This window comes from Phocoena phocoena, chromosome 17 (genome assembly GCF_963924675.1).
Source record: "Phocoena phocoena chromosome 17, mPhoPho1.1, whole genome shotgun sequence".
Taxonomy (NCBI): Eukaryota; Metazoa; Chordata; class Mammalia; order Artiodactyla; family Phocoenidae; genus Phocoena; species Phocoena phocoena.
Genome location: NC_089235.1, coordinates 63858999 through 63931087, shown reverse-complemented (window position 1 = coordinate 63931087; position 72089 = coordinate 63858999). Strand labels below are relative to the sequence as shown.

The 72089-nt window shown below is 37.4% G+C and overlaps 1 pseudogene; it reads left to right on the top strand.

Moving 5' to 3' along the window:
* The first annotated feature begins 15411 nt into the window (after positions 1-15411).
* On the top strand, positions 15412-58277 carry LOC136136918 (metalloendopeptidase OMA1, mitochondrial-like; annotated as a pseudogene).
* The last annotated feature ends 13812 nt before the right edge of the window (positions 58278-72089 follow it).

The window sequence follows — 72089 nt, the reverse complement described above, 5'->3', positions numbered from 1 at the left end:
GAAGGCAGCCCCTTTTCCCGGCTTCCCTCACTGACTGTTTTATATATAGAGGACAAGAGACAGAGGGGAGGGGAATGAAATGGTGTCTCTAATACACTTTAGGCATGGTTTTCGACTGTGTACAGTAGGAGTTCTGGATTCAGTGTCAGTGCTTGGATTTCTGTTATAGATCCTTTGTGCTCTATTTTCTTTCATATATGTCACATAGTTTCCAGTCAACTGGGAAAAATTGCTTGCGGCGTGTGACTTAGAGACTTGTGAGTCTCTAAGGCCATATTAGGGAAATGTTTATATTGATACTAAGTTTCAGCACAGATTTTGGTCTCATCTCTTATTCTCCACCCAGCTACTACTGTGGAAATAGCTGGTACATATGGGAAAGTCGTAAAATCCAGAATCAGAAGGCTTAGGGTCTTGACTGGTTCTACATGTAAGAGTTAGTTGACTTTGGCAAGTCAGTGGCTCTCCCTGATCCTTGGTTCACTCATCTGAAAAATGGGAGTAACAGAGAGATGTGGTGAACTTTGAATGAAATTACACCACTCTTCTGTGGATTCCAAAAATATAATGGGCATGTGAAGAGGAATCGGGATTTCACAATTTTACATAAGACTGCCTTGTCCAGAACCTCACAACCTTTGGACCTCCATCAATAGATATCTTTCCAACTCTGCTATACATAGAGGAAATAATAAAACTCATCATTCATTACTGCTATCTTTTATATGACTTTCTGGCAAATATACAATGGTTTATCAGGTGAGGTAATTATGTTTTAGTCAATGGCTAGGGCCCAAGACAAATATCTTTCCTGCCTGTTTTGAGATAAATTCTTGTAAAAGGCTAGTGTTAATGCCATGAGGGATGTCTTTCTATTCAAAGGGTGAAAAAAAGAACTTTCAGAGGGCTCCTGATTCTCACTATCTTCCAGACTCCACATAGAGGACGACTTACCGCCTTAGTAAACTTTACCCCAGCTTTAAGAGATCAGCCTGACCTTTAAGAGACAGCCTGTCCTTTAAGAGATCAGCCTGTCCTCTGTTTCTTAGTGTAGAGAAACAGAGAAGATGTGCATATCTCTCTAATTTGTCTACAGCTTATCCTCTGACTTTGCATACCAATTTTTGTATCTGAACATCTTTATCTTAGGACAGCACTGGAAGCGAAGATAACTATAGAGAAGAAAAGCCAATGAACAAAATACACTGACTTTACTTTTCAGCACGACATCTTCCGTCTGGATCTATCACTATTTTATAGGTCCTGGTCACCTTCCACATGGCAGACGTAGTTCCCTAGAACAAGGGATCTTTTTCCTGAATATTTAAATACCTCAGTGTTTTTCTATTTTCCTGCTGTGGCCTATGAATAGATTGGTATCTTAGAACAGGTTTTCTATTTGAAGACTACCTCTATCCAGAGCATTGATGGCACAAATGACTTTCTCATTCAGGAAGTCACCTATCTCGTCAAAGTGATGTGGTCTCCACAATGTGAACATTTCTGAATAACCTCACATTGATCCTACGTATCCCAAGAAATACCCTCACAGAACAAGTGATGGTTTGTTCTTAGACAAAGAGATAACTGGGAAATTCAACACAGCTTATTTAGTAACCACTTTAATCTCTTGCATGTTTAAAGTATTCAAATACTTTTATTCCTGCAATCAACATGAACCCTACCAACATGGCCAATTAGATCATGTGGTCCCATTTTATTGATGAATAATGTGTGAGGTACATAGAACTTCAGAGTTACCCCATAGCCAGGGTGTGCACACAGTCTTCTGTCACTGGATTCTAGACAGTCTCTTAAACCTTGTCTTGATTCCTAGATCAGGTTATCCCTATAGACTGTATTCCTTGCCCAGTTTGAGAGCTCATCAAAGCTTAGACACAATAACAAAATAACTCCAAGCCAATGACAGGAAACAAAAAAATCTCAAAGCATAGACAAAACAAGATTTTACTCATTTTATTAATAACATCCTTCAAAATCTTTGTCCAGTGAGAAGTTACGGTCAAATGATTTTAGGATCTCAAGCTGGTCATATATAGATATCAGGATAATTGAATCCTTAGATGTTCTGGTAAGACATACATTCTATGCTAATTAAAAATTTAGGAGTTCTTTGGTCTGGGACTTGTCAGCGATCCTCTCTAAAGTATATGAATTGTTGTACTTTGTACTTCCTCCACCATCGATGGACCTTTTTATATTTTAAAAGTAAAAGATAACTGAACTCTGGGAGAATATTTGATGCTTCATTGGGTAACATGAGAAGCTGCTAGTTTGAAGTTGGCTCTACCCCTTAACCAGTATGATCTAACAGGTGTGATAGTATAAGAGGTATCTGTGCTGAATAAGGATGCTATAAGTCCTTAAAAGGCCCAATAAGAACATCATAATGCAAACCTATAGGATTCCACATCAAAGTCATGCTTTCTATAGTAGGAAACAACTCTCCATTTGAAATATGGCTCCTGATGTGCTAGTAGAGACTGAGAACCTGACCATGGACCTTTAACTGACTAAGTGACCTAAGAGCTCTTGCATCCACTAAGTCCTAACGTCGAGTCTGCACAGCAGTAACTCCATCATGCCATGGAAATATATTTGAGGTAATAGTGTATATATTGAGATATTTGAAAGGCATCAATAAATGCATAAGCAGATGGTGCAGACTTCCATGCCATCTTAATCCACTCATCACTATGGCAACTATGAAATGCCCAACCAGACATCAGCAGAGACTTACAACATTCGTCAAAGGAAGCAGCCCGAAATAGAATGGCTTTAGAGTGGGGAGCCATTTGTTGTTAGAGAATTCAGTTTATACTTCACATACAGGTACTTCTTTGCCTGAAATGCCTCCACCATTGAAAGACTTACAAAATGCCTCATTTATCAATATGTTCTCGTACATAATGCTGCTCTGGGCCAAGGTACACTTTTATTGATAAGGAAATTCACTCTGGGCCCAAGACCCTGTACCCAATCACACAGACACAGCTGGCCTGATGGAATAATAAAACAGCTTGCTGGTGCTCCAGCTGAGGTACAGCTGGAGGACAACCAGCTGGCTTAGAGCACTTTCCTTCAGGATATGGTAAACACCAAATACTGCCTGAGGGTGAGCAGAATCTAAAATGGGTAATGGATGGGCTTCCCTGGTGGCGCAGTGGTTGAGAGTCCGCCTGCCGATGCAGGGGACACGGGTTCATGCCCTGCTCCGGGAAGATCCCACATGCCGCGGAGCGGCCGGGCCCGTGAGCCATGGCTGCTGGGCCTGTGCGTCCGGACCCTGTGCTCCGCAACGGGAGAGGCCACAACAGTGAGAGGCCCGCGTACCACAATAAATAAATTAATAAATAAATAAATAAAATAAAATGGGTAATGGAGGAGGGACTTAATAAATGCCAATGACAGCCTTAAAACTACCTCGGTAGCAGGCAGTATAGTTTGTTTATTTGTTTGGTTTTTTCCACCTTTGGCTTCCAGGACATGACAACTAGTTAACCTATTGAAGGACATTCTATATCTGATGTGGCATGTAATTATCTTTTGGAGGAAGGAACAAAAGTTATCTTCACCCTCTCAGAAAATAAAACATGAATAAATGAAAAGGATGTCTGATACTGTAGTATAGTAGCTGGATGTTTCGGAAGGCGTGAGATGTGGTACCCTAAGGAGACAACTGTGTTCATCATAAGCCTTTTGCTCCATCTCTGATATCTTTGCTTCATTTTGACCGTGCATCACCTGCCGCCCACCTCACCCTTAAACCATTGCCGCGTGTTCCAGCACCTTAACTGAGCTTCCCAAATTAGTTGGGTGGAGTCTAATTTGGAGCCTCAGGTTGAGCTCTGTTGGCGCCACGTATGCTTCTTCTCTGGAGTTGGATGAAATGTGACACTAGGGAACGTGGGATCTGCCTTACTGAGTGGTCACTGAGGGTTCAGGTGAAGTGAACTGGAGGTCTGAGGGAATCCCATCTCCACGGGGTAAACATTAACCGACAGTAAACAGGAGACAGGAGGGATCCAGGCAGTTAAATTCCTCCTCCTTCTTCCTTCTATGAACTACTCCTAGATGCAGTTTTCTATGTAGCCCCTCCAGAGAAAGTGCTGTGTGCTAGAAAACAAGCCTCATAGCATCCAGTGGTTTCTCTTTGAGGCTTATAGTAAGGAAGTGGCCGGCAGTTTAGCTCAATGGATTATTCTCATCTTTTTTTGCTTCACTTCTATTTTTTTTTTTTTTTTTTTTTTTTTGCGGTTCGCGGGCCTCTAGCTGTTGTGGCCTCTCCCGTTGAGGAGCACAGACTCCGGACGCGCAGGCTCAGCGGCCCTGGCTCAGGGGCCCCGCCACTCCGCGTCATGTGGGATCTTCCCGGACCGGGGCACGAACCCGTGTCCCCTGCATCGGCAGGCGGACTCAACCACTGCGCCACCAGCGAAGCCCTTCACTTTTATTTTTTAACACCTTTCAATTGAGCTTGCGTCTCGCTTTCAAATCAGTGCTTTTATCCTTGCCCTGAGCTTTACTTTTAGAGAACCTAGGCAAAGTGCATGTATTAGTCATTCCTATTCCACGGTAGCTAGAACAATAATGGACACATTGTACTCCTCAATAAATTCAGAAATACTAAGTTAAATCAAATTTTTGAAGTAAAAAAAGTCAATTATCAACAGGGGTGTTGACGTTTACAATTTGTTTCTTAACGTGAGGAAGAGGAAGTATCTGGAAACAAGTTCCTTTTCCTGCACTTTGAAATTATAGTCCTGAGATCAGATCCTTTTCATGTAACCACAGCTGAGGATCATTCTGGATAGACTTGAGTAGTTAGGGGTTTATTTCTCCAGCCTCTCTTTGGGAAAACAGACTCACCCAAATAACTGAGTTTTCCATAAAATTCCTCAGAAAAATTCCTTTTCCCTAAGCCAATCCTGAAAAGTCTCTCCGTCACCTCTCTTGATTTATTGTGATCTAATTCAGATTACAGAGTCTTCTTTAAAAAAAGTTTCTATATATCCATATAAGCCTTAGATATAGGAAGATATAGATAGATGAATACACAGATACGTACATGAATACGTAGATACGTATGCATACAGACACACACACACACACGTGCCTGCACACATCTTAATGTGAGATCCTATACTATCTCTTATGTGCATGCCAATTTTCTCGTCTAATTAAGGGGCAGAGTGATAGATAGCTTGAGGCTATGTTATACTCAACCCACCACAAAGGGTGTGTATGAGAAAGAATCTGACAGATGTGCATGGTTATGTGGAGACTTGTTATCTCACACTGTTTTCTCCTCTAATAGCAGTATGGGTGGCTTGCCAAAATGAGAACGGTATATGATATCTTTTTTCTTAAATGAGATCTTTATCATAGAAATGACACAGTGAGCTCTTATAATCAGAGTGAAGTATGCCATAAGGTTCCAAATATATCACTGTAATGACTCTACATTTTTATCACTACACTTACGATCAGCTCTAATGGAAAACTCATGGATGTCATCAGTCCTTTTGTCCTTCTTAACAATTTGATAATCCCTTCTCAAAGCGTTGAGCCACCTTAGATCACTAGTTGCTGTCTAGAACACAAATACCTTGCACAGCGTGACGTTACTGATTAGCTGGATCATCTTTCTCCATTTCAGTTAATCTATTAAACAACTTGCAAGGACTCTCTAACAGCTTTAGAACTCTGAACTTTAGAACTCTGAACTTTATCTATGATTTATTTAACCTCCATAATGAGACCCGCTGTCTCGATTCACAAGACTTTTGGAGTCATAAAATATTACTTCAGTCTCAACTTCACTTACAACTGTGACAGTTCATTAAAATGATATGTTGACTGGAGTCCTGCTACAGTCCTGTGTGGTACACAGACTGGCCATGCCCACATCACCCAGGAGCCTGTTAGAAATGCAGAATCTCAGCACTTAACCCAGACCTACTAAGAAAGAGTCTATTTTTACCAAGATGCCCAAATAATTCAGATACACATTGAAATTTGAATTAGAGGGCTGGCACTGGAGAGATCTTCCAGGTCCAATGTCAAGATTCACTGGAAGTTATCTCCTTCTCAGCAACGGTGTTAACTCATAGTTGCTAAACTGAATATTTAGATTATTTGAGCTGCTCGGCAGGAAGGATATTGGAACTTCCCAGCTGTAATTGCCAGTGAATAAGTTGTTTCAACTCCTGCCAATAACTCAAATGATCTCTTCTTCCACAGCTTATTTCATAGTCTCACATTTTTGTGTCTACTGGAGAGATTGACCGTCCTGGGTCAGCATTTAACAATTCTTCAGCCTTCCCATGTGTAAAATATCTGTTTGGTTGTCACTCTAGGTTTCCTTATGTAGCATTCAAAGATAACTTTACAAGGAAATGTAGTCTATGTATTGAGATACATAAATATTTTCTTTACAAGCCATTCTAAATGAACATTTTACAACCAATAACATTGCCTGTTATGACTGTACCAGAGAGCAGATCTTTCTCAGCTCTCAACAGAAAACTCTTCTCAAATTACCTTGAGAAAAGAGAAGAGTGCTGTTTGAATATAACTCAGGAATACAAGTTGACCTTTTTATTTGCGATAATTTGATAACTGACCTGTTCAAATCAAGCACTGTATTTTATTTCTTCCACTACACATCAGCTAAGATTGGATTTCTGAACATTAAAGGCATTAAAACCTAATGGACTCTACATGTCAGGTTTTGAATTGTCTCAATGGATAGATTTCTGTTTAAATGTCTATTGTGTTTATAATTTGAAGGCTCAAATATAATTTCTTCATATTTTGAGAATTTAACTACCAAGATTTCATTGATTTCCTAGGTGATATTTTCAAATTAAAATACAAATTCTTAACCTCATCAGGTGCTAATTGTCAGCCTCTGTCCTTCCCCCAATTTGTGCTCCACACAATGAGTAAACATTCATTTGCAGATTGCCCTTTTTTGGATGGGACCAATCAGAATCCAACTGTAATGACACTCCTCCCACTCTGAATCTGGGGGAGATCTATGACTGCTATGACCAATAGAATATTGTAAACATGGCACGAGGCCAGTTTCCAGCCAACTCCTTAAATGTTGGAAACTTCCACTTCCTTGGAACATTCTTTCTCGGAACCCTGAGACCACCATGCTAGAAATGTGGAGAATATGGATAGAAAGATGCTGCACCAGGCCCCTTGCTCAGGCAGTGGATGTGTGTGAAGAAGCCTCCATATGACCCCAAACCCATCTGCCACCTCCCTGGAACTGCATGAGAAATACCAAATGAGAAATGTCCAGCTGAGCCTCCGAACCTCCAGAACTATGAGAGATGATATTAAGTTGTTGTTGTGTTAAGGCACTGAGTTCTGTGGTGGTTTGTTACATAGCCACTGATAAATAGAAGAGCTGTTCTATGTCTAAGAGCTGAAAACTCTTCATTTCAGTCAATTCTTCACATTTCAACACTGATATCAGTTGAAAACTCCCTGAAACTTTAATAAAGGTACCATTCTGTCCCTCTGGATAGAGATGATTAGAAGTAGGGACACAGCCATAGCAATGGGTTGAGAGAAGTTTTTGAGAAAGGGCCCATTATCTGCACAGGAGTGCTATGTCAGTCAAGACTGCTCTGACCCCCCATGGTGCCACAGCGAAGCTAGAAAAGAGAGAAATACTGGGCACTCATGAAACCAAAATACCATATTTACTTTTCTATTCAGCAAAGAGTTTTTGATACCTATTGTATAGCATCAGGGAACATAAGAAATAAGGTATCATTCCCCATAGAGGACACATATTAAGAGGCTAGATTGAAAATATACCAGTAATCAAACACATAAATAAATAAATAAAATTATTTATGACTTGTTAATAAATAATAGTGAAACAGGAGGGAAGGGGCAGGGCACAACCTTTAAAAGAATGACATTGCCCGAGGACACAACATAAACTTATTATAACCAAATAGGTTTAAGATGGTGGACGAGTCAACTTCTACTAGACCTTGAGCCCCAGTATATGCTCATTATAACACATCAGCAAGCTAAAAGACACACCCACTGGCACCATGACAGTTCCAAGGCCAAAAGTGGGCGGTGGCCCAATTTCTGGAAATCCCCACCCCTTCCCCCAAATAGCTTGAATACTCCTCCCACTTATTGGCCTAGGAAATTACCCACCCTATAAAAACTGACAACCCCATACCCTGGGGCTGCTCTCGCCTTCTGAGGTGGCCTGTTTGTGGAGTGTGTTTCTTTCTAAATAAATGCACTTCTTACCTATCACTTCATCTCTCACTGAATTCTTTCTGCGATAAGACATCAATAAACTGAGCTCCATTAAGTCCAGAGACCAGGTGTGTGATCTCAGTTAAAAGACCACGGGTTCACGTCCCAATCTGAGTTGCATGGTTTCAATATTGTGTTACTTATTAAGACAGTGAAGACTAGGAAAAGACTAGATTTGGGCAAGGGCATCATGTCATTTCTCTAAACACAGCAGAACTTTTCTTTTGTGAACGACTTTCAGTCAGTGTTTGTTATGGACTAAATGTCGATGCCACCCACAAATTCATCTGTTTAAGCCTTAATCCCCAGTGTGATGGTATTTGGTGGTGGGCATTTGGAGGTAATACAGTCATGAGGATGAAGCTCTCATGAATGAGATTAGTGCTCCCTTTGCTACATGAGGACACAGAAAAAGGAGTCCTTTGGCAAACTAGGAAGAGAGCCCTCACCAGGAATCAAACGGGCTGGTGCCTTGATCTTGAACTTCCCAGCCTTCAGCACTGTAAGAAATAAATTTCTGTTGGTTGAAAAACCCGGTCTCTGATATTTTTGTTACACCAGCCTAAATTAAGATAGTTATCATCCACACAAGCCAGTCTCCTTACTCTGCAATGCCACCTTATTTGTGACCCCACATGAAGACACCCAGGTCATTCCCTAATCTTTATACTGAGACACTTCAAATCTATTTCCAAAATTGACACTCACTTTTAAAGGATGGTTTTTCTGTTACGAACCTATTGAATGTAACATTGCTCAAAGCCTAAGACAATTCCATGAAAAGAATCGCAGCTTATCTGGAGTGATGGCCACATTATTTGAGTAAATGTCTTGCTATACATTGAGGGGTACATTTTTAAATGGACAAAGTTAATCTGACTTTATAGTTACACTTCATTTTTCTACCTTTGGAAGGTAGATATAGGCACCTCAAGGACTTTCTGCTTTCACAGCATCCACAGACTCCTGATGTTGCAGGTGCCCTCTGTGTTCCTTGATGAAGGAAGCAGTTTGTACCCCATTGAGGCACAGGTTCCCGTGAGGCTGCCACTGCATCTTCCATTCCCTACAGTTTGTTTCCAGGTACAGTTTAGGGGACTGTGGATTACATGGGTCAAATTCAGAACAATAGTGGCCATTGAATAGGAAAAGATGATGCTCTCCTCTCCTAAGGCCTAAAGGAGTCATAGTACTGAAACTGAGCAGCACCCTGTGGGGCTCCTGGGCACAAAAGCCTTTCTGTGACCCTATTTCTTGATTACAGGAAATAGGCTTCATTCAGCCTCCATGACCTTCCCTGGGTTCCAACTGTGCAGGTTCAAACATTTGCTAATTAGGGAAGGGAGGGGATGCAGAGACAAGGGAGGAACCGTCAAGAAACAATAGTGCAGGCTTGGGGCAGGGTCCTGGCTCCCCGACAAGCGATATATATAACACCTTTGAGCTGTTTTGCAGATACTGAAAGCCCCACCAGGTGAGAGAAGTTAAGGGTATGGTACCCACCAGCACACAGACCCCAGACCAGCTGGAACCAGAAGGTTGATGATGCTGACTCCCATTTACCTCACCACAAACCTATCAGAAGAATGTCCTCCAGCCAATCATGCTCTCTTTGAACCATTACTATAAAACTCCTCACTACCCTCCCCAGGTCAGGACACAGTTTTGAGGGCATTAGCCCACTGGGGCCCCCTTTGCCTGGCAGAGCAATAAAGCTATTCTTTTCTACTTCACCCAAAACTCTGTCTCTGAAATTTAATTCGGTGTCAGGGTACAGAGGCCAAATGCAGCTTCAGTACCTAGTCAAACGCTACATGCCAAAGGAAGAGTGACTGGTCTCCCAACTGCACAGTTTGTCAGATAGGAAAGGAAGAATTTAAATAAGTATAGTGTTCTCTTTCTTGGAGATATTTTCTGATTTTTGAGGAGGTAAGCTGGAAAATCCTAACCAAAAGATAACTAGAAAATCCCCAAATATTTGAAAATCAAAGAATACATAGACAGAATGTTGAGTGAACTCATCTGGATGTAATTTACGATATTTTATAATCTCATTTATAAAAAGTTCAACAGTAGGCAAAACTAATATACAGTGTTAGAATTCAGTATAACAGTTATATTTGTGTGATAGATATTAGGGAGGTAGTGACAGGGAAGGAGCATGATGGGGACATCTGGGGTACTGGTCATGGTATAGTTCTTACTCTAGGTGTGTACACAGTGCACACCTAGAAATAAATTCAACATTTATTTCTTACATGCTTTTTATATATGTGTTGAATTCTAATATATAATCTTATAAAAAACAACAACAATGTGAAAGGGAATGGGTCACTGACCGGTTGTAATGGAAGTTATTTCCAAAAACTCAAGTAAACCATTATCTTTCTACTGCAAGTCACAATAATACCTAGAAAATTAAAGGGTTAAATCCAATTTGAAAGGGAAACAAAATATAGGTAGATATTTGACTAAACCTTATGGAAGTAAAAATTTCTGTGTAGAAATGTGATAGAAAAAATTATAAAAATATGCATATGTTTAACTAAATGTAAACTTCAAATGTCACTACAACAAGATAACAATGAACAAATTAATTGTCCACTTCACACTGGGAAAATTATTTGTCAAAATCATGATAAATTAACACTTTAAGATATTCTTATTTATTTAAAAAAGAACTAATATGAAGCTGTTAAGTAAGGCTAAAAGCTGAATAAACCATTATCTTTCATTACTTGGAGGCTTCCATTCTCTTGCTCCCATCTGAGCCAGATGCTTCCAGATGGAATATTTATTTACTCTTCTTACTATTAGACAGATCTTACCTCTTCTTTTATTATTGTTTTTCTCTTATTTCTTCTTCCCTCATTTGCTGAAACACATCCTAGAGTACCTTTCTTAAAATAGGTACGTGTGAGATAAATCTTAAGATAAATCTTAAATATCTGAATGTTTAAATATATATTTTGCTTTCATATATTTTCTTACATGCAAATCTCCTGCTAAATAGTAGCCTGGCTGCTAGACTCCTATATGAGGAGGTAAAAAGTAGGCTTGCGTGTTCTCGTACACGGACTTTTACCTGCTATCTCTGTTTCTATGCATGTTTAACTTCCATTTCCCATTTCATCTGTTGCTTTCAAAGTGCAGCCCTTCCTGTAATCTCTAGCATGCATCACCTCTCCTTTCACACACGTTCTTCGCTACATAAGTTCCAATTGCATAGTTCTCTCTGCTCTGCTGCATCCATGAGAGACCCAGCAAGAAACAGATGGATTTTACAAAATTAGATCATTTGAAGAGGATCTAATAAAATTAACAAAGCTGTGGGTACAGTGTAAGGAACCACAAAAGATAGGCGAGACCCAATGGAATGGAGGAAAAGAGTAATGAGGAGAAGCCAATAGGAGAGAGGTTTTAAGGAGGGTTGTCTTTGATGTAGGAATGAGTCAGTCCGTAGCAACCCCACAGGGACAGTGCCAGGGAAAATAAATCCCCTAACCCTAAAAATTTCTTTCTGAGACTCCCTATTGGATGAGCTCTACCAGAAGTCAGGGGACAAGGGCACTCTTTGATTTAGTCCATGAAAGTCAGGTCTTAGAACAGAGATCAGAGTGGGAAGAGGTAGAAAGTAGATTTGCAAGGGCAAAGAGAAGACATCCAACACATCTGCTAAATCAATTATCACTCTTTTATCCGGATTCTTTCTTTAATAAAGGAGTAAATATTTCTCATTTGATACTATCCTATTCCTCTAAATAGTTTTGTTTATGTGAGAAAAAATAAAGGTCTTTAATCAATCCTCAGTCACCTAACTCATTTTCATTCTTCAGTATATGCTTTATATTTTAGTAAATCATTATGTAAAATAAGATCTGGTTCATTATTATCTATTCCAGTCCATTTTTTTTTACCCCTGAATAGTGTTCCAGTAGTCCATTTATTTAGCATTTAACATTACACCAACACGACGTAATATATTTGATTTTATAAATAGTCTTCTTTCTAAAATCTTTATAATTATGTAGGCCTTGTGGTGGGCATTTCAATAGTCCCCCAGAGATGCCTGGGGGCTAATCCTGGACCTGTGACTATTACCTTACATGGTAAAAGAGATTTTGAGATGGAGAGGTTATTTTGGATTATCCAAGTGAACCAAATGCAATCACATGGCCTCTCATAAAAGGGAGGCAAGAGGCTCCGAGTCAGAGAAAGAGATGACAAGACAGTGGAATCCTATGTCAGAGTGATGTCATTGTTGGCAGGGGGCCATGGGTCAAGGCATGCAGGCAGCCTCTAGAGACAGGCAAAGGCAAAGAATGGATTGTTAGCTAGAGCCTCCAAAAGGAATTCAGTCTTGTTGACATCTTGACTTTAATCGCATAAAGACATAACTTTGCACATCTGACCTCAAAAACTGGAAGATACATTTGTGCTCCTTTAAGCCACTAAATCTGTGCAAATTCGTCACAACAGCAATAAGAAATTAATACAGGGTTTCTTCTTTTTCTCCTTCCTGGTTTTTTTTTTTTGTGTGTTAGCTTTCTGGTGAAGTTAGAATCATATACTAAGGTAACCATAAAGCCATCTGAAGTTCCAAACCCTCATCCCTGTTCTCAAGGGTAGGCAGTATGTCTGCTGCCTTATTCTTTTGGCTCACTTTGTGACCCACTCACCTGCATGTTTGACGGTGTAATTCTAGTCTACTTAATGACTAGAATTCAAGCATTTCACTTCTTTATCATATAAGGGTTTTCACACACAATGTCCTCTCAATCTGAAGCTTTTCTCTCAACTGTTCATTCAACTGCTTCTTCAATTCCTCAGGACTCTGGTATATAGCTATTCTCAGGGACTCTCTTCCTCTCCTCCAAGGTCAGGTTCCCCACTCTACCGTATCCCACCTATTTTTCTTTTCAATCTTATGAATTTTTATAATTAAAATGGCTATATTTGTATACTAGCTGAGAGCTTTTGGCATGCCCTAACAAAGTGAGCTTTAATTTTTATCAATAAAATCATAAGTGCTCATCTCATGGGAATATTAGAAGAAAGAATTGAAAGTGTATATTTAGAATAATTCTCCAAACACAACCAGACCGTGCTAAACCTACTCAAACGTTTTTCTCTCAATTTGTGAATGACTCAACCCTTTTCTTCCTTTAGTTTCAAATGTGATCTCTTTAGAGAACAGGTGTCTTGGTTGGAAACAGGAAAGGAGAAGAATTCACCCAAGAGTAGAAAGAAATTCCAGCCACCCGACCTATCTCTCAGGTCCTGTGTGAGGAAAGTGAGTAGCAAGATGAAGAGGTATCAGAGGACCACTTCCTGGCAGCTCTGCTGGGGAAACAATAAAGACTCAGTGAGTGAAATGGTTGTACAGAATGACCAGGCAAATGGGAACTCTACCAAAACATCACTTCGCGCCAAACACAGTACAGAAGCAACAGAAAAAAACTACAAACCCCCAAAGTGCCATAAATTTCAGACAATGGTAATCCTCGGGCTACCCAGACCAGGGCTGAGGACCATAGTGCTGTCCCCACAGTGACCCAAGATCAGTGGCATAACTCTAGACACATAAAACCCTGGGAAGACCTGAGGCCATTTTCTTCCAGCAGAATGGGACTTGGAAACAAATATTAAGCTCTAGAAAATGAAGTTCTATTTCTTAGACAGCTCTAGACTTAGCAATAATGCCCACTAAAACTAGTTTATTGTCTTTGTCTCTCATGAGAAGTTTTATGATAGCTGGGACAAAAGTTAGCCTGCCACAATTTTCATAAATTAATCTTCAATAAAAATTTTTAGATGAATGACTAGAGAAGCTATTTATTAAGCTCTTATCCCATAGTAAGCATTTGTATGTTAATTCACACTATACTTTCCACATAGAAAAAAGAACTTTAGAATTATCTTTGTCTTGGACTTCAACATTTGTTTTATATATTTGTGTGGAGGAGAAAAAAGGGAAAGAAAAAGATTTAGTAAAAAGGTCGAAATTCAAACATGTTTTAATCAAAACGCTTTCTTCCTTGGAAGTGAATCTGAAATTTGGTGTACCAATATATAGTCAAGGCCAACTTATATTGAAAATAATATTGTAAGTTGTGTCTGATTTCACTGACAATGAAAATATGGCTAGAATAAAAACAGCTGGACAGAATTAAGTTTGTTTTCTTCCACGGCAGTAAAGGAGGTCAGGCTCTGGAGTAAGATACTATGCCTGGTTATATTTAGTCAACCTGATGAAATGCCTCCAACCCTCTTCCCAAATACTAGTGGTCTGAAGGGCTTTACTGCCCCTCGTCCATTAATAAAACTGCTTACCTAATAAGAAGGACATATAGTGACTGACTATTTGAAAATATGGGGTCTTCCAGAAACAGAGTTAAAACAATAAATGCATATTTAAACAACAACATCAACAAAAGACTTTAAAACTGTTACTTCGACACTCCGATTTGATAGATGAGGAAAGTGAGGCACAGAGAGTGATCCTAACATGAGAACTAAGGGTAGAATACAGTCGACCTTTAGTATCTGTGGGTTCCGTGTCTGGATTTAACCACTCCGCATGGAAACCAGAGCCAGTTTACATATAAGAAACTTGAACATCTGCAGATTTGGGTATCCGGGGGAGTCCTGGAACTAATCCTCCATGGATACTGAAGGACGAATGTATATATCTTCTAAATTGCAACCCAAAGACTTCTCCAGAGTACTGCTTCTTCACTTCATAACAAGGAAAAAACTATGTGGAAGATTATTTGTATCTTTTATCAGTATTGCAAACATCTCTGCACATCTATTGTTTGGTGGAAGATTTTGTGGTTAGGAGCAAGCCTGGGCTGAGAGCCACATTGCATGGCTGAATAGAAACCTGAAAATATCTTTAATTGTACCATTTTTAAGGTAAACAATTCAGTCAAGTGTGATTAAAAACCAGAACAAATGATTGCATCTTGATGTGGATCTGGCTACGAGAAGGAATGTTTCTCTGTGTGGGATTAGAAAGAAAACCTTCTTTCATTCTTTCTCTCTCTCTCTCTTTTTAAAATAAAATATTCCTCCACAGACGAGATGAAGGAACTCACGGAGCCTGATTGCTATGATTTCAGAAGAAAGGAGAACCCTGAAGTTCCTGACCTTTCAGGAAGTGTACCGGATGTGAGGGATAGTTGGCGGAAAGAAGCTGATATTTAAGCCAATATGAAGTAATTCTTAATTTAGACTCTAGAGGTATTTAGAATAATTTTCAATTAGTTATGGTAATATTTCACAAAGAAGGTTCAGACAGGAAAGTGGGAAAGAGAAGGTCAGAACAATTTTTGAGAAGGATTAAACTGAAAGGAAAACTTGAATACTGAGTTTAAGTAGGCTTCGGTAGCTATAAATATTACCTACGCAATAGAGGAACATAGTTTTACAAACCAGAAACAACCCTCCGAAAGGGATATTGAAAGAAATTATAATGGACATAAAAATATAAAACATAAGGGGAAACCTTGATAAATTTGACCACATTAAATTTAAAAACACAAACTCTTAATCATCAAAAGTTACCACAAAGAGCGTGATAAAGCCACATACAGGAAGAAGATACTTTTAATACATATAGTTGACAGAGAGCTCCGCTCCAGAATATACAAAGAATTTATGGGAAAGAAAGAAATGAAAATAAAATGAGAAAAGACACAAGTGGGCATTCCTTAGAAGCAGAAACACAAATGACCATAAACATACAGAATATTGCTTAATTGTATTATCAGAGAAATAGAAAATTTAAACAGCTAAGCCAGTATTTCACATGGACCAATTTGGTAAAACTATGCAGGTGGATTATAGAAAATGTTCATGAGGCTGTGGAACAATGGGGACCTATTACCGATTGCTAGTGGGGCATACATTGCTACAAGTCTTCTGGGGAAAAAGTGGAATTACCTGGTGAATTTGAACATGTACATGCCATGATACACAGCAGCTCCTCTCTTTGGTACATATCCTGGGTAAACTTGCAGGGAGATTTTTTTTCCATGGATCAGGAGTCAGGTATCCGAATATTCACAGCAACAGTGTCATTATTAGTAAATACTGGGAAAACCCTAACTGCCCAGCGCTGCTAAATGAGTAAATAAACTGAAGCATTCGTGAAATGAGATAGTAATTGCAGGAAACAGGAATTTATCCATTAGTAGCAGGAATGAATCTCAAACATACGATGGCTAAAATAAGTGTGTAAGATTATCCTACTTACATAAAAGGTTAAAACCAACCAAAACTAAATAATTTATTACATACAAATACATAGTAAGTGGTAAAACTACAGAGAAAAGCCAGGAAAAGATTGAGACAAAATTGAGGATTAAGGTTACCTCTTGTAGGGAGGAAAAGAGCTGGGTAAAGGTATCTTAATGGCTACAAAACTGTTGGCTTGGTATTGGCTACACAAGTATTTGTTTTATTATTATTATTTAACCATTCAAATGAGTCCCATATGCTTTTTAATTGTTGATATATTTCAATATAAAAATGCCCCCAAAGTCAGTAAGGTGGAGAAGAGAAAGGACAGCACCAGTAGTAGATTGGGAAGATAAGACTTTTATGTATCCTGCTGGATGATGCAAGCATCACTCTGCTAACTCAATTGTGCTATCTCTCAAGGATGCGATATCTCTCGAGGAAGTTGTTATCTCTCAAGAAAGTTCTTTTTTGGCCCAGCCATCCCGTCATCCCACTCAGCCCCAGTCCACACATTCCAGGTTAACAACATTAGTGTTCCACGAGAAACCATGGCAAATAATCAGACTCTCCACTCTACTGTTTCTAACCAGCTCATCGTGATCAGTTTCACTGGTGAGAATCATATGTATTCATTCAGTGTACCACACAGGCACAATTATGGCTAACGCAGATTATATGGGAGATAACGGGATCAGAATTAATTTCGCCTACTCTGACCGTCAGAATTTTGGTCGTACCTGTTAGGAAAATGGGTTTGAATCTGGATCCAATGCTAATTTGCTATCTTATATTTGGTAGTTTAATCTACTTATGTGAACTAGAATCCTCATTTGTAAATGGGGCTTCCTAATTCCCAACTCTTAGTGCTGTGGTGAGAATGCATACAACACCACAGAGCACGTTATCTGGCAAAACTTAAATCACAGCTTTAAAAGGAACTGTCAGATGAGTCCCAACTAGCCTGTATATACACAGTATGTTTCATGGGGAGATTTTGTTACTTTAGATTAATTGAACTTCACACTATGAGTTGAGATTTTTATAAACTCTACTGTGTGTGTGCGTGTGTGTGTTCACAAAACAAAATATAAATGATACATAGTATTAACAGTTTCAAATTGCTCAGCACTAAGAATCGTAGCCCCTTTATCTTCTTCTACTTTGTATATTCTGCCCCATTTCCTTATGCCTCAGTTGTTTTTGCATTTCCAGCGCTGTTTTTATGTGTTAGAGCACATATCAGGGATTGCAGAGAATACTTAATCCCCTAGTTTGCAATCATTTGAAGTTCAGTCCTCATTCTCTGTCTTTAACTACTCTGGGGTCTTTGTTTAAAATTCACTGAATTTAAGAAGGTTCTCTCTGTCCTCAGTACATTCGGCAGCATGTCTGCTGCCAATTACTTATCACCAGGGAATTGCATTTACTTGTGTCTGCTACACTGATCTGCTCTCTCTCTTTCTGCATTACATCTTCGTCTCTTAACAATGACCCCTCTGTTCTGCTTTTGAGCCAGGATGACTGGTTGAAGTTTATATCCATTCCTTTTGGCAGGAAAAAAATCTAAGAACTCTTCCTGTTACAGAGAATACCCTTTAAAAACTGGTAGACCCAGTTGTATACCCTTTAAAAACTGAGGATTTTACTTTCTAAATATTTTATAGTAATGATAGTGGAAGAAAAACAAGTACAATTCAGAATGACCCAAGGATTATTATTCTTTCCAAGTAAAAAATTAAAATTTGATTAAGCTCTGTAATCCATCCGTCCTGTGCCTGGCGCAGTGTTTGCTATGTGGTCTGTTGTAAGGCAGCTATATAACAGTATCCATTAGTTTGAATGAATTAATACATTTGCATGAATTAATAAAGCTAACACATATGTGAAGGGCAAGGGAAATATTTTATTCTCAACCTTGGCATGACCCCGAAAGCCCTGATTATTGAGAAAAGGTATGAGTCCCTAGGAATTCCAGTCAAGATAAACTTTTCAAAAAACTTTTGATTTGAGGATAGGTTTGTATTTGCAGAAAAGTTGCAGAGCTAGGACAGAGTTCATGTATAGCCGACACCTTATTTTCCCTGTTGTTAACATCGCTCGTGAGTGTGATGCACTTGGCACAGCTAATGAACTTATATTCGTACATTATTACTAACTAAAGTTAACACCTAATTTGGATTTTCTTCTTTTTTAGTTAATATGTTCCAAGATCCTACCAAATGACTCCTCCTTCAAAGGGACACAGTGATACTTTGATTCCTATTTCATTGGCAAAAGCCACCTTTGCAACCATACCTTACTCTGGGAAGACAGAGGACTGCAGTTTTACAAAGCTTTTGAAAGAAAAATATTTTGGTCAACAGTATTAAATGGTTACTATAATTAATAGTAATTCACATATATATAGGCATTTTTACAGCTCAGAAAGTTGTTCCAGGATGTTTATCAACATCCATTTTAAGGTCAGAGATAAAGTAGCAGAGACTGTGGAAACAGAAGAATCCCAGGTTAAATAGCTTATCCAGAGTTACACAGCCAACATAGCCAACCAAAATTCAAACCCAAACCTTTTGACAATGATCGATAAAAATATTCTTCCCAGTCCAAACCTTTTGACAATGATTGATAAAAATATTCTTCCCAGTAAACCACAAACGCCTCCTGCTTTTGTTTGCAACTTCTTTCTTTTTTTTTTTTTTTTTTTTTTTTTGCGGTACGCGGGTCTCTCACTATTGTGGCCTCTCCCGCTGCGGAGCACAGGCTCCGGACGCGCAGGCTCAGCGGCCATGGCTCACGAGCCCAGCCGCTCCGCGTCATGTGGGATCTTCCCGGACCGGGGCACGAATCCGCGTCCCCTGCATCGGCAGGCGGACTCTCAACCACTGTGCCACCAGGGAAGCCCTGTTTGCAACTTCTGATTCTCATTCACCTCGCCAGAAGAAATTCAAGGCCCTACAGCAGGGATCGGTGAACTTTTGCGTGCAGAGGCAGACAGTAAATTGTTGAGGTGGTGCTGGCTACGTGATCTCTTTCAAGGCTATTCAATTTTGGCATTGTATATCAAAAATAGCAACAGAGAAAACATTAGCAAATGAATGTGTCCCAGTAAAACTTTATTTACAAAAGCAGAGGGTGAGCTGTATTTGGAACACAGACCATAATTTGCCAACTGCTGCCCTAGAAGCTGGAGGAATCTACACAACAATCTGTGATATATTGACATATACAGTCTGTGATAGATACAATTCAAAAGTGGTCGATTTGCTCATCTCGTTGTTCTTTAAAACTCTTTCTTCATGAATGCTTTTTAAATTAAGGGTTGCATCATAAAAAATAGTTTCTGTTCTTTGTTAATCTCCTGTTAACGTCATTCTGTATCTCACTGTTACTTATGATTTTCTCTGGCCTAACAGGATTGCTTAGTTGCTCCTTAAGAAAGAAAGTATGTGCAGATCAAAGTATTGGGCTGGCCAAAAAGTCCGTTCGAATTTCTCCATAACATCTTATTAAACACCCAAACGAACTTTTTGGCCAGCCCAATATTTTTGCGGCCACACTTAGGGATACAGGAAGTTGAAATAAGATAGATATAGGGTGAGGGTCAATTAAAACTACAAAGGATTAACAATGCACATGGCTGAAGTTTCCAAAAAATGAATCATAACTCTTAAAGTCTTTCCATACTGATCTGTGTTCTTTTTACCCAAAGACGCACTCCGTGTTTTTGCTAATATACCCTACACTGAAATATCTCATAATGTGGCACTTTGGCAAAAAGCATCCAACCTTTCCTTTTATATTTTTATGTGATTTAAAAAAATATATAGATAGAAATCCTGTGTGGTCTTTATCATACACATCATATCAACAAATGATGGGAGAAGCCAAAATCCATACTATAGGGGATTTTTGAAAGGCTTTCAGTCTGTATTTATATAAATTACTTTCCCCTCTATGTAATCACAATAAAGGAGTTGGATTGAAACTTGAAAATATTTTTAACTATGGGAATACATTTATATACAGTTTGTGAATAACAGTATCTTATATGTAAATAATACATGTTTATACATTTCTATGTATATGAGTACCTACATATCTATACATAAAGTTAGGAGTTTAAAAGGAAACCAGTTGGTGGGGTTTAAAACCTAAGATTTCCAAGTGTTCCCCATATGTGTAGGGTGCACCTAACATGACAAAACATTTTATAATGATTAATGAACAGGAGAATATTCACTTTTTAAGGAGTTTCCTTGACTCACTAAGGGCTGTATTTAAGCTCCTCTTATATTCTGATACTTGTTCAAGTGACTGAATAGAGCCCCTTTAGGACTTGGTCTAAAAATCCAACTATACAATTTGGTGGATCAAAATTGGCCTCAAGTTCTTTGCAGCTCCTCACAAGAAGTCTCTTTTCCCAGCCCTTGACTTTGGCTCGGCCTTGTGATATGCTGTGACCAGTAGAATACAGTGGAAGTGATTTTGTACAGCTTCTGAGAAGGGCATCAAGAGTCCTTGTAGCTTCTGCACTTGCGTTCTTGGAACAGTGAGACCATGTGGAGAGAGAAGCCAGACATCACTTAGCCCCAATCACCAGACATATGAGTGAAGCCTTCTTGGACCATCCAGTTCCTGGTAATTAACTAGATGGCTGAAGTCACATATGTGAGCCCAGGTGACCCCAGCAGAGGAACCACACAGCAGACCCATCCCACTGAATGGTGAGACATTTGTTTTTGTTGTTTTAAGCCATATATGTTGAAAAGCAAAATATGATATTTTGAGAAAAACCCTAAACATGATCGATTTCTGAATTAAGAATATATGAATAGGTGAGTTTGTGTTTCTATGTTTGTATGTATTTGCCTACAAATACATGGGTATTATGTGTGACTAAAAATAATGGAGGAACACAATTAATATTTATTGAACACCTGATGTGTGCAAGGCATTGTAAGATATGTTTATTTAAACCACTACATTGTATGTGTCTATTCTGATTATGGTATCAGTGTTAACCAAAGAATGAGTAAATTTCCCTCTTCCACTTTGGCACATGAACTGTTTAATTTTCTGTGTCAATCAGAGAAGATAACAACATGGAAATAATCAAAAGAAAATATTTACCTTCATAAAAAGTTTTTAAAACTATTGCCAAACATAATAGGCAAAATTAAATGATAGATAAATTAAGGGGGAATATTTGCAACTTGTATCTCAAAAATCCAACGTTCACGGCTTTTAAATTTTTTTCTGAAACGATAGGTGAAATTCAAACACCCAATAACGTAGAAAAATACTACTACTAAAATTACAACATACTGATAGCTCACGAAGGATGTGCATTCAAGAAAAAAAATCTTGAAGCCAAAATTGACGTTATATATTTACTGACAAGGACTATTTTGTTAATTCATTGATTCATTCAAATGACATTGTACAATGCTAATATCAGGAAGTTTGAAGTGAGCAAAACATAATTCTTCCCTGAATTTGTCCAGAGACAAGTTGGAGGAGACAGAAAAACAAAATAATCAACATAACATAGTGGGTTGGTACTAAACTGTTTAGCTATGCAAAGAGTATTAAAGAATTTGAGAAACTGCAAGGAAATAACAGAGAAGCCTTCTTACAGGAGACGAAGCCAGCATTTTCTTAAAGAACAAGTTAGAATTTTCCAGATGAAGGAAGTGCCAGGGAAGGTAAGGAAGTTATTTGAAGGAAAGTAGTGATCATATGCAAAGGCTAAGAAGAGAAATAGCATACTACATGCAGAGTAACATAAGAAGTGTGATAAGAAGCAGAGCTGAAGAGACTAGAAGTAAAACTGAAGAGATGTGCTGTATACATTCAGTATAGTTCCATTCTAAAGATTCTGGATTTAACCTGAAGGCAGGTGGGGGACTAGGGAAGGAAGAGCAACCAGCAGGTCTGTGACATGTTAAAACTGGATTTTAAATAAACCTTGTTCTCTGGAGGATGATTTTTAGGAGTAAAATTAGGAGCTAAGAGACCAATTGGGAAACTGTGGCAGTAGTCCAGAGAGGAAAGGTATAGATTTAAAAATGATGCTTGAGTTTAGAACTCAGTGTATCCATACACAACCATGAACCTTTTATTCCTTATAGTGGCAGACAGATCTGGATGATATCCATGATCTCTGCCTCCTGGTGGTTACAGCTTTGTTCAATCTCCTCCTATTGCATTCTGGGAGGGACCTGTGATTTGCTACTAATCAATAAAATATGGCAAAAGGGATGAATCTGACATCACTCCCATGATTATGTTAAAATATATGACTCTACTAGTCAACTGGCTCTAGATATTCTCCTTGTCAACTTGATAAATTAAAAGGCCAGTTGGAAAAACCCACATATCAAGGAACTAGGAACAGCCTTTAGGAGCTGAGGACAGCCTCCAGCTGACAGCCAGCAAGAAGCTAGGGCCATCAATCCTACAAAAGGAAATACATTCTACCAAAAACCTGTGTGAACTTCTTCACAAAGTGGAAGAAGTGGATTCTTCCCCAGTCTTTCCTCCAGATGAGAATGGAGCCCAGCTGACACCTTGATTACAGCCTTGCAGAAAATCCAGATAAGCTGCGCCCAGACTCCTGACCCACAGAAACTTTGGAATAGTAAAAGTGTGTTGTTTTAATCCCCTAAATTTGTGGTAATGTTTTTTTTGCAACAATAGATTACTAATGCAAGTATTTATTATAAAATTAAATGCATTTCTCTGTGTGGACAGGTCAGGTTCTTCAGAAAAGAAAGTATTTCTGTAATCAATTTTTTAAATTTATATTTGCCCACTTAACTTCTAATGGTCTGCATAACTTGCCTATCTTTTGGCCCTCCGTCATGGTTTGGCAACTCAAATCCAATTTATGGAGATTGCCCTTAGCAATATATTTATGTACTTTTGTTTTCAGTGCCAAAATCCCGAGTTCTTGAGTGATATTTCTGGGACTTTGGCTTAGTTGTCAACCAAAATGCCTTTTCTCTATTGCATTGATCTCATGCCAAGAAGGTAAAGGTTCCAAATTTCCCTGAATGCTTTGATAGATGTTAATTACAGTGAAGTCTATTAACATAAATCTAAATACCATTTCCAAAACAGTGTTGCCAAGCATTATCAGAAATCTCTGAGATATGTAGAGAACAAACGTATCGACACCAAGGGGGGAAAGTGGGGGGTGGGAAGGTGGGATGAACTGGGAGATTGAGATTGACATATACACACTAATATGTATAAAATAGATAACTAATAAGAAAATGCCATATAAAAAAATAATAAAATTAAATTAAAAAAAAAAAGAGATCTCTGAGAATCCAGGGGAAGTGGCTTCCAAAGGCAAAGTCCATTGAATGGACGTCTTTGTCAGTGAGCACCTTCTCAGGCAGCCTCTTTTTATATCAGCTTTGTTCAATCTCCTCTGAGTGGCATCTCTTCAGCCTTCTGATATTTTGTCCTAGTTGTGAAGCTCTTCTAAGCTTCTGAGAAGATTATGAAAACTCAGATGCAAGACCACTATCATTTAATACTCACCTGTATCAAAAAGCTAGAAAGACAGAAATCTGTAGAAGGGAAGAAAAGGGGACACATATATAACTCATTTCTCAGCAGGTTACCATCTCACTATCCTTGGACTATTACAATGACCTTCTCTTAGAAGTGACCATACCCTAAATATCTCTGTAGCCCTGGTCCAAGGCACAATAACTGATAATAGTAGGCAATCTAGTGTTAATTGTGGTCAGAGAATGGAAAATTTTACAGAATGAAGGTTATAGTCTTCTCCAACTATATGAGAATTCTGTATTTCTCAGGCACAGCCATAGGTGCTGATTCTGGTTTCATGAAAGACATAAATCTTGAACTGGATTTTATGTGATGAGTAGGATTTAGAGAGGGGGGTGGTTTGGGAAGATTGTATTAAGTGGAATAAGTATTCATAGGACAACAGATTGTATACATAATGAAGGAGGGCTGGTATAGTCAAGGAGTTTAGGATGAGGGCAGTGTCGATGGCCAAAGACAGGGAGGGACTCTTCCTTATTTGAATGTAATATCGTAATTCCAAAGAAGTGCAGATTTTAAAGTGAGGTTATAATTGAGTAGAGGGACTTTTAAACACCTCAGTGAGAATTATGAGCTTGATATGGAGTATCTCTCCTTAAATTTTACTTTTCCTAGGAAGCTTTTCCTGTTTGATTTAAGAGCTACTCCTTCATTCTTCCATAGTTGCATTTTTCACAAGATAATGTAAATGTCAATTTACTTGCCTTTCTCCCCCAGTGAATTATAAGCAACTCAAGGGCAGAGATAATGTTTTCTTTAGTCAAAAAAATAATAAAAACGGAGGAAAGCAGACAGGTAGGAAGATAAAAGGAAAAGAAAGATAGAAGATACTATACTTTAGAGTCAAAAAAACCTTTAATGACATGCCACATGCTAGCTTAGTTCTTAAGAAAGCCAATCAAACAGTAATCCTTAGTTTTTACACCTAAAAAATAGAGTTAATAATAGCTACCCAATCACCTTCGACAGATCACTGTGAGGGTCAAAAGAGACAATGAATATAAAAGCACTTTAGAAAGTATAAAACTTTCCAAAGTAACTTTCTCTTTCCAGGCTTTTCAGTAAAATAATGCCATTATAAATGCAGTTTTGATAAAACTAGTATGCTATGGGAAAGAAAGACAACTCTAGTTTTGTGGATAGTCATGAAGATGTTGTTTATAATATAAAATGTTGGAAGTAAGCTTAATGATCAATGGTAGGGAGCTGCTTAAATAAACATCCAGTTAGTCAAAAGTTAGAGTATTGTATAGCCAAAATAATGGTGTAGAAGTATTTTAAATTGTATGGGAAATTGGTAATACCACACGAAAAAGGTTTCAAAATACTACTTACAAGTGACCATGTATATATATGTATGTACATGTTTGAGCTCACATAGATGTGCGTATATGCAAAGACATGCAAACAAATGTAACAAAATCAAAATATTAACATTATAGATTAGTTTTACTATTTTTGCATATATATTTTTAATAAACAGCTTGTAAGTTGTAAGTAACAGAACACATTCCCCCCATGCAGCATCAGCCATCCCCTCATGTACCATCAGCTGACGTTAATTTCATACCCATATCTTAGCTTTTGAAGAGACTGGGAAAGGAAGAAGCTATCCTTTTTAGCTTCTATGTGGAATGAAGGCTATTTCAGAAAAGAAGAGGATGGGGATGACTGCTCTATGAGCAATCAATGTTCTCTACCACAAAAATGTCATAATTACGTTACAAACATATTTTTAAAAGAAAACGGAATCTAGTAGCAGATGTAAGAGAGAGATTACGACAGACTCTCCATTTCCACGTTGGGCCAGTCGCCTATATTCTCAAATTGACTCTCTAGAGCAGCAAGTTGAAGGAGTACCGGGAGAGAAGCCATAAGACTTGAGTTTCAGCCAACTCTCAACCCTCAATTAATTGTATGACTTGAGGCATATTCGTTAAGGTTGTTTATTTTCTCATCTATATAGAGCAAAAGTCCCTTCTGACTCTGAAATTGTTTGTTTCTACGAATATGGGAATATATTCTTCTGGCCAGAGACAGTCGTATATTCTTAAAATGTTAAAAGATTAACATTCCCCTCCTCATTTATTCAGAAAACAGGGAGTGTCTAACTCTTTTCAAAGAACAAAGGGACTTGTTCTGAGACAAGCAGAAAAGCTGTAATATGTTGCTTCATGTGTTATGGTTCGTTAACTAGTTTATACTTCACAACAACCTTGTGAGTTTAAAAAAATAACATTTGCCATTTTATACATGAGGAAAGGAGACCCAGGGAAGTGAAATAATTAGGAAATAGTTGAGAAGCATTTATACCCAGGTACATCTGATTACAAAGTCAATGCTTTTCTCACTAATCATGATACTATGTTTCTGAACTTGTTTTAAATAACTTTAAACTTATAAGGGCAGATGTCTATCTTGCATGGGTACTGGAATGTACTTAATAAATATTTGTTTAAGAAAATGATGAAAGAAAGAGAGAGAGAAGAGAGGAGAGAGAAAGGGAAGGAGGAAGGAAGGAAAAAAGAAAGGAAGAAAAGCAGAAAGGGTTCAGGGCAATAATGATTCAAATGCTTCTTTAGCAGAAATGGATGGGTAAATTGAGGTTGAATTAGTTTCATTGTTCAGCATTTTCCACATACGTTTGATGTCAGTTTCTTCCCCTTTTCTAATGGGGTCTATGGTGGGAGGCCAAGGGGAAGGTTGGTGATTGTATTTAATTATGTTCAAAGAAAGTTACAGAATACTCAGCAGATGTTAGGTTTGCAGCTGGAATCCCATAACAAATGCTGCTCTACTATCTCGCCTTCCACATTATTGCACCAAAGCAGGGCTCAGAAAATGCCCAACAGACCCATTGGCTGGGGCTGAGTGAGAAAAGATAACAAATCTTAAGGAAACATGTTGCCTATTATTCCTCATTATGAGAGCTGCCAGGGTGTACACTGAGCAGGCCTCCGGCTGATACCAGGACACAAAGGATTTTAATGCATCCCACACAAGGATGTCATTTGCAATCTGGAGCAAGAAAAGAGATTGAAGCCTTGGAAGGTGGGCCTTGTTTCTTGATACTGTATATCCCAAGGAGGACAAATAACAAACAGTTTGCTTTCCCAGGCCCCATAGGCATTCAAAGGAAGCCTGCTGACTGCAATTAGGATACCCCAGATTTTAAAAACTAACCTTCTCAGCAGGCAGTGGGATTCTATCATGGATGATATGGTTTGGGCATGTTTCAGATTTACCGTGGAGGCAGACTCATTGAAGGAGATGACAAGGAAGAAAACCCTAATGACTTAAAATTCACAGCCTCTTCAAGGGGGTCTCCACTGTTGCCTCCCAGATAGAATAGGCTAGTTTCACACTTTGTAAAGAAATAAATATGATCCTCTTTGTAGTCCTATAAAACTACAGGCCCACCTAAGAGATCACTTACCCACGGCTCTCCGATGAGCTAACATGTCCTCTATCTCTCCACCTAAAAGCTTATCTAATGAGAATGCTCTTAATTTAGGTCAAGTCAGAAGTTCTGGGAAGAATGCCCTAGGAATTACCCACAGTGGATGAAGAGTAGAGAGTGTAGATGAATGCTCCAGATTCCTCACTCTTGGTAGGGCAACACTATGGTCTATTCTGCATCTCCCAGTGAATCCCAAGCCAGATTGAGCCCTAGATGTCACAGTGGTAACCAACTCATTTTGACATCCACTAATGGCTTTCTTCCTTTCCTTTCCTCCCTTCTCCATTCCCTCACCTTGATTCCTGAGATCGCATCCCAAATAAATTACTTGTAACAAAATCCTTGTCTCAGGCTCTGCTTTTGAGGGAAATCAAATTTAGGGACTTGGCCAGAAGATTTCAGGATCTCCTTCAATGCTTCCATGTATGAACTGTTGGAATGGTTAGAAAAATCTCAGAATGATATTTGTGATTCTTCTTGGCCTAAACTAACTTACAGACTGATGTATAACCCTTCTTTGTCCACAACACACCAGTTCCAGAATATTCTTGATAATTGCATTATTTTAAGCCTTAATATGTGGACCTCCTTCAATCTGAATTCCTTACTCAACAAACCTTTTTTTCTTCTTTTCCTTTCTTAAGTGACTTTTTGCTCAATTCAGTTTTTTATACTTCCGAAAATAGAGTGGCATTCTCCCCCTTGAAGTTTTCAGAACATTTTGTGGACCCCTCTATTAAAAGCATTACAGCATTCATCACTAAACTATGAACAACCACAGAAGAGATGCTGTCTTTTTCTTATCTTTGTATTCTCAGTTTCTATCACTGTGCCTAATACTTAATAAATGTCCAAACAAAATGTATTGTCTGAAAAACTAAGTTAAAAAAGAAATGAAATGTCAGTACTTCATTTGCAAGAACAGATGTTTGATGATTCTGCTACTTTCCTCTCCCATTCTAGGTAAGGGGAAAAAATAAAATTTTCCATCCTAGGTTATCTAGGCAGTTAATAATTTTTTTCTCAAGGATAGTTGAAATATAAAATATTACAATTTACCAGACTGGATGCTTTGTTGAAGGTTTGGTCTGAGTCTTCCTTTTATAGCATGTATTTCAAAGTGTAACATACTATGTACTGGTGACCCTAATAGGGAGAGGTGATGCTAAGGCAGTAAGCTTGGTAAGTGGAATATGAGGAAACAATGGGAGATTTGGAACTACAGTACCTGAAATCAGCTCCTGGTTTTGTTAGAGATTTTAATCAACTCACTTAAGATTTCTGCTTCTACATCTATAAAATGGAGATAATATTTAATTTGCAGTGAATTTTGAGACTTTTAATGAAATATTATATGCAAATGCACTTGGTAAAATGTTCTGTGACTACACACACATATATGTGTATATATGTATAAATATGTCTATATATATTACATATATTAACTTATTTATAATTTTTATAATTTTAATGATAAATTCTATATGTAAAATAGACCTTCAGGAGCCAAAATGAACACCACAAAATGCAACCTACAGATACAGGGCTTGATATGGAGCCAGAAATTTGGGTAGAATTTTTGCCTTTGTTCTAAATCGCAAATAAGTGAGTACCTATCCTAATTTTAAAGACCTCTGGAGAAGCAAGCACCTCCGTTGCTCAAATATCCTCATAATTTGAATTGGGAAATTTAGGCACTATGCACCTAAATATATAAAATAATATAAGCATATGTGTTTTTTCAAAATATGCAGGGAAAAATTGCTGTGATCAGGATAGCACAAACACAGTTTTTTTGTTCTAAGAAAAGTTGATTCCAGGACTGATACTTGATATCTTCCTCACTCTCACAGAATAGTTCAAGTGGTTTCCCGGGGTGTTGCAAAATTTAATGCTTCTGGTGGTGATTATTTTCAGGAAGAGGAATTGTTCCTGCAAGAACTGTGCCAGCAGTGCTATATGGCATGTGGGATTATGCAATCCCACACACTGACCAGAATGGGATATTTGTATGCATATTCAGCAGTTAGGATTTATGGGACCCTATGTGTCATATGTCTACCCAAAGTTGAGTGATGCAATGGAACAGGGCAAACACAAGTGCTCTGGGAGAGATGGGCACAGGAAAGAGAGCAGCCACATGTACCTTGAGTAAGTCCAGTCCATCAACATAACCACGGATGCAAAAAGTTAATTACAAAAACGGTATTCAGGAAGCAAGTTTTTATGAGATAGGGATTGGAGGAAGTAAATAGAGGGGCTTACTGAGGGGATGGGAATCCAGAGCAAATAATTGTGAGGAATCTGGGTAGCTTGGTAGGTATCAAAGAAAATCAGCAATTGAGTAAAAATGCCTCAGGCATACAGGCAAGGAACTGGGCCAGAGCTTTAGTTCCTGGAAGCTGGCTTGAAAAGAATAAATTCAGATCCCAGTTTTAGAGGTATAGGTCCCCAAATATAAAAACAAGTACAAGATACAAAAGAGGAATCTTGTTACCAAATATGAGGAACAAATATGGACCATGTCTCAGAAGTAGAGTAGAACTGAGTACCCAATCAGAGCTGGAGGCTGAGTCCCAAGTTATATCTCTTCTATCTTGAGTTAGGAAAATCCCTAAAGACAGGTCAGGCCTACAAGTGATGCTGAAATTGTTCTGGATTTGGAAAACAGTGGTAAGTGAGGACTGGCAGCCAGGCAGAGATTTATATTGTGAGTAATGCAGGATGAAAATAACAATTGTCCATCGATGGTTAGAGAATTATTATGGCATAAGGCATTATCTGTGTCTTACTGATCAATCCTTTAGAATCACATTCTTTGAGAAATCAGATCTCCAGTGAATCCATTCTCCTTTTAGGAGAGTTTCTTTTTCTCTGGAGTTTTGGGATTAGATCTCTATCAGGGGTCTTGAAGGCTAAAGTAATGACTTATTCAAGTTTCATGGTGAAAATGATCCTTTCCCAAATCCAATTACATTCCAGCTGGCAAATAGCACTGGCTGTCTCAAAACCCAAACATTTGAAAGAAGGCTTGAATTGGCCATCTCCCTGCCTCTTAGGTCTGAAACTTTTCTTAGATAGCAGGTGAGAAAACACATTTTTGGCTGGACAAGATAAATATATTTTTTTAACCATCAAATCTCTGAAGTCATGTAAAGAAGACCAAATAAGATACAGAAGGCACAAAAGTCATGGTAGTTCTAATTTATGTAATAATTATGTATCACCTGCAATGCTAAGACCAATGAAACCAAGGATATGTTGTTTGTAAACTGAATGTTTTGACTCTAAATATCAAACTGACAATTCATTTATTTTTAAGTTGGTTGATCACTTGATTGGATGGTTCAGTTGTCCAAAGGCTGGTTTGAATGGAGCTGTTGCTTCAACATTACATAGACATTCAACATTACATAGACATTTCTTTACATGGAAAGAAAAAACTGAAATTAACATGCTCACACTTAATCTTGACCTTCATTTTTTAAGAATTTTTTAAGGATGTCTCTCTTAGGTTTTGTAGGAAACACTGCTACAAGAAACCCTCAGCTTGAGACTCTACTGAACTAAACAGTTCACAGAGTCACTAACTCTGGCCCCTGATTTCATCATCTGTAAAATATAGATCGTAGTAACTACTACCAGGTTTGTTATGAGGATTACAGTAGGTGATGTATGCAAAGACATGCCAAGCACTAGATGCCCATTACATGGCAGTTATTTTTCCTATTCTTGTTATTATTAAGCTAAGAATCAGAGATCAGAGAGACACCATACACCAAGAACATTGAGAGTGGTTGCCTGAAATGACATGGGTTTACAATGCCCAATCTGTAATAATTAGTGAAAGGAGTTAGGAGACAGTTGACATCAGTAGGAGTAAAATGTGTTCCTTTGGATACATCTGGAATTCAGCTGTGGAAAAAGTCTATTTCCTTCCTCCCTTTTAAGGACACCCACATAAATATCAGACAAGGATTAGCCCAATATCCTCTTTCCCAGGTCTCATATGGCAGCAAATCTTGGTTAGAGGTTTCCTGCTGGAGTTTCCAAACGTGTTTACCTGTATCCTGTTGGGAAAATGTATCTGATAATATCCACCACTGTCTGAAATTCTTTTTTTTTTAATTCCAGCCACTGTGAGAGTCAGAGTTTGAGAGACTAGAAGATTAAAGGCAGTTTATTTATTCTCAGATTCTTTGCCTGCAATTAAATTTAATAATCTAGTATGATAATTTTATGAGAAATCAAACTTACTCATAATGTAAATTTATATTCCTAAACCCCTATGAAAGCATTTTATCTAACGCAAATATTAACCACTAATATAAAAATCTATTACATCATTTTATTTCTCTTTCCACCTCAATTTTTAAATGGATAAAATATTCTTTGTTACACTTTTCTGAAACTCTAAATTTATTGACTCATTCAACAAATGTTTATTGGGTGACTAATATGCCTTAGGCACTGTGGGATCTTTTTTCTCTGGGAAACAACAACAGACAAGACAAATATCTTATCCTGTCCTCATGAAAATTAAAATCTAGCAAAAGAAAAATAAATGGAACAAGAAATCAACTTAATATGGCAGAAAGAATGCTTTTTATTAAAGCTAAGAAGTCAGGAAAAGGAGGTGTTTATCTGGTGGAGAGACTGCATTTATGTACAGAAATATATATTTTTACATGACCTTACTATCCCAGGCAATCTACAGATTCAATGAAATCCTTATCAAAATACCAAAGGCATTTTTTTACAGAACTAGAACAAATAACTTGGAAATTTGTATGGAAACACAAAAGACTCCAAATAGCCAAAACAATCTTGAGAAAGAAGAACAAAGCTGGGGATATCACACTCCCTGATTTCCCACTCTACTACAAAGTGACAGTAATCAAAAGAGTATGGTACTGGCACAAAAACAGACACATAGATCAGTGCTACAGAATTGAGAACCCAGAAATGAACCTACACTTACATGATCAATTAATCTATGGCAAGAAGGCAAGAATATACAACAGGGAAAAGACAGCCTCTCAAATAAAAGGTGTCGGGAAAACTGGACAGCTATATGCAAAAGAATAAAACTGTACCACTTTCTCACAACATGTACAAAAAGAACCTCAAATGGATGAAGGGCTTAAATGTGGAACCGGAAACCATAAAAATCCTGGAAGAAAACATAGGCACTAGGCTCTTTGACATCAGTCTTAGCAATTTTATTTTTTGATTTGTCTCCTCAGGCAAGAGAAAACAAAAATAAAAATAAACAAATGAGACTACATCAAACTAAAAAGGTTTTTCACAGCAAAGGAAATTATCAACAACACAAAAAGCTGCCTACCGAATGGGAGAAGATATTTGCAGTTAATAAACCCAATTAGGGGTTAATATCCAAAATATACAAAGAACTCATATAACTCAACATCAAAAATTCAAACAACCTGATTAAAAAATGGGCAGAGAACTTGAGAGGACATTTTTCTAAAGAAGACATACAGATGGCCCACAGACACATGAAATGATGTTTAACATCACATATCAGGAAAATGCAAATCAGAACCAAAATGAGATATTACCTCACACCTGTTAGAATGGCTATTATCAAAAAGACAATAAATAACAAGTGTTGGTGAGGATGTGGAAAAAAGGAACCTTCAGGCACTGTTGGTTGGTATGTAAATTGGTGCAGCCCCTATGGAAAACAATATGGAGTTTCCTCAAAAAACTGTAAGTAAAATTACCGTTGGATCCACCAATTCCACTTCTGTGTACTTTTCCAAAGAAAACAAAAACACTGATTAGAAAAGATATATGCACACCTGTGTTCATTGCAGCATTTTTTTTTCTTTAACAATACGCAAGATATAAAAGCAACCTAAGTGTGTCAATCTATAAGTGAATGGGTAAAGGAGATGTGATATATATATATATATATATATATATATATATATATATATATACACACATATACACATACACATATAATACATATACATATATAAATATTATTCAGCCATAAAAAATTTAAATCTTGTCTTTTGCAACAGTTTGGATAGACCCAAATTATATAGTGCTAAGTGAAATAAGTCAGACAGAGAAAGACAAATACTGTAGGATTTCACTTATATGTGGAATCTAAAAACAAAAAAAATAAATAACAAAACAGGAACAGACACATAGATACACAGAACAAACAGATGGTTGCCAGAAGAAAGGTGGGTGAGGGGGCTGAGTGAAATAGGTGAGGGAGATTAAGAGATACAAACTTCTAGTTATGAAAAGAATGAGTCATGGGGATGAACTATACAGCATAGGGAAGACAGTCAATAATACTGTAAAATCTTTGTATAGTGACAGATGGTGACTATACTTATCATGGTGATCCTTTTATAATGTATAGAAATATTGAATCACTATGTCGTGCACCTGGAATTAACATAGCCGTGGTAGGTCAATTCTACTTCAATTAAAAAAAGAGAAAGAAATAGCAGGTTACAGGATTTTGTGTGACTTTCCCCTTCTATGTTTTGGATTCTGTATTTGAAAAGGGGGATAATAATACTACACCTCAAAACATTTGGGGAAAATAATTGAGGTAATACATATTTTAGGTGCTCATTTTAGTCCATTATCATGATGGTAATGTTAACATATGATGATGTAATGCACAATCATATGAGTTTTTATTATCCTCTGAGTAATTTGCAGCATTTGTATAAAGTGGTGTGTATTGACTTAGAAACATTGTTATCCTGTTAGCCAGGCTCCTCTAGTTATGGGATATGGACAGAAAGAACTTAGCACACTTTTCATCTCAATTGTTTTTATTAACTTTTTAACTGAATTAATTATTCAAATGTTAGTTGAACCTATTTTTTAAGACATTGTCTTAAGTGTTGAAGCAACTGCAGTGTTAAATCACCAATGGCCATTCCCCTTAAGCCACTTGTAAACTGGAGTGTGAATTATAAAGGTATAAAAATTTCCAAATTATGAAGCAATACACAGTCAAATGCCATAAGAAAGCTAAAAGAAAACAAAGTTAAATCTCAGAATAGGGTTAAGAAGTAGTGATAAAATTCTGGTAATTCATAGTACCTGACCTAAATATTTCTCTTATACATATAGCTGATTCACTTTGTTGTACAGCAGAAAAGAACACAACATTGTAAAGCAACTTTACTCCAGTAAAAAAAAAAAATAACTTCTGAAAAACTTTCTTTTATTGTGAATACCTGGGCCCTCTATTAATGGGCCCTCCAGATGCAGAAATGATTGAAACAAGATTGCCCTTTGATAACTAAGCAGTAAATCAACTCATTTGACTGTAGCAAAAGTATGACATTAGTTCAAAGTAACGTAAGAGCTAAAAATAGAATAAGTAGATCAAAAGAGGAATCAAAGGAAAAGGAGGCAAAAAACATGAAGTGGAAACAGTGTAGAAGTGAAGGGCAATCATTAGCCTTTGTTTTCACTTTGAGTTTTTTTATCCTCATGATTAAGGCACTCCAAATCTGGAAGTGGAGATAGCTTACCATAGTGACAATGATTTTAGCTAAAGATGGACCATAGCTTATCTGCTCCTATTGCCAAGAGAATCACATTGTGAGATGTACCACGTGATGCCTGAATCATCAAACTCCTTACATCTGATTCCATGTTCACGAAGCAACTTCTGATTAAGATTTGGCTTCTGGTGTACATCTGCCTACAGGGACTCACGGGGCTGATTATATAGACTTTGAGTATATCCAGTTCTCATAAAACTGTGCAGTAGCGTCTGATTACAATTTGGCATCCTGTTTATCTTTACTCTGCAAAGAAAATAAATTGGTTACATGAACTTGAGTGTCTCTGATTGTGTGACAGTGACTTCTCATTGTAAACTCAACAATTGACATTGTTTTTATATACCAATCTCGTGATCTTGGACCATTTTAATCTATCTCAACAGATGTGTCTGTTCTTTGTGTGATGATGACAAAAGTAGATATATGAGACTGCAATACTGAGATTCTGAGACATGGTACATTCAGTAGAGTATGTACCTTTTCCTTATAGAAATGATAAGCCAGGATTTTGCTGTTGTGACAAGACCATGATGTTGCTTACGAGGATTTTCTTTTAGCTGAAACTTCAGTTCTATCTGGTTTAAGAACTTTTTAGCCTTCCCCAAAATACTTGGTAGAAGCCATGGGTTTTTTTTTGTTAGAGCACAAGGTAATGTCCCATAATTACAGTGGATTAAATAAGATAAAAAATTCTTTTCCTTAGATGTAACAGCCCCAAATTAGGTGGTTGGTCCAATGTGAGTAAATGTTTCCACTTCACAAGGTTATCCAAGGATCCAGACTTGTGCCCTGGCCCTGCTCTACAGAGGCTGGTTCCACTGTTGCCATTCTACATTTCCCACAGGAGGTGGGAAGGAGGCAGAAAGGGTATTAAGGTAAGCAACTATGTAGTTTTGTGACATTAAACTAAATTTAGCTAAGATTCAGTTCCTATTTTGAGCTAAGGAAAAGAAGTATAACTATATTGTAAGATTTTTCATGAAGATTAAATAAGTTTATACACGTATATGCTTTAGCAAGAGTATCTGAGTACATAGCAAGCGCTGTATAAGTTATTATTACCCTTAGTTTATTGTTTTGAAATTGGGTTAATAAGAATAGAGATTTGAATGAGAAAATGGACATGCATCTTTGAGTAAATTTCAAAAAGTAATATAGTTTTTACTGTTATACTTGGAAAAGTAGTTACAGGTGTTCTCGGTGAATTTAAGGTTCTTGCCTCGTTGAGAAAGAATTCGGAGACGACGTGATAAGTAAGAAGTGGATTTATTTAGAGAGAAACACACTCCTCAGACAGAGTGTGGGCCATCTCAGAAGGTTAGAGAGCCTCAAAATATGGTGTGGTTAGTTTTTATGGACTGGGTAAATTCATAGGCAAGTGGGAGGATTGTTCCAATTATTTCGGGGAAGAGGGCAGGGATTTCCAGGAATTGGGCCACTGCCCACTTTTTGGCCTTTTGTGGTTAGCTCTGAACTGTCATGGTACTGGTGGGTGTGTCAGTTAGCGTGCTAATGTATTACAATGAGTGTATAATGAGGCTCAAGGTCTACTGGAAGTCAAATCTTCTGCCATCAGGGACCCAGCTGGTTCTAACCAGTCTTTGTCATGGCCTAGGGCTGTATCATTCTTTTAACGTTGTGCCCTGCTCTCTTCCCTACTGTTATAGAGGCAGCACACACCCCATGCAGTGAGAGTGGTCCCGCCAAGCTCCTTCCCGGGGAACTACCCTCAGCATCTCAGCACTGAGCTGCCATAGCTTTAAGCTGTGTCTGTGGGCATTTGTGCTTTATCTCAATTTATTTTGTGAATTCGTTAGCAAGGAGTGTCCTAAGGTAATTGCTTATTCACTTTATGCCATTTTGGTTCAGGAAATGTTTCATAGGAACTCTCTACTTTCGGATAGTGGGGGAAACCTGTATTACCACATCCTTTTTCATATATTATATAGGTTCATATATATATAATATATGTGAGGCTAAATTTAATGACTATTATCCACATATTCCCCATACATTAAGTTGTAATATCTTTAATATTAGTGTTTTACCATAAGTGATATTTATTTTTTTCTCTTACTGAATTTGTTCCCTTTTTTTTGCAAAAAGTTAACCCCTGCTTCCTAATGCTTTGTTTCTCTTCCTCTTCTCCCTCCCTCTCTCTCCCTTTTTCCTTCTCTCTCCCTTTCTCTCTCTTTCTTTCTCAACACACACACTTACACACACACACGCACATGTGCACAGTTGCACTGCAATACAGTCAGAAAAGGTATCTCAGATTTCTTTCAGAAATATTTATGATTAGGAATAAACTGGAGACTGACATGATTCTAAAGACCACCAGAATGACAAATGTAGTCAGAAAAATTGCTCTGGAAATTCTAGAATTTTTAGGATGTTTTCAAAATGGCATTTGATTGTATTTTGATTGTTATGTATTGTTAAGTCCATGAATATTTATCAAGCATCTACAATGAGCCAATATTTATGTTCAAGACTGGAAATTCAATGGTGAGAAACATCTGGCAGTGCCCTTGCTCTATTGGAGTATATAGTCTAGTGGGGATGCAGATATTAATGAGAGAATAATACATGAGAAGGTGAAATTATAATCAATGGGCTTAAAGTTTCAATCAAGCAAAATAAATAAGCTCTAGAGATCTGCTGTTCAACATTATACCTCTAGTAAACAATAATACATTGTACACTTAAATATTTACTAAGAAGGTCGGTGTGAAGTTGTGTTCTTTCCACAATTATTTTTTAAATTAACGTGTAAAACCTGACATTAGAGAAATCCTACTTGCATTCCATTCCACAGACCATGCAAAGGCGTGGGTATTAAATGTAGATTGAAGGTTCAGGGACCTCTCTGAGGAAGGCCAACTGAGCAGAAATCTTAAGTAAGAAGAGGCTTTTTTCTATTGGTTTTTACTTAAAGAATGCAAAGGAGGACTGAGGAAGAATGTTCCTGATGATAGCCTTGGGGTCAAGAAACATGTTGCATATTACCTTTTTTTTTTTTTTAACATCTTTATGGGAGTGTAATTGCTTTACAGTGTTTTGTTAGTTTCTGCTGTATAACAAAGTGAATCAGCTATATGTATACATATTTCCCCATATCCCCTCCCTCCCACCCTCCCTATCCCACCTCTCTAGGTGGTCACAAAGCACGAAGCTGATTTCCCTGTGTGTTGCATATTATCTTCCAGATTGTTTTTATCTATGGTTATTTATACATAAGTACATATCATACTATATATTCTATTTTGTAACCTGGATGATAGACACTATCAATAAATACAAGGCCTTAGTTTCTTCAACTCTAAGTTGGGGGGTTACACAAACTGTTTCCTTAAGTGTCTTTCAGGTTTAAAACCTAAAATTTCATGATATTGTAAGTTTTCACAGATCATGCAAAAAAAAAAAGTCATATTGGAAGAACAACACGTTAGACTCTTCTTCCACTAAATATCAAATGTAAGCTATAAGAGTACTGTTCAGTCATTATCAATATCTGACCATCAAATTAAAACACATTTTCCCCAAACATCTCCTGTTTTATGTCCTGTTCTCACATCCTAAACTCACATACAAATGCAACAATTCCTAATAATGGGATCAATAAATGCTTGGTAATTAAATTATAGCAAAAAAAATAAAATTAACATAGGAAAATATGATAAATAAAATATATTTATTATAAATATAAAAATTAATAATCTAATTAAGATTGTGTGTTAAAAGAATGTAAGACCCACAAAGATAATTTCTGGGACTTTGGCAGAAATGAGAAGAAAATAAATTATTTTGGGTAAGGCAGGATAAACAATACTTTGTAGAAGGCAATTTTCATATATTATTTCATTTGATCTCCACCAATTCAGAGAAGTATGTACTGTGATTACTTATTTTAAAACTATGGACGTTTTTATTCTGATGGATTATCTAGTCCAAAACAATGCTAAAATTCAGGAATTTAAACCCTAGTGAATCCTTGAACTGAATCAATTGCTGTCTGATTCAAGTATCTTCTTTCCACTTAATTCCGGCTTTGCAACCTACACTTACATTCTGAAAGTGTTAACTCCTTCTTCCAATATTCTCTTCTCCACTAAAGATTTTCATTTTCCTCTCTCATTAAAAATTGCTTTTTGGAAAGGAACAATTAAATCTCTATGTTTGTAACCAGAAGAACAATCAAACAAATCCGTTGATATTGAAGTTCCATTAATATTGTCTCAATACCACCATTTCAAAAGACCAGAAAATTATCTGCATGACATGTGTTCATGTTGGTATACTTAAAGCCACACCCCTTGGGCAGCTGCCCAATCTACACAGATGTGCAAAAACTCACAAGGTCCACCAAGAAAAGCACCCAAGCCATCTCGATCAAGTTTAACTTTTGTAGCCAGCTTTCCAGGCTTTCAGGGGTGATCTCTTGCCCTCTATGAATATAGTTTGACTAAAGCTTAACTGAATACTTGCTGAACAGAATCAGTCCCAATTTTTGACAATTATAGGGGCCTTTCTGGCCCCCAAGATGATGATGATAAGCAGATAAGATAGATAGATAGAGAGATAGAGAGATAGATGATACAATTTGCAGATCAATAAACTTATTTATAGGGTCATGCTGATTTGAATTGCTTGGCCATTATCCCTACCATTAGCAGCAGCAATATCACCTCCACCATGATCATCAACATCTTCAGCACTCCATAAATCTGCAGATCACTGGGTTATTTATAAAGTATCTTCATATATGCTATCTTGTTTTCTTTTTTACCCTGGTCAGTAATTACATAACTTAGTCAAGATAATATTTTCATTTTACAGGGAAGGAAACTTATTCATGGTAGGTGAAATGGATTGTCTAAGTTTACAAAGATGAGTAAAATAGATACAGCATAGTATAGCTAGCATAACATAGATAGCAAAATAAATTTTCTAATTCAAGTCTTGTAACTCTAGATCTCATGCCACATGATGTGCTTTAAAAATTATCATCTATATACTATTTATCTCCTTAATGTAACTACTCTATTAGAGACTTATTGTAGTTCCTATAAAGTTATTTATACTTTCTAAGGCATTTTTAAACTAATCTTCTCATGGTATGCTTCAAACGTCATTAGATATGTATTTGTGGTATGGTCATCATATGGTATGGTCATATGGTATGTATGGCCATCTTCTGATCCACAACTATGTCCTTCTCTTACTGTCTTCAATTATTTTGTTGTTCTAAGACCCACTTCCCATATGATGGTGGTGGTGGTGTTCCCTCACACTTCCAATAAGCAATTCTGGGACACCAACAGGGTGTCCAAGAATTCAATCCAATTCTGACACTACCAACCCAGAGACAGCATCAGATTCCACAGGTTATGTGTTCAGTAGCCCCTCCACCCACACCCACACGCTTCAGACACCAGTCCCAAGCCCAGGTTGTTATTTATATTTCTGACCAACTGGTTATAGATTTGAGGTTCTCACAACCCTCTCCTTGGGTTTAATTAATTTGCTAGAGCAGCTTACAAGACTCAGAGAGACATTTTGCTAACTAGATTATAGGTTTATTATGAAGTGGTATAACTCGGGATTAGCCAGATGAAGGAGATGCACAGAACATGGTACAGGGAAATGGTGTGGAGCTTTGATGCTCTCTCTAAGTGCATCACTCTCCCCCACCTCCACAGTCACCAGCCACAAAACTCTCTAAGCCCCATACTTTGGGGTCTTTATAGGCCTTCATTACATAGGCATGATGAATTACATCATTGGCCATTAGGAATTGATTCAATCTCTAGCCTTTCTCTCTCCCTAAAGGTCAGAGGGATGGGATTGAAAGTTCCAACCCTATAATCACATGATTGGATCCACTGGCAAGTGGCTCTCATCCTTAAGTTCTTTCCAAAAGCCACCTCATTAACATAACAAAAGACGGTTTTTGTTCTTATCACTTAAGAAGTTCCAAGATTTTTATGGAGGTCTGTGCCAGAAGAGGGGACAAAGACCAAATAAGCGTTTCTTATTATAAATCACAATATCACAAAATACTCCCAACTTTTACCACCATGTGATTGGCATCACATCCCCAAAACTCTCCAAATGTCCATGTGAAATAAATGTCCTGGGGTCAAGTAAGACCTCCATGACATTGAATCTAGACTCTGTACTTTAATAAATCTTTAGCAACTTAAGTGAGGTTATACAAAGTCTAATTGAGAGTTATGTTGTACCTCCAAGTTAGCTGTCTTACAGATCCCATTGTTATCCCCTGGAAAAAAATTAATAAAAAGAAACCTCAATTAAATAGGGTTGGGAGACCAGAAGGGGGTGCTCTCACACCCTGCGAACATAGCAAAGCCCAACAGGAAGAAAAGACTCCTCTTCTTTCTTTGCAAGGACTCGGCCAATGAAAAGCCATAGGCTCTTTGTTTAAGATAGACTTCCCAAATTCCTCTTCCTCTCTATAAAAACATTCTCCTTTGTGTGGAGGACTTGCCTGTGTCTCATGGTTGCAGACCCCAAATTGCAATTCTCTGCTGATCATGAATACACCTGCCTTTGCTGGAGAAATATCTGGCAGTCTATTTGTTTCCAGTCAACACCTTCCTGTAATTCAACATACCTGAGATCAGATCATAGCTGCAAAGCTCTTTGTGAACTTACTCAGTGTGAGTCTCCAAAAAATAGTAATAAATGTTGGGTTGTGAAAATTTAATAGGATAATCCATGAAAGTAATTAACGCAATAACTTGACTGTAGAAAGGAGTCAGTCAATAAGTAATAGCAACAATACTAAAATGATTAATAATAATTTATTTTTTCTTTTCTTTAGAATGAAGTAAATTTTGTTTCTCCCTATGGTTTTCTTCTTTGATTCTTATTTTGTCCTGGAATTTACATAAAACAAACCTATTCCATCTCTATGTATGTATAGACTGTCTATAGAGAACACTCAATAAATGTTAGCAGGTCACCTAAAATAAAAACAATAATAGCTACTAATAATCATGTTTTGTTTTGGTCTTTTTCTTACATTATGTAACATATTCATGACAGTCTTGTAAGATGCGTTATTGAATTAGGTTTTAACATGTGAGGATACTCTGGTCCAGAAGTTTTCATTTCAATAAGAAATGGATACAAGATTTAAGCCTGGACTGCCTGGTTGTTCCCTTCCCAATATGCTTTTCTACCTACCAGGCTAAGCTAGATTTCTGTTTCAGGGAACAAATTGCAAACACACAAGGGACTTGGTGTATTACTTTCCCATCATTTTGTAAGCAGTAAATCTTGAACACAAAAAATTTTTTTTAATTTAATGGTAAAATTTTAGGTACCAATGAGGATCAATGGGAAATGTATTTATTTTGAATAGAGTAATTTCTAGAGTCTTTTAACTCATACAAAAAAGATACTAGTACTTCTAGACATACGTTTGAAGATGCTTACCATGTTTGAAATCTTGGAATGGATTCTGATGATGTTACTGAAACTGGTTTAAATGGAGAGTTTGGGGTTTAGGGCTTTTACCAAGCAGCTTGACCAGCTGAAGGCAAAACATGTTTATCCAATATAATCTTGTAACATTTTGAAGACCTGGAATTTGAAGGTGACATTACATATTTCACAAGTTTGCAGTTGCTAACAGCCACAAATGTTAGACACTCAGGAAGAGTACAGGTTGGATGTTTCAATACACTTGAATTCAAGGTGATAAAAAATGCAACATTTCTTTGCTTAGCTATAAGATTTTGAACATGAATATAATGGGCCACAAAGTTCTAGACTTGAATTTTTACCCAAGGGGATATATTACCTGGAAGTATGATGATTTAAAAACAATTAATCAGTGTATTTTTTGCTTGCTAGTTCAGTAAAAATAAAGGAGTTAAATTCTTCCCGTTGGAGGATAAAAGACAATCATGTGGTTCTCTCCCTCCTCTTTGGCTCAGGCAGTTGTGATTACCTTTTCAGGATAACAATAGCAAGAATTGACAAAACAGACAGATATGCTGGAAACCCGGAGTATAAGGATCACTTTGGGCATGAAACACACAAGGGAGGAATGTTCTGGCACCATCGCCACATGTGGTCACAATAACAACAGAGGGAAAAATCCAAAAAAAATTTTATGTATATTCATTATGCAAAATAAAATTCTGTTCTGAAATGTTGCATGGCTTCCATAAACAACTGTATTATTTGAAAAATAACAGAGCTACATGCCTCTGATTTATGTGAAATCTTGGCTTGGTTCTCTCATTTTGAAGAATTTTTAGACTTTCCCTCATATTTAATTATTTAGTAAATTGAAGAATACCAAAGAAAGATTATTTTGTCCCACTGAGAAAAATCTCAATATTATGCAGTATATATTAGCTTCTCTTTTTTAAACAGAAAAACAGAAACAGATTTATAATTCTCTCCAATCTACCTCTCAAATAGCCAGAATGGCAAGAATCAACCTGGCAGAATGACAACCAAAATTGCTTTTCTAGTAGAATGTATATTCTGGGGTAAATACTGAAATAAACAAGAAAATATATAACTTCAAAGTTTTAAGCTATGAAGAAAATAAAATAATGCAGTGTAATAGAGAGTGGCTTTGGGTGTATTCATTTTCTATTTCTGCATAACAAATTGCTAGAATTCTAGCAATTTAATGCAGAACAATTTATCAACTCACAGTTTTCCTAGATCGGGAGTCTGGGCATGAGTTAACTGGGCCATCTGCTCAAGGTCTCATCAAGCTGAAATCAGGATGCTAACTGGAGTTATAGTCTCATGTGGAGCTCAGGGTCCTCTTCCAAGCACATTCATGTTGATGGCAGAATTCAGTTCCTTGCAATTGTAGGACTAATGTTCTTGTTTTCTTACTGGCTATTGACCAGAGATAATCTCAGCATCTTGAGGCCATCCTGAGGTCTATGCCATATGACTCTCTGTGGACTCTCTCACAAAATGATTTTTTATCTCTCCCATATAAACAGAAGAATATTTCTGCTTTCAAAGGACTTGCTTGATTATGTCAAGGCCACCCAAGATAATGGCCCCTTGGATTAATTTATAGTCAACTTACTAGGAGCCTTAATTCCATCTGCATACTCACTTGTGCCAAACAACATGGCATAAATCATGACAGTGATATTCTAACGTATTCACAGGTCTTATCCACACTCAAAAAGACTGGATTGTACGTGGGTATGGGTAATTGTGAGTCATCTTAGAATTCTTACTACTTCAGTAAGCCCACAACTCTAACTAGCATAGCCAAGAAAGACTTCCTAGGGATGTCATATTTGAGTTGAAACTTGAATGTTGAGAAGCAGCCAGCCATATAATAATCATAGAAAAAATATTCCAGCAGAAGAAATGACTGTGTGAAGTCTCTGCTGTGGGAGATAACTTTGTAGGTATGGGAAACAGAAGGCCCGAGTGCCAAGGGAAGAAAGATAAGATCACGGAGGAACTTGCAGGTCATGCAAACTTCAAATTTTAAGATAATTAATGGGCTGCATTACAAGATTCATATGAAATTCTAATTCAGTAGGGAGCTCAATAGAAAGTATTAGGATGATTTAAGCAGTAAAGTACCATAATCTATTTCTTTATAAAATTTCAAAAGCTTTCAGGTTGTTTTTCATAATTACTTTTTATATTTAGTAATTAAAAATGCTTGCAGAGTTCAATTACTTAGATGAAATGGAAAAATTCTTTGAAAGACAATAAATACCAATGCTCATGAAAGCAGATATAAATAACCTGTACAGCACTATATTTATTTTTAAAATTGAAATATAGTGAAAAACCTCACATGAAGAGAACTCTAGGCCATGCTGTTTTAATAGTGAATTATACCAAGTATTTAAGAAAGAAAAGGCACAATTCTTTAAAAATTCTTCCAGAAATTTGAAGAAAAAACACAACCCAAATCTTTCTATAAGGATAGTGTTCTTTGAATACCAAAGCCAGACAAAGAAATTATAAGAAAAAGAAATTACAGATTTATATTCCGTATGAATATGCATCCAAAATTTCTTAATATAGTTTTGCTAACTTAAGTCAAATCATATATAAAAGGATAATACATCATGATCAAAATTGTTATATCCTAGTAATGCAAGATTGGCTTAATATTTCAATATTTGACTTCATCAATTTAATTAACCAGATTAACAGGCTAAAAAATATGATTATCTCAGTGATAATCTCAGTGATAATCTCAGTGATAATCTCAGTGATAATCTCAGTGATAATATCTCAGTGATACATGAATAACATGTATCACTATCCAATATCCATTCCTGAAAAAAAAAGTTCTCATCAACCTAGAATTAGAAGTCACATTCTTTAGTCTAATAAAGGGCATCTATGAAAATCATATACTTCACACCACTTTTTTTTTTTTTTTTTTTTTGCGGTACACGGGCCTCTCACTGCTGTGGCCTCTCCCGTTGCGGAGCACAGGCTCCGGACGCGCAGGCTCAGCGGCCATGGCTCACGGGCCCAGCTGCTCCGCGGCATGTGGGATCTTCCCAGACCGGGGCACGAACCCGTGTCCCCTGCATCGGCAGGCGGACTCCCAACCACTGCGCCACCAGGGAAGCCCCACACCACTTTTAATGGTAAAAAACCCAAATGCTTTCCCTTGAAAGTTAGGAACAGAGACGAATACTCAGTCACTTCTATTCAATATTGTAATAGATGTTTTAGCCAGTGCAATAAGTCAAGAAAAATATAATGACTTGGGTGTCTATACATGCAGAATAAAAAATGCTTGAATTCTTTTCCTTCCTGAAGATCACCAGCTTGCTTGGACATGTTTGTATGACCTCAGTCTCCTTTAGAATAAGGTAGGCCTTGGTATCACCTCAATCATTTTTTTACTTCAATAGTTGAGGTAAAGGTGGAGGAGAAGGAAAGAAACAGGTGCATGGTAGATGACAGTGGCACCATTCTGATAAGCAAAGCACATTTACTTTCTTGTTTCTAGCAGCATGGCTGATGCACATCATTTAGTATTTCAAAGATACTTTATCTTTTCTCTCCTATTTAAAAACAACAAACGCTTTTGGGAGAAAAAGACAGTATTTATTAAATGTAGACTGTATTACAAGTATTAGTATATAGAAGCTACTCATATTATTTTCAATAATTATTATTTTCAATCTTATTTCAACCTTATTTAATCATATCTATCCTACGACATAGGCATTACTAACCCCAGATTTCATTTTCTAACATTAGTATGACAGAGATCATAAGTGGCAGGGCTAGAATTTGATCCCAGTTCCTTTTGACTCCAAGTCCCCTGCATGTTCTCTTACACAAACATCTTGTTACCCATGTCAATGTTCTCAGTCAGCTCTCTCCAGCCAAAGTTTTAAATATGTATAATTACTGCTTCTAATGTAGCTGTATTAAAGCAGTTTTGAAGTTAAATGAACTAGATAATATATATTAAGTCATATACGTGTGGGTTTTCCAATATCCTTCTTTCATTTTCAGCCTGAAATAGAATATTTGAAGGGTAATATTTTTATATTCCCTTGCTATTTCTATGCTGTGATTTATATATATATATATATATATATATATATATATATATATATATATATATCTTTGGTCTGTGTTCTGCCTTTAATAGATTTGGAATACAATACAGAAAATATAAATTATACATTGGACATAATAATATTATAGAGCAACACAGGTGGCCTGGTGGATCAAACACAAGATTAAGTTTCAAGAAACTTGAGTGGAACATCTCTTGATATTTAATGCTTACTTTATTTCTTTTTTGTTCTTTTTTCTTTCTTTCATTTTCTTTCCTTTTTTGGTTTTAAAGTGCATAAGCCTTCTCTTCAGACAACTTCTTTAACTAATACCTTGGCTGTTTCCTTAGCTCCATACCTTAGCAAATCTGCCAGTAAAAACACTGTGACTTCACTCTTTGATTTTACCATGAGAACTCTTCATTTTCTCCTAAACATCTCCATCTTGGGCTTGTCTTTCAAACAATCCTTGTTAATGTGAATAATTGACAAGGCAACGAGAATTATATCAGGCATTTAGGAAGATGCTAAATAAACTAAATAAATAGTAGTTTTGCTTCTATTTCTATTACCTTGAAAATTTTATTTCACAGTCTTTTCTGTCACTGCGTTATGAGCTAAAGGAGAAAAGATAAAGAGAAACAATTGCTTTTAGCACTGACTACTTGCCCTCTGCTTCAGATTTTCCTCTTGTAAGAAGAGATATTTATGATTTTGAAATATATAGAAATAGCTTCATAGCCTAGGATCAGTGGTCCAACTAATTGACTTAAAAGATATGAATGGATTTATTAAGGGTATATTGAGTACACAAACACTATATGTAATTTATTTCTCATAGAACTTACAATCCTTTTAGTTTCTATTATATGAATTTAACAGATAAAAGAAAAGAGAACCAGCGATTTAAAGAAAATCACCCAAATGAGTAAATGCCAATGTTAAAATTTGAAATTGGAGATTTCAAGTCTCTCTGACATCAAAAACCCTTATTAGTAACATGACATTTGGCATGTTGCTTTGAGCTTCAGATTTCTCAATTGAAAAGAAAGGTGGGTGGTGGTCATTCATTTCATTCTGAAGTATTTATTGAGCTATTATATGCTAGACATATGCTAAAGATATAATAGTAAGCTAAGCACAGAAACGATGTGTAACCTTATAGGGTGACAAATATTAAAATAATCATACTGAAAAATGAATAACCAGAAACTGATTTCAGATACTTTGGAAGATAGGAACATGATTCTATGTTTCATTCCTATGCACATAAAGGATGTTTGGAGTAGGGATAGAGGGGGAGAGGGTGGGCAAGTTTCCCTTGGGAAGTCCTGAAAGAGAAAATAGTGGGAGCAGATGTTGGTGATGAGAGGAGCATGGCTTTTTCAAGGACCCGAGTTTTGTCATTGGAACTGGATGGAGTGTAAGGGAGATTTCCACAACAAACTCTTTCTAACCAATGCAGTTGTTCTGTGGTTTAAAGTCAAACAGGGGCAAGGCTAGCCAGGGGAAAGTGCTTTGTAAATTAGGAATCACTATGTTAACATGAAGGTTTGTGGAAGTTTTGCTGATTTCTTATTTTAAATGACTAGAACTTTTCCCCCAAACTATTCTTAACGTCTTAGCGTAGAGTGGAGTCTTTTCATGGCATAAAAGTGGGGTTTATGGAGGAGCTTCTGCTTCAACAGCGACAGAGCTGGAGACAATTCTCAACAGACGTTAGCTTAACTCCTGGGGTGAAAATGTGCTTCAAAGCATCAAATATGCAGCCCCTGGCTGTTTCTAAAGAAGCCACCCAGAGACTGACAATTCTGCATTTGTAGTTTGATTAACCATAAATGTGGGCTTCTTAGCTGAAGTGGGGAGAGTCAGAGAAAGCCAGGTTGTTTCATGAGCCAAAGGACAGAGGAGAATTCTCCCCACTGGAGAGTGAAGGAAGCAGTGGAGAGAAACATATAAGTTGGTGACTGATGGGTTGGTAGGTGAGTGGTCCTGCAGCAAAGACAACAAATTTCCGCCTGGGAGTCTTGCCCACTTTCCTCCCAGGTTTGCTTTCTAGTGAGGACTGCACCACACCTTCTTTCCAATGCAAGATATGGGGATAGCGACTCATCTCCTTCCCGATCAAAACTATTTTCTTTCACTCAGAGCACCTAAGAACAATTGCTTGCTGAATACAGCTTCCAAATATGTATGTAAATGTTCTTAAGACTCCTGGCTTGACCGTGTTGAGGGTTTAGGAGTCTACTGTCAGGTACTGCGTGAAGTGTTTAATGTTGCTTCTGAAGATTGTTATCCCTTGATTTAACTTGGTGCTCTGTAAAGGAAAGGCAGCACGGAGCCTGGTGACATGCATGGGCAAGGGGCTATTGCACTGGTGCTACCACTGTAGTTCATTTGTCACCAGGTAAGCGATTTATCAACCACTCAGAGCCTCAGGATCCAGCTCTGTGAGACGTTTAACCAGAAAATTCCCTTCTAACTGTAAAAATATATTCCTTATTTAGATTATTTAATTTTAGGTTTAAACTAAAAGAAAACAAGCTATCTAAATGATCATGAATGTAACAGGTAAGGTTACCCTTTTGTAATGAAAAAACACCTCCTAACTAAAGTTCATATGTTGTTACATCAGAGACAACCTGGTTTCTGAGGATGAGCACGGGGGAAGCAAAAATAAAAACAGACTGGGGTGAAAGTAACAAGACCAGGTTCTAGAACTCTGCTGCTGGTAAACTGTGTGCTCGTTCATCTCTGGTCCTTGACCTGGCTGAGACTGTTTCCTCATTTGAGAAATCCTATCCTACCTTTTTTTAAAATTAATTTTTATTGGAGTATAGTTGCTTTATCTTGTTGTATTAGTTTCTACTGTACAGCAAAGTGAATCAGCTATACGTATACTTATACCCCCTCTTTCTTAGATTTCCTTCCGATTTAGGTTAATTACACAGAGCATTGAGTAGAGTTCCCTGAGCTATACAGTAGGTTCTCAATAGTTACCTATTTTATACATAGTATCAACAGTGTATATATGTCAGTCCCAATCTCCCAATCCTATCCTACCTTAAGGACAATATCAAGACGTATTTCTGTAGCATTTGACATTCTATAAACTCTTCCTAATTTGTAATCTCAGTTCCCTCACACACCACCTTTCCAATGAGGATGGGAATACCCAGGTACAGGAAAGTTACAATGTTTTCCCAGGTAACAAAATCTCATTGTCCTCATGGGGCAGAAGCACACCCTAACACAAGCTCTTCAGTAGAAATATGTCATACTCATGTAAATATCTCTTACTGCTCTAAGATAAGAAACTGTTCAATTTGCCCATGAGAAATGAAGGTGAGGACCCCAGGGAAGGGAACAGTGACTTGTGGGGGGCGGTGTGGTGAGGCTGATCCATGGTACCTATGGGTTCCTGTACACCACCACTACACCTCTATTCCTCCTCCTATATCAGACCCTCCACCATGCATGCTACTGTCCATTATACCTCCCTACTTGGGACCAGAACTCACCTCATCTGTTTTATCCTCTCCACATTTTTCTCCTTAGCAGCTTATATCACTGAGACTTCCAAGGCCCTTGTTAGAAGGAGGTAGTTAGGGATAGGGGACTATAGTCATTGTAAGTAACATGGTCAGAACCTATGCTTACTTAGTCCATGGGCCATTATCCCTACTCAGTGCACAGACTTCCATTAAGCAATGCTTGAAGGACAGATAAGGTCATGATCAAGGTCACTGATGCTGGAAATAAGTTGCTGAAATTAAGGGTCATGCAATATAATTTTTAAAGTTTCTTATATCACAAAGTCATTGAAAATGCTAATAGTAATGGACAGATGCAGGAATTATAGAGCTGCAACCATGAAGATTGTGACTTTGCATTCCTGCTATGTATCAGGTTAGACAATCTTCATTCATTCATTCAAAAGCCCTTTGTAGATCATATTCAATGTGTCAAGTAATGTGCTGGGAGTTTTAAGAAGAAAGACATAGGCTCTGTTTTTGGGGAGTACAGACATTAAGTATACATGACACATGTGCCCCTACTTATACTTTCATTCTTCTGGCAGACCTCATGAGTCACTTACAGCACAGTTGCACTCATAAACTATCTCAGCATAGTGTAACTGATTTCAGGCTTGGTATGAGTGGTAAAACTATTTCTTCTAGTGACACTGCAGAAACATTCATGAATATATCACTGAGCTCCTACACTGTACTTGAAGTCCGCTAGAATGCCCAGTTTCTGCTACATGAATATACACACCAAGAAAGGATAAGTTCCACTATCAATATTTTATTTTATTTTATTTTTCCTTAACAATATTATACTCAGCTTTCTAAGTGGCTTTCTCTTCAAATGCTCAGTTTCTGACATTTCTAGTGCCCTTCACATTGGGAAGTTTGCAAATGATTTTAAGGAAGAGCTGCATGGATATTAAAGATAAGCTTTTTGCTTCTTGTATGAGGATAGCAATCTCTTTCCACTCAAGCATGTCTTCAGTGAGAATTTATGAAGTGCTTTGTGCCTATTGGGCACAGCAGATTTTGCGACAATGAGAAACCATTTTTGACCTCAGTTTAGTGGAGGAGACATGTATGAAAATAAATACCAATCATAATAAAGCAAAGATAGAGGAATGTACAAAGCTCTAGGAGAATCCAGGGGAGAAAAAGATTAATTCTGCCAGTGAGCATCATAAAATGTGTTTAAAGGGAGGGATATTTGAGCTGGATCTTGAAGGGTAAGTGAAGTGCTGTAGGCTGAGAGGATGAAAATAAGCTTCCTAAGAAAAGGAAGAACAGGAGATCCAAATACACTGAGGTTTGAAAACACATCATGCAAAACTAAGGGTGATAACATAGTTTGGGCTCAGATTATGAACAGACTAGAATGCCAGGTTCATAATATTATAAATGAAAGAGCAAATAATATCCCTGACTTGTTTACTAACATTATTTCCAGTTTGTGTATTTTCTAAGCTGATTAAATGTCCACAAGCCAAGGAACTATTGGTTTCTGCCACTAAATGAGCTGGTTCATCAACATGGGAAATCTTTTGTAACCTCCCAGAAGGAAAAGGAAGAGAAGGAAGGGAGAAAGGAAGGAGGAAAGGTAGTACGGAGGAAGGAAGGAAAAAAAGAAAGAAGGGAGGAAAGGAGGGAGAGAGGAAAGGAGAGAAAGTGAGAGTGAGGGAGATTGAGATAAATTGTAACTGAGAGAAAAGAAAAAAGGAGAAAGTAGAGAGGGAAAGAAAAAGTAAGAAATCATTTGGGTTCACTGCCAACAAGAGTTAGGAAAGCTGATTTCTTAAGATAAACTGAAGTAAAACAAAATATGCTCCATATGTTGAAACTGTATACTTAGTTTGAGATAAACAAAAACATGTTTGGAGAATAGCTGCCATAATTAAAAAGAAATTAAAAGAAAGAAAGAAAAACCATCTGGGGATAAGTACATATTTAAACTCACACACATACCCCCCCCCACACACACACACAAACACACAGTGATTCCAAAACTTGAAGTTTTTCTTGATTTAAGTAAACTCTCTTGTTGCAAAAGGGCATTGCATCAGTCTTTGCCCAAGCACCAAGCAATTTATGTTCCACACTGGAGCTATACAGCATTACTCAGCATTACTCAAACACCAACAGACCTTTCCAAATCCTGTCCTTTGCTCCTGCTTTCTTCTGTGCTGTAAACACACATACTCCCTTTTCTCTCTGGCCAACTGCGACTTCCTCCTGAGTGCCCAACTCAAATGTCACCTTCTCCCAGCAGAGTGCCAGACACATGGCAAGGTTGATAATGGCTTCCTCATCTATGAACTTTACACATGTGTATAAGTTTCCTGTGGCTGCTGTAACAAAATACCACAAACTGGGTGGCTTAAAACAATAGTTTATTGTTTAACAGTTCTGGAGGCTAGAAGTCTGAAATTTGAGAGTCAAGATCAGGTTTGGTTTCTTCTGAGGACTCTGAGGGAGAATCTAGTCCATGATGTTCTCCTAGCTTCTAATGATGGCTGGCAGTCTTTTGTATTCTTTGGACTATAGGTGCATCACTCCAATCTGCCTCCATCTTCACACGGTGCTCTCCCTGTGTCTCTGTGTCTTCACATGGCCATCTTCTTATAAGGACACCAATCATGTTGGATTAGGACCCCACCCTATTCCAGTATGACCTCACTTTAATTTATAAGTCACATCTGCAATCACCTTATTTCCAAATAAGGCCACTTTATGAGGTACTGGGGGTTAGAACTTCAGCATGTCTTTTGAGGGACACAATTCAACTCATAACAACAAGACACTAATATAGATATAGTTTCACTGAAGATGTATGCATGTCTGTATCCCCAATCCCTAAAGAAGTTGATAAGAAACTCCTTTGCAAGGATTATATATATATTTTAACCTAGTGTTTACAAACTAGCATAGTCAATTTAGTAAATTCATAGCTCATGTCTTCTAAATTGAATTACATTTTGAAAATTATGGACAGAGTGTTCCTGATTAAAGCTAAAAGGAAGTTAGGAGGTAGTTAAGTCTACACTTGAGGGGAAACACACAGCACATGGTGACACTCTTGTCATTACAATTCCAGACAGAGATTTCTACCTCTACAGTGGGCAATGTGGCAGAGGAGAACTGTTGCCTAGAATAACCTAAAGGGATGAGCATCTGAGAATGAAACACACATGTTCAAATATAGTTCTCTCTAGATAGCTATATAGTATTGATACTATCACTTCTCCTCTGTTTGCCTCAGTTTATCCTCCAAAGATAAAAATTAGACAAGAAAGAGAGTGACTTTAAAATTTAAAGATGTCTAAGAACTCTTTTTTCAAATGAAATCTTTCTCAAAGCCCCAATTTAAATAGCAGTTCTTTGTGAAGCTGCCAGAGATCAGGTAAAGAAAGTGAGCCTGGAATGCCACTGGATTAGTCATCCCCAAGGAGTCTCCACAGAAAGCTCTAAAGAATTCTGGAAACAGATCTAAAACTACTCAGTCAGATGAAGGTCCAGTTCATATATAGTCATAGACATAGAGGGTCATCCACTAAAAAAAGAAAAGAAGGAAGAAGAGAAGGACAAGGAGGAGGAGAAGAAGAAAAAGAAGCAGAAAAAGAAGAAGGAGAGGAGAAGAAGAGGAGGAAGAGGAAGGGGAGAGGGAAGGGGAAGAGAAAGGAGAAAGAGAAGGGGAAAGGTAGAAAACTTATTAGAAAATAAGCTGCTAGGGAGGAAAATTGTAAGGAGGACCAAAGATCTTGGACAGATTTTTCATAGCCATAGAAAGGCATTTCAAAGCATCCTCCCAATTTTATCTTTGTAGTCATATAGTAAATTCTAAATTAGGTTAGCCATATTTTTTACAAATAATGAGTTCTTCTGGAGCAAACTCATTTATGTTTTAACCCCCCAGTACTTATTCACAGTGCAGGACACATGATGGGCATTGTAAATGTTTGCTGAATTAATGAATTAATGTATTGGAGAGTCTGTTTCAAACTGTTTTAAAATTTTCAGGTAATCTTGGTAATGTATCAAGATGAGAGTAGGCATAATTTGAATGTCAGTATTCTATTGAATTTGTATAAGAGAAATGAAATACTGTGGTCAAATCTCTAGTGGCTTTATATTCCAGATTCAACACAGTTGTGAAGAGGGAACACAGAAAATAGACATTTTTTCGAAATTGTCTTGGAAATTAGCCCAAGAGCCAAATGTTTTACTTATTGGTATGTTTCTTATCTCAGACCGTAACTAGTAAACATTTCAGATCACACATACACACAATGTTTGTTTGTATTTACTGTAATTCCCTATGCAACTCCAGATGCTTGGACCATTTAGGCATCTAATACATGTTTGATGAAATAAGGAATAAATGAAGGGACACTTGAATAAAATGAGCTAAGATTCTGACTTCCATTAGCAAGCTGTTACCAGTTTTCACCGGCCTAGTTTAAATGTAGGCCATCCATTTGGAAAAAAGGAATGGAAAAACATGGTACAAAGAACTGATCTGTCCAATGTTTTTTAATCAATATTTAAAATATAATCACTTGTAAAACATTTTGTACTGCATGAGATAGAATACTGGGTTTTGGCACCGGGCTTGTCCCCACATTACTATGTGAGATTAACTTTTTGGCTAAGAAGATTGAGCTTGGTCTCACCTACATTAATATATTCTGACTTTATGGAACAAAGATGAGATTTTCTTTAGGTCTGATATAGTCCAATATGATTCTGACATGATTATATATGAGGTTGGACCATTACAATATGTGTACATCCCAGGCAGCCTTTTGATTTGGTATCTTTGGTAGGCAGGCATCATCTCAAAGTTTTACTTTAAAGAAATAAAATTTTGTCTCTTTGATTAATTTCTAGGGAAAGTTGTAGAAAAAAATTCACCCTCTGTGCCTCAAGCAACACACCTCTGGCTCCATACTTATATTGCACCCTATTTTCGAAAGATCTGCAGTTAAGTGGAGACCTTCTTCTTCTTTTTTTTAAAAAATTATTTATTTATTTATTTATTTATTTTTGGCTCTGTTGGGTCTTCATTGCCGCATGTGGGCTTTCTTTAGTTGTGACGAGCAGGGGCTGTTCTTTGTTGCAGTACGCGGGCTTCTCATTGCGGTGGCTTCTCTTGTTGCAGAGCACGGGCTCTCGGCGCGCGGGCTTCAGTAGTTGTGGCATGTGGGCTCAGTAGTTGTGGTTCGCGGGCTCTAGAGCACAGGCTCAGTAGTTGTGGCGCACGGGCTTAGTTGCTCTGCGGCATGATCCCGGACCAGGGCTCGAACCCGTGTCCCCTGCATTGGCAGGCGGATTCTTAACTACTGTGCCACCACTTAACTACTGTGCCAAGTCCAGTGGAGAACTTCTTCTTACAAGAAAGTTTTATTGGGTATTATTTGAAAGTGGAACATGAATGGGAGTGGTAAGGGATTGCACTTACAGCTCACGTAGCTTATCAAACGTTTTTTCCAACTATATACCATACTGCCCTGAAAATTCTGGCAAATTAAGCATTCTCTACCTCCTGACACTTCCCACTCACTTTGTAAATTATTTCCCTGATCGATGTCAGTGTGACACGCCATGTCTGATCACGCATTTATACAGCAGCTTAAAACTCACAGTGCTTTCATTGGCCTTATGTAGATAAAGTCTCCAGATCTTAGTAGAATTAGCTGGTGAGATTGATTTCTACTCATTTTTCAAGTAGGGAAATTGAGTCTCAGAGCTTTCACGATTTATGAAAGGATAGATAATAAAAATGGATGGAATAGTGCCTTGAATCTGAGTATTTGATTTCTAGTTCAAGGCTAATTGACTATACCATAGTGCTCTGATGAGCGTTCAAGAATCAGATTTGCAAAAAAAAAGAAAACTCAGCTTTACTTGTTCATACATTCTTTCCTTCAACGTATTGACTGAGCATGTATTATTTGCAGGTATTGTGTCTGGTGTTGGTGTTCTAATGGGAATCAAGCCAAAACCCTTTCTTTCATTGAGTTTACAGTAAGGGAGAAAAAGATATAGACAATTGCAAAGCTTACTAACTCAACCAGAAAAGCAAATAAACAAACACAGTCACTAATTGGAGGGACTCATCACTTTTGCCACTGTTAGGATAAATCAAGCAAAAGAAAGATAAGTTTCATCTGTGGATTGTAGTCCGCTAGTGGAAATTGTGTTTTCTTCTGATTTAATTCACTGGCCAACTGGAGAAAATGTAACACACTAGCTGTAACCTCACCAGACTGTCATTTAGTGCAAATGAACCATATAGTAAGTCAGTATCAGGGCCTGGGAATAAATCAGTGTGGAAAGTTGACTTTTCTGCTTGGAAACTTTTATTTCCATAGGATTTTCAATAACAAAAGAACAGGATGCCTCTAGAGTACCAGAAGTAAGGAAATTTGGATGACTACACAAAAATTACTGCATAGAATGACTCTTTTTCAAGGCACCTACTGATAAAAGAAGTTGTGTTCATCCCTGCTCTTTCAATATTGTGTCCTCCAAATTGTTCTCCCATAAGAGACATCAGGAGTTTCCACATTTCACAGTTTCAACTTGACCGATTCCTCTCTTATTGATAATTCTTAAACCAGTGCAGAAACTACTTGTAATCATTGTAAGTATTCAGGGAAATAAGGAAATGGTGGCAAATACTTCCTCCTAATCAGAAGGAACTATCTAAAGAAAGTATAAAGAAGACAAAAGTTGGAAGTTATTACTTGGATTGCTACTTGCAGTTGTTTTATTTTACTCAGCTGGAGTAAGTCCAGTCATAGGAAAGAGCAAGTACTATAATCGGGAAAAGAACATTTCAGAATCTTATCAGTACTGGAACATGAAACATGAATGGAAGAATTTTAAAATGATATGCTAACTCAGAAAGATGCCCCAAATCCCAATCCTTCCCTCCCTCACACCCTTCCCCCTTGGCATTTGGGATTAGCAGATGCAAATTAGTATATATAGGATTTATAAACAAGGTCCTACTGTATAGCACAGGGAAATATATTCAGTATCCCGTGATAAACCATAAAATACAAGAATATGAAAAATAATATGTATATATAACTGAATCACTTTGCTGTATAGCAGAAATTAACATAACATTGAAAATCAACTATACTCCAATAAAATAAGAAAAAGAAAAACAACCAATACCACTGTTAAGGACAAGACGTGGTTTATCATCTAACTGAGCACAGTAAAGATATCCTAGGGATCTCTGAGATTATTCATGTGGTTGATTCCCCAGATAAATGCCTTTGTGATTCCAATTTTAGTATATGTGCTGAGCCAGCACTTCCTTTGTGATTCCAAATGGACAAATGTTTATCTTCACTGAGCTTTTACATAGTGTAACTGATATTCATCAACTTTTCTTCCTTCTGGGCTATGAAATAGAACATGCAGTACTTGGGCAGGCTGCAATAAAAGACTAGCTTGATTGATTTATTAGGTTTGATTTTTCACACAGTGATTTGGGCCGTTTGTCCTTGAGATAGTTGGGCACTTCTGAGAAAGTCCGCATCGAAAGAGTATATGTTTGATTGACCAAACAGTAGAATATTAGAGGCTGAAGTTGACAAAATTGGACTAGAGTTTGCTGCAAAGTCTTGCGTGGATGTCAGAGCCAGTCCAGTGTTTCAGCAGCAGATGAAATTTGCAGGTAGCCTCCATGGTCATCCCAAGTTTCCAGAATGGTTATGCACACACCCTTCTCATGGAAATTGAGCTGAGCACTTTGATAGATTCTTACCACTGGCTCTCTGTAATTGCCTACTGCTTTCTGGACCAGACCCTCAATTACTATTCAAACTTGGCATGAAGCATTTTCTTGAAGAATCAGAAAAAGAAGACCTAAATATCACTGTTAAAAAAAATGGATACTCTTCCCATTTAAAAACAGGAGTAAATGCCATTAACATACAGAGTTGAGAAAAAAGACTGGAAGTTGATTTGAAATGTTTGAGACACAGGACGTGTAGAATGCAGCAATCTATCATTTTTATATTACTTTATTAAAAATGTTTGACATGAAAACAAAAGTGGATAGTCAGGGTCAAGCCATCTATGTTACAGGCGTTAACTGAATTCCTCTGATGTATTTATTTTTTATGAAACACTGATTATTTTAATCTATTTAAAAATTTTTCAATGATAAAAATGTCACAGAATAAATTTATATTACACTTTAAAAAAAGTATTAATTGCATCTCTACTGTGTGCAAGGGATTACTCTAAGCCTGTGGGGAAAGTGACCCAGAAATCAATCCATCCTTGCAGAAAGCCTGTTACTCAGTCTCTGAAAAATCAAGCAGCTCAGTCTTTAGCCTCCATTTGGAGGATGCCATGTACCTGGCTCGAGAATGGAAGAGAAGCTAAAGATACCTTGGGGTATTGTCTTGATATTTAAGAAAACATTCAAAATTAAGTCTTTTGCTCAATTAGCAGACCACCTCAGTGAAAATAAACTCCTTCAAGTGAACATACTTACCACTTAATTAGAGATCTTACCAGAACCTGTTTTTCCTTACGTCTTTTGTTTGCCAAATTTCCTTTTGCTTTACTTTTCAATGGATGGTAGCTATTCTCTCACAAATGCTGTGCCCAGAGTGGGGAAACAACATTCCTACACCTTTTCTTTATCTTTCTATGCTTAATTTTTTTAACAGAACTTATTTTTTAGAGCAATTTTAAGTTCACAGCAAAATTGAATGGAAAGTACAGAGTTTCTATTATGTCCCCTGCTCCCCTCTCCCACATACACCCTCCCCTGTCATCAACATGTCACACTGGAGTGATATATTTGTTATAATCAATGAGCCTACACATCATTATAACCCAAATCCACAGGTTATATTAGATATGCTTATGGTGTTTCCATTCTATGCATTTTGACAAATACAAAATGACATATATCTACCATTATAGTATCATATAGAATAGTTACACTGCCCTAAAAATCCTCTGTGCTCTGTCTATTCATCCTTCCCAGGCCCCCAACCCCTGGCAACCACTGATTTTTTTACTGTCTCCATACTTGTGCTTTTTTCCAGAATGTCATATAGCTTAATCATATAGTATGTAGCTTTTTCACTTAGTAATATGCATTTAAATTTCCTTCATGTCTTTTCACAGCTGGATAGCTCATTTCTTTTTAGTGCTGAATAATATTCTGTTGTATGGATGTACCACAGTTGATTTATCCATTCATTTATGGAAAGACATCTTAATTGCTTCCACATTTTGGCACTTATGAATAAAGCTGCTATAAACATTTGTGTGCAGGTTTTTGTGTGGACACAACTTTTCAACTCATTTGGATAAGTACTAAGGAGGGTGATAGCTGGATAGTGTGATGTAAGATTATGTTTAATTTTGTAGGAAATTGCCAACCTATCTTCTAATGTGGCTGTACCATTTGGCTTTCCCACCAGCAATAAATGCGTGTTCCTGTCGCTCCACATTTGTGTATTGTTAATGTGCTAGATTTTGGCCAATCTAATAGGTATGTAGTGGTATTGCATTGTTGTTTTAATTTGTAATTCCTTAATGACATATAATGCAGAGCATCTTTACAAGTGCTTGTTTGCCATCTGTATATCTTCTTTAGTGAGATATCACTTCAGAGATTTTGCCCTTTTTTTTTCTTTTTTTTTTGTGGTACACGGGCCTCTCACTGTTGTGGCCTCTCCCGTTGCGGGGCACAGGCTCCGGACGCGCAGGCTCAGCAGCCATGGCTCATGGGCCCAGCCTATCCACGGCACGTGGGATCTTCCTGGACCGGGGCACGAACCCATGTCCCCTGCATCGGCAGGCGGACTCTCAACCACTGCGCCACCAGGGAAGCCCGATTTTGCTCATTTTTTACTCAAGTTTGTCCATTTTCTTATTGTTGAGTTTCAAGAGTTCTTTGCATATTTCAGATAACAATCTTTAACAGATATGTCTTTTGTAAACATTTTCTCCCAGTCTGTGACTTGTCTTCTCATTCTCTTGATCTTTATTTTTTTATATATGTTTTCTATGTGTAGAAGAAACATGGGTTGATTTAAGAAATTTTGGGTAATATAGATAATTTATATGGGAAAAGTGATACATAAAATGTCCTCCATGGTAATTGGCTTGTTATCTGGTCTATCACTAAAGGACCCTCAACTTTACAGGAAGCCAAGTAATGTTTCCTTCAGGCAGGACAGACACACAGACAAACTAGGAGCTCTCAGAATAAAAAAGAATATTCCTGCAACTATAGGGTAGGCCAGGCTAAACCTGGAGAAGTAAACTGAATAATTATTCGTTCTTAATATCTATAGGCAAGCTGATAAAGACAATTAGATATTTCTGGTACACAAATTATTACCCCAGAGGACATACACAATCTCCAGAAAAAGAGTCATTTTTGACTCTTAGTATACTTTAGGACTATTTTATTAACCACACCCTAGGAAGTTCTTCATGTATTATCAGCAGCTCTTAACTGTGCTCATGTAAATAAAGAGGCAAGTAAAAGAAAATACCAAATGAATCATACTGATTCAGAAGATTGTCAAATTAATGAATGCTGTGAAATCTTTGCCTTGAGACAAGAACTTGAACACAAGCAGAACTAAGATCTGGCCCTGCTCTCATAGAAGTCAGGACTCCACATACTATGTCAGAGAGAGAGAGGAGAGAGAGAGAGAGAGAGAGAGAGAGAGAGAGAGAAAAACATTTGCACTCTGAGACAAAACAAAGCAAAATAAAACAAATAAAATAAGCACACAGAAAAGTATTATTCTGTCAATCACTAGCTCCAAAATAAATACAAACTTGAACTTTTTCCTACAATGTTAATTAAACAAGCATTACCCTTCTAGATATAATAATTATGTGAAAAGAGCTACTGTTTTTTTCCTCCATGAAAAGAAAATCAATAATCTTTGTAATCCTTATAAGATCTTTTTTCCTTTAAATTTTATTTGTATTAAAAAATGTCTGACATCTTCCATGTTACAATTACAAAATTAAAACCAGTATTTAAAAGTAAAACAGAATTGAAATAGTACAGACCAAAAAAAAGTGTCTGGCACAGGATCCCAAGCTATTAATTTGACAACATGTTTCTTGAGCACCTTTGCCATACTAGGCACTAGGAATGAATCTGTGAACAAAAATACAGTGACAAAAACATAAGGGGGTAAACATGAAGCATGATGACATTTCACATCAGATGGTTAGAGAAAACCTCTCAGATAAAGTGAGATCTGAGCAGAGATGTGAATAAAAGAGAAAGTTAAACAAGCAGAAACCTGACAAGAAGATTTCTAGTACAATGAACATTCAAATCCCTGAGGAGTTTGCCATATTGGAGGTACAGCATAGAGGCCAGCATGGCTAGACCAGAGTGAGAGTGGCTGAAAGTAGCTTGAGATGGGCCAGAGCCAGATCACATAGAACTTTGTAGGTCATGGCCAAGATTTCAGATTTTCTTCAGTTTAATGAGAAGCCATTGGTACTCAACAAATATTTGTAATTGATTGGAGCAATAATATATCGGGGGGAGAAAAGCTCTTAGTGTTGATACACATTTTCAATGGTCATCTACTCCAAGATTTCTCAGTCTTGGCACTATTGACATTTTGACCTAAATAATTGTTGTAGAGGCAGTGCTATACATTGTAGGATGTTTAGCAACATCTCTGGCCTCTATCGCTCCATGGCAGTAAAATACTTCTTCCAACTGTGGCAAACAAAACTGTCTTCAGACGATGATGAATGCCCACTTGCCCCAGTTGAGAACCACTGATCTAATCCAGTACATTTTACAGACTCAGTAGCTGTGAGGTTAAATCACTTACTTTAAGAAAACAAAGTCAGTTCTACCATTAAAGAAGGAACTAATAAAATTATACACACACACATGCACACATATATGTTTTTAAACACATATAAAACACATCATCTAGTGTTTTCAACTACCTTGTGAGAGTGTTACCTTTATTCCCATGTATAGATAAATGACTTGACCCTCAGAAAGGTGAAGTGATTTGAAGTCCACTTGTGGCTTGAACTCAGATCTCTAAATTTCTGTCTACTTTAGTACTAAACTGTCAACTTAGGATGCATTTGAGAAGACAATAACAGAAACTTCCTTGAGTGTTTTAGCAGAGCGTCATTCAATGCCAATTCAAGAGATTGGGAGACAGGGACTCCTGGTCGTCCAATCCCACTTTACTAGAAAGGAGAAATAAAAAAGAATTGGAAAGTTAATGCAAGTTCTCATTTCCATTTGTTTAATCTAAAAATAGTACGAAAGACCTTACTCTATGACTGTGCCATAGAGTAAGCCATGGTACCTGGGCTGCTGTGTGGTTTTTTGTTGTTGTTGTTGTTTTGGCGGTACACGGGCCTCTCACTGTTGTGGCCTCTCCCGTTGCGGAGCACAGGCTCTGGACGCGCAGGCTCAGTGGTCATGGCTCACGGGCCCAGCCACTCCGCGGCATGTGGGATCTTCCCGGACCAGGGAACGAACCCGTGTCCCCTGCATCAGCAGGCTGGACTCTCAACCACTGCGCCACCAGGGAAGCCCGGCTGCTGTGTTTTGACCAGAAGTTGTTTCAAAGGGGCCTGTCTGAAACCGTATTGAAAGGAAATTCTCAGTCTCTGTGGTCTTCAATGAGAGAGGTGCTTATTCTACTTGTTTCTAATTCACCAGAGGTTTTATTACTTCAACTCCCAACAGATTATTGGGTGGATCTGGTAGGAGGGTTTCAAATCAAAACAATTTGTGGGTTGGGGTTTTAGAGTTTGTAGGACTATTATTTTCTCTGTCCTCCTCCTGAGAGAGGCTGATGTGTCCAGGAAGCTGAGAGAAGCCTCTCTGCATCTCTGTTTACGGTGCAGTATTGTGCCCTGATGGATGCAGTCCTAAACTCCTAAGTAACATAGAGGACTGGCATGGCGAGTGGGGCAGCGATGGGAATGAGTGGTACAATAGCATTAAGATAGAAGGAAGGCTGGGCAGAACTGTTGGTGTCTCGCTCATGTCACATCAAATTTACTTCCACACACAGATGTCTGCTTACTACGAATCCCTGTGTCTCTGACCAAGGACTTCTTTTCACTGCTACAAAATGCCCTGGCTAGAGCAAGTACTAACAAAATCTTCTAAATACAGCGCTCAGATTTAAGAATAACATTCATGCATAATTCTTATAACCTGGCATTATAAGTGAGTGAAAAATAAAATAAATATTAGAGACCATACCAATAGGTAGAATGTGGCTTTATCATGGTAGCTTATTTAAGACCAAGAAGTGGAGGTGGTTAATGTGGGGAGGTGGTATCAGCCCGACCATCTGCATGATGACTCACATAAACCTGAGTCTTCCAGGCTGACATGCTATTTATGGTGCATCCTCTGTTAAAATTGGCCAGATATAAATGCTAAGTATGAATTCACAGACAGATATATGAATGGGGCAACAAATGGTCCAGTACAAAATTGAAAACCTTTGCTTTTTTAAACAATTTTTAAATTGAAGTATAGTTGATTTACAATATCTTGTAAGTTTCAGTTGTAAAGCACAGTGATTCAGTTATATAGTTATATATCTATAATATAGTATATAGATTCTTTTTCATATTCCTCTCCATTATGGTTTATTACAGGATACTGAATATACTTCGTGTGCTATAGAGTAGGACATTGTTGTTTATTTTATATGCAGTAGTTTATATCTGCTAATCCCAAACTTTTAATTTATCCCTCCCCCCTTTCCCCTTTGGTAACCATAAGTTTGTTTTCCGTGTCTGTGAGTCTCTTTCAGCTTTGGAAATAAGTTCATTTGTGTCTTTTTTTCCTTTTAGATTCCACATGTAAGTGATATCATATGATATTTGTCTTTCTCTGTCTGACTTCACTTAGGATGATAATCTCTAGGTCTATCCATGTTGCTGCAAATGGCATTTTTTCATTCTTTTTTATGGCTGAGTAATATTCCATTGTGTGTGTGTATGTGTGTGTGTGTGTATACACATACACATAAATATATATACATACCACATTTTCTTTATCCATTCATCTGTTGATGGACATTTAGGTTGCTTCCATGTCTTAGCTACTGTAAATAGTGCTGTGATGAACATTGGGGTGCATGTATCTTTTCAAATTAAGGTTTTTTCTGGATATATGCCAAGAGTGGGATTGCAGGATCATATGGTAACTCCATTTTCAGGTTTTTAAGGAACTTCCATACAGTTCTCCATAGTGGCTGCATCAATTTACATCCCCATCAACAGTGCAGGAGGGTTCCTTTTTCTCTACACCCGCTCCAGCATGCTTTTACTTCTGTTATGTTTGCACACACAAGTAGAGCTTCCTTCAAATTTAGCTCGCACAGGGAAAGTGAGTTAGGCTAAGCTGGAGGACAGGATCAAGTACTCATGCTTTGGAGGGAAAAGCAATGATCCTGGGGACAGGTGGAAGGGAAATCCATGGGGAAGCAAAGAGCAAAATCCACACACAGCTGGATTCATGTGTGACAGAGGTGGAACAGGCTTTCTCTGTGTTCCCAGGGTCATGGTTTGAACATGAGTTATTTAACCTGGGCTGCTAATCCAGCCTCTCCGTTCACCAGGGTGACTGGTAAGAAAGCTGAAACAAAGCAAACAGCAGGCCAGTCCTCACTCACTTTCCCAATGATGGGTGCAATGCATTCTAATAGTTGTTTCAACTATGATCCTCCCTGGGCCACACAGGAACTAGCCTGAGCAAGACAGAGTGAAGTAAAGAAATAAAGTGACTAGTTTTACTTTCCTATAGCACTGAGTTGTCCTTCTTGCTGCAGAAACAGATATTCCTCATTCTAGAAAAATCCGACACATAAATATCTAAGCATTCAGAGCACTTGATTTGTTTTACAGAGTGATTCACAGCAGGTTCCCGTTAAACTACCAGTGGAGAAATAGCTGGATAGGTTTATCAGATGCCTATAAGTAAGGCAAGGGGTATTTCATAAGCTTTTCCTACAAATTAAAAATGAAGGTTATCCTATAGGATCTAACCATATTTGATATTTAAGAATCAATGTAATATTCAACTTAATAGTGATATTAAGTTTAATAATATTTAACAATTGACTTAATATTCAACTTAATAGTATTGATATTAAACTAGACTTTCCAGTATGTGGCCTTTTTTAACATGGATTTTTCTGGAGAATCAAAAAAAAAAATTATTTGTGAAGAAAAAGAATCACCAGAGCCTAGTGTTTGTGATTCTGTTTAATTTTAAACACTCATTCAGAACATCAAGGATTTTTTTCCCCTTCTTTTTCCTGTTCTCATGATTGATTTATAGATTAGGAAAAATGCCAATCTAAGAATTTAAAATTCCATTTCTCCATTTCTGAACTGTTTCTCTGCTATGATACATAGGATGGATATTGGTCATAGGCCATACATTTATCTTCTAATTCCAACATCTCCCTCTTAGAGAGACCTCTAACTCCAACCCTACTGGAAGGATAACCTTGAATCCAGGTTCACTGAAGCCTACATCCAAGTTGATCCTAATGGGACACTGCAAATGCAAGCAAAGTGTTCTTATTTTGGAGAACAGCAACTTAGTGGCCAAAAAAAAACAGACCCACATTCTCTCTTCCCGAAATATCTTCACCTGGCTATGATCTATTCACTCCCTCATCTTCAAAACAATTTCTCCAATGTTACTATTATAGTAAGGTTGTCTCTAACCACACTACTTGAAATAACTTTCACTTGTACAGCCTATCTTACAGATTTACGTCTTTTTCATCTTTCATCACACTATGCATTTACTTAATTGTTAAGTTTATCTTTTTTTCACCCCCAATAAAGGGTGCCTTTCACAAGGTCAGAGATTCTTGTCTGTTTTCTTCATTGCTATTTCCTTGGCTCCAGAGAGTGTGTAGCTTGTAATAGGCACTCAACACATGTAGAATATAAATGGATGAAAATTGCCATTATTCCTATTTTATACCTGAAAAAATAACAGCGGCGCTTGGGAAGGACAAATAATTTGTCAGCTGTATGGCTAGTGAAAGGTAAAGCAATTCTGAAGCCTCACAGTCTGTCTGCCTTCAAGCGCATGCCTCACTGATTACACTACATTGTTTTACAAGCGCTTCTCTGACTGTAATCATTCCACTTGCTAGATGGGCATTTTGTTTGGTTGTAAAGAAAATCCATTCTTTGGGCTTTTCGTTTCCTATCATTTCCTTATTAGTGGCCTAATTGACAAAGCCAGGGGTGTACTAGGTTCATATGTCATGAAGAAAAAACAAAACAAAACTATTTTGTGGGTTTGTTTTAATGTTAGGTTCACAAAGTGCAAAACAAGCTAGCCAAAAATTTTTGCATTATTTTGGAAACCCTTGCATAATCCATAGGGAAACAAAATACAAATGTTCTGGTTATTTTACATGGGGTTTCAATAATATTTGATGACTAGAGTCCGTAGGGCTTTTTCAAAAATAAGCAATGGGAAGTTGGGCTGAGTTAAGAGAGAAAGAGTTGCAACCCATCCTGCACAATGCTCAGTCTCAGCAAGCTGCCTAATAAACCTTCTATGAAAGATTTTAAAATATGGCGACTTCTTTTATAAATCTCTTAACATCTCATAAAAAATATCTTAAGATAAAAATGTTCAAAGTTCTAAATCTATGTAACAAACTACTGTTCCACCTAACTGTGGGGGGGGGTGGATTATTCTTCTTGGAGGACAATCATCCTTCAAAAATAGGCCCCCTTCTCCCTGCTCATATCTTTTTTTGTTTGTTTGTTTGTTTTTTTGCGGTACGCGGGCCCCTCACTGTTGTGGCCTCTCCCGTTGCGGAGCACAGGCTCTGGATGCGCAGGCTCAGCAGCCATGGCTCACGGGCCCAGCCGCTCCGCGGCATGTGGGATCTTCCCGGACCGGGGCACGAACCCGTGTCCCCTGCATCGGCAGGCGGACTCTCAACCACTGCGCCACCAGGGAAGCCCCCTGCACATATCTTTGAAGCTCCACAGGAGCCAGTCCCAACCTGGACTGACAAAATGCCAAGCGCCTAAGGACGAAGAGGTTCTCTCTACACCATTAGCGCCCTCGTTTCTGGAGTCAATGAGCTCACCTCTTACCAAACTTGAAACCACAAGATCCATCTCCTGCCCTATAGCATAAAAAGGCCCTGTGAAGACTCAGGAATTATGACGAAGGCGTCTTTTTTTGTTGGTTCCGTTTCAAAGAGTAACATGCACCTTCAGACTGGCATTCTTGCTCTTGTTAACGTACCTCTCGATGATCAATGTCTCTTATATCTGCAAGGTTATTTATTAGGTTGAAAATTAAAATAGAAATTTAAAAATTCAAATTAGAACAAGAAAAGATACTCCTAGTAATATACAACAACTTATCTAGTTCTAAGTCTTTAGTGGATGGATGTTTAATCAATCTAAACATGACATATAAACTTTGAAACCTACCTCAAGAATCACTTTCTCCAAGAAACTAAAATAAAAATTGCTTGCAGTGTGTAGGTATATGGTTTTAAATGTTGATAAGTCTGGGATGTCAATTTATGAGTAGCTTAGTAACTTAGCTATGCCATGTGATAGCTGGTATAGTGAAAAGAGATATTGAAATATAAAACAGCTGTGTTGGAATCACAGCTCTTTCAAGCCTAGGTTTTAAAATTGAGATTAATAATTGTTACTCTAAAGGATTGTTGCAACTGTTTGTGAATAATTATTGATAAGTGAATTTCTTCCGAAAATGTAGAAAATAAGACTATGAGGTTTTGTTTAAAAACACAAGAATTGAAATTGTAGAGTTTTATGATGAAGAGTGACATCTTGGTATTTTTTTTCTGAAAAGGATAATTACTCAAACATGTAGTTAATATTTCTACATATTTAAATATGTAGAAATCTATCAGACAACTCAATCTCTTTACAATTTATGGATGAGGAAATATGCTGCCCCTGTACAGTATGTATTGGGAATCTGTGGTATTGCTAAATAATCCTATCATAGATAAATTACCTAGTACATTTTAATTGTTATTTGATGCATTGTCTTCCTAACATATTTTATATTTTTACCATTTTGTATTTATATTTGCTAGTAGTGACACTTATGGAAAAATACTTTACCTATCAGTGAAGTGGTCACAATCTGTGAGGTTGAAAAAAAAAGGAGGGAGCCACGAATATTATATTCAATCTCTGATAACAGAGAGTAGCTATGCCAAAGTGTTGCTTTAATCTGGGACATTCTCCTCTAAAATTCACCTTCAACTAAGACAACATACTTCCCAGCCTTTCATAATAAAAGTTAACAATTTTAATGGTTTTTTTTCCTTTTTAGACCCAGAAATGTATCAGTAAATTGGGCCTTATAGAAGCCAATCAAGGTATAGGTGCATACTGACAGTTTGATTGACTCAGACACATAAATTTACTGCTGAGAACTCTGACCATAATTTCATTTCAGTTCAATGCACATTTACTAATCAAGGCCCTGAGCTATGTGTTTGCAGTCGAATTCTAAATATAGTCAATGGACCCTGGATGAGTTTACTGAATTACAGAAGAGATACTCCAACAAAGAAATAATTCAAAATAAGGTAGGAGATATACTCATTCTCAGAGACAATTAATGGGAACATGGTGCAGCACTGACTAATCCTTAAAAAATCAGGGAGAAGTTAGATATATTTAAAAGCTCATTTTATTTCATATATATATATATATACATACATACATATATACATACATACATATAGATCTATATATATGTGATCTATATTATATATTCTTATCTGTGGAAAAATGAAGGGTGGATTAGCAGTCTTCTCCAGGTAATAAAAATGATGGAAACATCCTTAGGTTCTTCAACTGCTCTGTGTTAAACCCTTATTGATCACCTTTTAAGTAGAATAAAAGGGATCAGTGGGATTACTGTGAAGGGCAGGGAGTCTTGAAGACTAAAAGTAGAGCTCATATGTCATGTATATACTGCCTTAAAAATTGTTTTGTTTAATATGATTTAAAATGAAACATTGAAATCCGATAAGATTTTATTTTTTCGTAATTGAGGTTGTTTTAAAATCCAAGACCAGTAAGTTACTGTGAGCTTCCTGCTGTGGTTAACTGTGAATAACCTTCACAGTTAAATCTCACAGATTGACAAAGTTTAGGCAGCTAGATACATGATCCAGCTCTCCTGGCCTTATCTTACGTTTGGATCTGTTCACCTTTACAAAGTCACTCATCATGAGATTGACAAAGAGCCCGGTCCTCTCAAATTCCCAGTGTTTACTATAAACACAGGAAGTTCATAATTTTCAGAATTAAGCCTCACATGGAGCCTGTCTTCCGTGGGATGAATTCTGAAATTTCACAAACAACCCAAGTGAAAAATACTTGGAAGAACATGTACGCTGATGAATATCTTACTGATCCAAGCCCCATTAATTTAGAATCTGGAGTCATTCAAAGATTCTCTGTGACATAGATCTTTTTATCTGCCTAGGAAGAAAAATCTGATAAGCAAGTCAATAGTGCAAATAAAAGTTCTCAAGAGATATCTGACATACAAGAACTGACCAACTGTCTTTAAGTCACTTTCCAACATGTGTTGTTAATTGGTGTTTTGTTATTTTAAGATAATTGTCATCACATGCTAGGTGGTTATTATCTGTGAGTAATCTGAAAGCTTCTGAAAGGCAAAAAAATGCAAGTGTTTATTGTTCTCTATCATACTCATATTAACTTGTAGAGCACCATTCATCAAATCTTAGTTGAAATGCCACAAATGAAAGCCTGAGGGGTGAAAAGGTAGACAGTCATGAGCCTGAAAACAAAGCTATTTGTTTGACTCATCTTCTGTCTGAACTTCTGTGGTTTACACTGAGGTAGAGGTTACAAAGACTTTCTCTGAAAGAGGAAAAAACCTATAAATGCTAAGAGCTACTTGCATGCTTTCATATACGTCATATTATTTATAATCCTCTAACAAACACATGAAGTACGCTTAGTAATTTCCACTAAATTGTTGTTAAGCAAATATCTCAAGGTTGAATAACTAGTAAGTGGGGAAACCCATCTATGAATCCCTTCTGTGGTCTCCAAGGTGTATGGTTTTTACACTCTGTCACACTGTATCCAGGGTACTGTTATTCACCTATTAAGAGCTGCTAGGGGATGGCTCTTCATCCAGGCCTTCAGTAGAACACTTATCACATTTTGTCATAGTGGTTTGTGTATCCATTTCCTGCACTAAAATATAACTTCTTTATGGGCCACAGACCTTGTCCTCTTCAAGTTGGTATCTAGAGAAAGCAGTATATATCTTAGCCACTAGTGTGGCTAAATAGATTTTGATTAAATTAATATATTCAGAATTAGATCAACTAACCCAGAAGCTAGTCTTCAGTTTTCTGGGAGTGATGTGGTACAGGAAAATGGGTTACATTTTGTGATGTTTATTTAAATAAAAGAGCAAACTCTGTGGGCAGTATTTCAATACTGCTGATACTACATGCCTTCCTCAGAAGACCTCCTGTGAGTTCCATACACAGTGTGACAGGCACAATTCCAAGTCCCCCAGAAATGCCTTAATCTTTCGAATACATAAATATATCTTTCCGGTGATTACGTATATTACACGGCAGAGTCGACCTTATGATAAGGGTGGGCCTAATCTAATCACATGAGCCACTTTAAAAGCAGAGAGTTTTCTCTGGCCAGTGGTAGAAAGAGGAAATCGGAGAGATTCAAAGCTTGAGGGGCACTTGACTCACTGTTACTGGTGTGAAGAGGGGGGAACCACTGGAGAAGGAATGTGAGTGGCGTTAAAAAGCTGAGAGAGGCCCTACCGGACAGCCAGTGAGGAAACGGAATTCTGCCAACAGCCGGAATAACTTGGAAGAGGACCCCAAACTCCAGATGAGGTTGCAATCAGCCAACACCTTGGCATCAGCTTTGCGAAACCCCAAGCAGATAACCCTACAGAGCTCTGAACTAATAAATGGATGTTGTTTTAAACCCCCCCAAATTTGTGGTAACAGTAGAAAACCAATGCACAGGATGACACACTTTTTTCACGAGGACTAATTCCATAATAAATGATACTCACCATCCTCTTAAATGAAACTGTAATGAAACCTTTAAAATGAAAAATAAGTCGAGGACAAAATCCCCATCCATTTCAAGGGGCTCAGCAGGAAAGACCTTCCTTACCCAGTTATAAATTCACATTTTGCAGCTCTAGTTACTTTCCATCACATGACAATGAATGTATGCTCTAAGAATTTAATGTATTCTATGGGCTTCTGAGTGGCATCCATATTAAAGAGGCAAAATCCTTTTGTGGGGAAGGGGGCTATTTTAATGATCTTTGAAAGAAGCTAAAGCCTTTTTTGTGGCCTTATTCAACTTCTCCCAAGACTTGCCTCAGACTCTGTCACATTGAGAAAATATACGTGACTTTCTTTTATTCTTTCATGTGTTTTGAGTTTAATAACATATGCTGTTTATATTTGGTTTCTATAGAGAGTTCCTTTTTGTCTTGTAAACAGTTGTGAAGTTTTACCTAGAGCTGTGTGGGTTTTCCCCACACACAGTTTTCTAGGTAAAACTTCTCCTCCCCTTGGAAAGTCTGAGTAGTTCCAAGGATTAAAAGCAGCTTAACTTCAGCCATGATTTGTAATAGATAAATGCAGTTCTTGCTCCATTTTGGCTCTTTGGGATAGTCTGAAATTAACCT